Source organism: Nicotiana attenuata, chromosome 2, assembly GCF_001879085.1.
Source record: "Nicotiana attenuata strain UT chromosome 2, NIATTr2, whole genome shotgun sequence".
In the NCBI taxonomy this organism is placed as follows: Eukaryota; Viridiplantae; Streptophyta; class Magnoliopsida; order Solanales; family Solanaceae; genus Nicotiana; species Nicotiana attenuata.
In genome coordinates, this window is record NC_031990.1 from 20,557,942 (window position 1) to 20,609,048 (window position 51,107).

The window sequence follows — 51,107 nt, forward strand, 5'->3', positions numbered from 1 at the left end:
ATATATATATATATATATATATATATATATATATATATATATGTATGTATGTATGTATACTCTACTTGCAACTTAGAGTTGATTTTGAGATTTTCGTATTTTTCATATGATGGCATAATAAGTGCGATGTGTTGTGTAGGATTGAGATTTGCATGTCCAAGGTCACGATCTGATTTTCAAAGGAAGGTCTTGAATTCCTAGGCAACATAGATGGTTTCAGATGACTAGGTGAATGATATTACTAATGGTATTGCTTGAGTAGAGTGTACATTTCAGAAGGCCCGTTGTGTTTTGATATATGGATACTTCATTGGTATTGCGACACTCTCTTAGTCGATCGACTGTTGATATTCAAATTTTTCTATGTGGCATGGAAGAATTATAGAAGTATTCCTCGTGGGATGATCGTGTATGAGAGAATGAGTTAGACATTCGGGCGGTGGAGTTGGGATCAGATATGGTGATTCATGTGATCTATGGATTTGGAAACTGGAGTTCTCAAGAGCATATTGTTTCATGGTTGTGGACTGTAATGTCTTGGCCGAAGCTTGCCAGATGATAGTATGTGTTATGATTCAATCATTGTGGACTTTCGGAGGGTTATTTATCTATTTGTAGGTGACCAGAGTTGATTTTGAGGTCCATTGGTAGGCCCAATTAGGATGTGTATTCTACATCGAGTCGGATTTGTTGGCTCCATACTGCTATTGTTGAGGGATGTGCCATTCGGTTTTTGTTGAGCTTATTTGTGTTCTGAAATGATCTGTGAGTTACTCTTCTGCTAGGAGGAGTTGTGATTTGTTGGTTACATGTACGCATGGTGCGGTTCTATTGGGGTCTTATAGCGGAATTTGAGCAGGACAAGTAATTGGGAATCGCATGATTGATGGCGTACTGGTTATGATCTTTCGGGTTTTGTGTGGCATTGTGTCATTTCCTTCTCCGTGGTTATTGTGTGACTGTTCTATGGTGTATGATGGATTTTCAACATTTCGTTGTAGCGGTACTTGTTAATCTTGCGGGGCAGTTCTCTCATATGAGTCATTTTCCATGATTGAGTTCATTGGAATGTTGCTTTTGGTGCAAGGATTGTACGGGTTTTGGCTTTAGATTGTATTAATGTGACATGTCACCAGAGTGGTCGTGTTGGATGAGATAAGGTCATTGGACCTAGAATGGATACAACCGAAATTGATTACAACATGGTTAGAAGGATAATACCGAAAGTCGATTTAGAAATCAGCTATAGTTCTTGTCGGAGGAGGTGGAGCTCCATGAATTGTTGATCTGATGAATGGATATGAGATCCGCATGTTTCTTTCATCAAGGACAGTGTACGAACATTTTAGAAAGAGGCTTTGTTTGATATGAGGTTTATTACCGGTATTGGGTTGTTTTGAGCAGCTACTGTGATTAGAAATTATCGCTATGAGTATTTGAGTTATGCGGTACATCATGTGATTACATATTGGGCTATGGTGAAGGCTTGATACAGCTTGTTCGAACTTATACAGTGTGTAGATGCGAGATTCTGATATTATAGAAATTCCATATGTTGGAAATTGAATTCTGAGGCTTATGGCCTAAGGTTGGAGTAATGATCTTCAGTATTTATGTTGTCGGTCCTATATGGAATAGGGTGACGTGGGATCACCCCCGAGTAAGAATTACAAATGATACTCGCCAATCACATGTACAATTCATAATTCCAACAAGTATAGAACACTAATATGATAAAATCATGAAATCACAGATAAAACCGCCTTGGTGCATATAATATTCTTAACATACTCAGCTTAGTCAACAGTCTAGCATATAAGGAAAATATGCAAATAAATCTGGTAAACAGCCAAGGAAATTGCATGTAGAGATGAAATGCAATAACCAAATATCAATCCTTTATGGCGCGCAACCCGATAAAAATAAAAATAGCAATACGGCTCTAAGGACCACTTCAGAATCTCCATAACCGAATCAAACCACTGATAAGCCTTCCCAAGGCCCATATCAACAAAAAATCCATCGGTTTCTCACAATCCGCGTGTACACCATCAAGAAGAAACATAAGGGGGTGACCCTAAGTGGATGGATCCATTCCACACGCTGCACGGCGTATTTACGTGCAATAATTATAAACCACCCAGCGTGGTCACAGGCTTAATCTCATAATTTGTCCGGTGTGGTCACATGCTTAATATCACGAATCCGTCATGTTTCACCCTATTTTGCACTAGTCAAATATGATACAACTAATGGTTCATCTGAAGTTGATAAAAGAGAGTCGCCACATTTTATTTAAGATATATTAGGGTACCTATAGGTCTGTGAAAGTTAAGATCCCAATGGTCTTCTAATCGGTGAGGTTTCGATAAGGGTTCTAGTTATTCTAAGGGGAACGTATTAGGCATCCCTTAGATTCTACCTGAGGTAGCTCCTTAGGTTTAGACTAGGTTCGATAATGTAAAGGTCTATTCTCTGCTTAGTCAGGTGTTCAAAATCTAAAAGATATTCTAAGTCCAAGGTTCACTATTAAAATAAAAAAAGGAAAGCGTGTATGCACTTTGAAAAGAGATTACAAGCTTGGCTTTCACAAGTTGAAATGTGTATGCTTATGAAGTTGAAAAGCCGGATACATGTACAAATCTTGTAGAATGGAATTCTTGTTTGAAAGAGAGTTAGGTGTATAAAGAAACATTGCATTTTGAAATTCCTGTTGAGGTGTAACGACCCGGCCAGTCATTTCGAGAGTTGTAGCCTCATTCCACCATTTATTGCTCATTTTGTGATTTACAGTTGTTATATGACTTACCAGGCTTGTTGGTTCGGGCCCGGAGGGATTTCGGAATGACTTGAGACACTTAGTCTCATAATGGAAAGCTTAAGTTGAAATGGTCGACCTAAGGCTGGCATGTGGGCCTGCCCAGGCCCGGGACCGCGGCCCATGTGGGCTTCTAGGCCTAAACGATGCTTAATCGGATAAGTCCGGGACCGTTGAGGTGGGCCGGTCCTTCACTTTGGGACCGCATGACCGGGACCGGACCGGTCCTTGGCGGGCTTAAACGGTCCCAAACGGTCCCAACGGTCAGCTTTCTAAAAAATAAATTTACCCGTTTGGGCATTTTAAAAGTAGCCATTTGGGCTGCCAAACGGTAATTTGCGAAATAGCCATTTAACCCCCCAACATTGTTTTAACCCCCAGCTTTTCATAATTACACTTTTTCCCTAATTTCAACTATAAATACCCTCTCATTCTTTCATTTTCCTCACAAAATCATCAATCTCTCTCTAATTTTCTTCTATAATTGCTACTATTACTTACTTTATTGTTACAATTTGTGAAAAAATTATGAAGTTGGTGAATTGAAGTCTTCAAGTCTTCAGCGATAATCAATTTTCAACAAGTTGTTCGTCAATTCTATAAACTCGTTCCAACTTATAATTTTTAATATTATAGTTTTGTTTATTTTATTTATTTTATATTATTTGATTAATTGCGATGGCTTTCTTAAAAAACATTTTGGTAAAAATAAGGAAAAATCCAAGAGTGGCGAATCTAGTGGCCAATCTGTTCCTCCTCCACTACCCCCGGCTCCCTGACCCAAACCCCATATCCGTCCTACACCTGTAATTCTTGATAGCGATAATAGTTTATTACAATTTACCAAGAGTCAATCTTGCCATAATGTTGGGGCTAGTGAATAACTAAACCATGAATTAATGAATGTTATTTATTCTACTACAACTATTGATGAAGATGATGAGGAGGAAATAGATTTTTATGAAATGCAACCGGATGACGATACACCCACTAGTCCTGCCCCTGAAGTTAACCCAACTAATGATAATCCAAATGATGCCCCGTCTGATCCTCCTGTTACTACCCCTACTTTTTCTAGACAACGTACCAAATGGACGGAAACATCTATTGTTTGGCCTTTTTTTACTCAACTAATTCGACAAAATAAGGCAAAGTGTAAAACTTGTGGCAAGGAGTTAGCTTTTAAATATATTGGAGGTCGGGAGAGACGGAAACTTTGAAAAGACACGTATTGATACATCCTCAAGATAAAGCCAAATATCTTCGTATGAAAGCCTTGGTCGAGGGGACAAGTGTACCTACTCCTAATCAAGCTGACCCTAGTACCGGGGTCAAATCAATTTCAATCGGGAATTACATTGTTACTTGTGGTATTTTATATTATTATCCATAAAAATATCGGGAAGAATTGGCAAAAATGATTACTGTTATGTGCTTACCCTATAGTTTTTCTTCTAACCCTCACTTTATGCATTATATTAAAAAAATTTGGAATCCTACTTATAAAGGTTTCCTCGCACAATCGTAAAGAGTGATATTTATAAATATAAACATGAATATGAACAATATTTGCGCTATTTGTTTACTCATATAAATTGTCGTGTTGCTATTACAACTAATATTGGTAGAAGTGGTAATGACTGTGATTACCTTACTGTTAGCAGTCATTGGATTGATGAGGATTGGATAATGCAAAAGTGCATTATTGCTTATAGAATAATTAATTCACGTCACACAGGGCAGTTTATTGCTAGCACAGTTACAGATATTTGTAGATATTTTTGCATTACTGATAAAATAATTTCAGTTTCAATGGATAATGCTACTAGTAACACAAATGTTGTAGCCTTTCTTACCACTACACTAAGTCCTGCGTTTAGTAACATTTTTTGTGTTAGATGTATTTGTCATATTTACCATTTAATTGTGGGTGTGTCACGACCCAAACCTATGGGCCGCAACGAGCACCCGGTACCTTACACAACCGAGTACCAACATAACATATCTTTCTTATTATACTTTCATTGGAAAATGGGCCAAACGGGCCGTCATTGGCTAAACAGAATAAACATAGGGGAATACTCAATATAGGACTACCTAACATGATATAAAAACTTATACATGTGATATACGGGCCTATAAGGCCAACATGATCATTTGTATACTCGAAAAATAGGCCGATAAGGCCATACAAGCAGTCGTATACATGACATCTGTCTACAAGCCTCTAGGACTACACACTTAACATAAAGGTCAGGACAGGGCCCCGCCATACCATACAATACGGATCTAAATCATACTGACCAAACAAGCAACTCCGGAGCAAAATGAAGCGCACCAACATCTTCCACTGAGCTGATAGCCTGCTTGGAGGACTCTCGACCTGTCTATCGGGACCTACGGGCATGAAACGTAGCATCCCCAGGCAAAGGGGACGTCATTACAAATAATCTACCGAGTATGTAAGAAATGAAAATCAATAAATAATAGACATGAGAGAAACATGGAGTAAAGGACTCGACATGTAAATCTGAATAACTCTGTAAATAATGAAATACTCATAGTGCCATGCATATGCGTATGTATGTCATGTCGTGCATAGGTACATTTGTTCATAACATCATCAAGCCTCTGAGGGCATCCTATCATATCATCCGGCCACTGTGGGCAAATCATCAACATATACCAGCTGATCAGGTGGTCGTGCGTATGTAACACCATAACCTTTCTTATATCCCATATACATATATATACTCGTATATAATGCCATCTGGTCATGGGTCAATGTGCATGTATATATGCATGAAATGCATATGAAATACGTTAATAAAATCTCTTTGTACGTCATAAGACCATTATGCCTCTGATTAATATCATGAAATAAACTTTTTTCAACTTACATATTTTTCAGAGACCCATGCACATATGATACAATAATAGGACACATGGAAATTCAAGAACACAGGCACCTCTAATACTTCTATAAATAGAGTCATTTATGGATGTTGTGCATTTGCTCGTTTCGTTTGTATCGTACGGATCGTGCTAAAATAAAGAAGGGATAGCCTTAACATACTTGAGCCGATTCTCTTCAGAATCCTCTAACACACGTTAATTGCAACAAAACACGGAACAAGTCGTATGAAAAGCTTGTAGCAAGTACAAATTCTCGGAAGAAAGTGACCCGGAAAACTTACGAAACCTAACCCGGCAATGATAGCAGTGGAACGTGGCAAACACCCGAGAAATTACGCAACCAACTTTAGTTAGTACCACACCAATTCCATCAAAGACAACCTTTTTCCGACATTGGCTAATGATTTTGACTTGGTACCACAGGGGAAGCCTCTCAAAACAGTGTAGTACCACTACACTGATGTCCTTACTTTTTTATGCAAATTGGCTGGAAAGGAAGATGAGGTCTGTCACGACCCAAGTTCTCCCTCCGTGAACTGTCGTGATGGCACCTAGTCTCTACGACTAGGTAAGCCAAACAAATTTCGGAAAAAGAAAATAAAGATACGAACTAGCAATTTACGGGTAACACAAATAAAGAAGTTCAAAATGCCGCTGGGCATATACAATAACACTCTCTCAACTGAACAAAACACTCCCAAGACCCGAAATCTCATGAATCACAAGCTAAAGAAAAAACATAGTGTTCTAACACCAGAAGTCTAGACAAAAGGAAATATAGGAAGTCTATAGCTAAATGGAGGATAGAGAGGGACGTCTAGATCTGCGGGCGTGGCAGATATACCTCGAAGTCTCTGGGTCACCTAACCTAATAGATAGCATGGCTGAGCAGAAGAACCTGGATCTGCACACGAAAAACATATGCAGGAAAGGGCATGAGTACACCACAGCGGTAACCAGTAAGTGCCAAGCATAACCTCAGTCGAGTAGTAATGAGGAAGGTCAGGGCCCTACTGGTTATAAATATAATAAGGTAAAACAGTATAAACATGACATTATAATTAAAGATGCTAACAGTCAAATAAAGATGAAATATCAGAAAGGAAATAACTCAGTAAGCAGTGATAGCAATAGAGGATCTCCCAGGATAACATCCCGTAGTCCCAAACATAAATGTGCAGAGGATCTCCAGGGATACCGTCCCGCAGTCCAAAAGTAAATAGCCAGTACAGGGGGATCTCTCGGGATACCATCCCGTAGTCCCAAATATAAAGGTGCAGGGGGATCTCCCGCAATAACGATTCGTAGTCCCAAAGTAAACACGTAGGGGGATCTCCCGGGATAACGTCCCGTAGTCCCAAATTAAACACACAACAGCCTCAAGAAAGAAATCTACAGTTCTATCCAAGTTCGTATCTAGAAAAGCAGGAAAATTCAACCCTAAACATGCTACACAGAACTCAAGTAAGTAGTTAAAGCAGATAAGACAGTTAAGTCACATAAGCATGTTTTCCTAAGCCTAATAGGAAACTTCAATAACAAGTATTGCTCAATTAAAAGAAAACACAGATATTTACTTAATGAAAATGGGGTTTTTCAACAATTAGAACGTGTACGCACTCGTCACCTCACGTACACGACATTCATATAACAACAGCACCAAAATCCTAAGGAGAGTTCCCCCACACAAGGTTACGCAAGCCGCTTACCTCGAATCAAGTTCAATCAATTTGAAATCACGCTCTTGCCACGAGTATCCAACTCCGAGTGTCCCAAATCTAATCAAATTAATTTCATAATGCAAATATAACTACAAACAACGAGTTTAGCTAAAGGAATCGAAGCTAAGTAAAGAAATAGATAAAACGCCCAAAAATCCTCCCCGGGCCCACGTCTCGGAATCGGGTAAAAATTACGAATTATGAACACTCATTCACTCACAAGTTCACTCATACAAAAATCATCCCAATCCAACATCAAATTCTCACTAAAAACTCATATTTTCTATTGGGGGACTTTTTCCCCATTTCCAAACTTTTACCCTCAAATTCCTTAATTAGATGATAAACAAACATTAGATTAATGTATTAGAACCAAGTAGAGTTAGAACTCATTACCCAATAGTTCTCCTTCAAAATCTCTCAAGAAATCGCCTTCCACCGAGCTCCAATTTGATTTTAGAAGTTATGAACTCAAACCCTCGATTTTTCATATTTCTGCCCAGCGATTTCTGCTTCTGCGAGGGGTCCACCGCACCTGCGGTCTCGCTCCTATGGCTCATACTCTGCACCTGCGGAATTTCATTAAATGACCATATTTTGCACCTACGCTCCTTACATCGCAGACGTGGTTCCGCTTCTGCGGTCCTTGAGCCACAACTGCAACCAACTTCCCTTATGCTTTAGACCCCATTTGCGGTTGCCAAACCACTTCTGCGGCGGCGCACCTATGGTCCAAACTCCGCAGGTGCGAAACCAACAGGTTCAGCAAGTTCAGAAAATTGCCTAAGTCCAAATCCAATTCCGTTAAGCATCCGGAACTCAACCAAGGCCCCCGGGACCTCAACCAAACATTCCACCCAATCCTAAAACATCATACAAACTTAGTCCAACCCCCAAATCACATCAAACAATGCTAAAGCCACGAATCACCCTCCAATCCAAGCCTAACGAACTTGAAATCCCAAGAATTCTAAAATAGATGCCAAAACCAACCAAACCAAGTCTGATTGACCCCAAATTTTGCACACAAGTCACATTCAACACTACGGAACTATTCCAACTTTCGGAATCGGATTCCGACCCCGATATCAAAATTTCACTATCCATCCGGAAACTTCAAAAATTCAACTTTCGGCATTTCAAGCCTAAATAAGCTACGGACCTCCAAAACACAATCTGAACACGCCCCTAAGCCCGAAATCACCCAGCAGAGCTAACAGAATCGATGGAATTCCTTTTCGAGGCCTTTTTCGCATTGTTTAGACTACGGTCCAAATTCTAAAGCTCAAGCTCTCATTTAGGGACTAAGTGTCCCAAAACTCAAAACGAATCTTCCCAGCAAATCACAATAGCAGAAATAAACACGGGGAAAGCAGTTAATAGGGGATCAGGTCATAAATTCTCAAAACGACCGGCCGGGTCGTTACAAGGTCTTTTAACGTTGAAGAATTGTCCCTTATTAACTTTGAGGCAGTGCTCACAAAAGCATTTCTTATAAGTAAAAAAAAGATTGCTATCCAAATTTATGTGGTGAACTTATTAGTTCTCTGGAGATCTCAACTAGTATAGTCGATTGTCCTAGTCTTGCCACCTTTCCGTTCAATTCAAGAGTCACACTCTTGGCATGGGAGGGCTGCTACGTAATCCCCTTGTTGGGGGATTGAAACATTATCCAATAATCAATTAAGTAATATTCCACTACCCGGTAATTAACCAATTACCCGCATATTTAAGAATTGTCTCAAATTACTTAAAATTATACTTATTTTTAATACTTTATATACCTCACTAACATGGTCATGTGGTACCATATAAAATCAATACAAACATTATTATTTCCTTAAAATATTGTTTACCTTGAAAATGGTAATTACATTTAGATTTGATTTTGTGGTTCTAAAAATACGTGATCTATTTTTATGCTAGTTGTTTAGGCCATAGATGTTAAGTAAGAAATTAGAAAATGAGATAAGAGCTTGAAAACAAGGTGATAACCAAACCAATAGGCTGATAAGCGGGGCTTCGAGCTTGCTTATTCGCGGCCTCGAGGTCGACTCCTATACCCTGTCGTGGGCAGTCGATAGTGGGGCTAATAGTTATGATAGATTCAATGACGGCTCTTTATGGCCAATAATAAGCAATAAATGAGGAACAATAAATAGAACACAATGTATATAAGCAATAAATGGAAGTAATGAGTTCAAGAGAATATGTTAAGTTAGAGAGCAGAGAGAATGTTCTTTGTATTGAATATTGAGTATTCGTTCTCTACAAAATGACAAGGATCCCCTTTATATATGAGGGTGGGGGGGGGGGGAATCCCAACGTAGTACAAATGCATTAATTACAAAGATATGTGGTTGATACAACCATTTAATGCCATGATACGGGTCAGAGCTAGCCTACTATACTTTGTTAGCTATAGTCGTGCGCCTAGGGAACTTCTCATTGATCCACTGAGACCACTAATTTACACTGCCTCAAGGCCGGTCGTTACTTACACTACCTCAAACTCGATCACCGAGAACCCTCGAGATGTCTTGATGATCGTAAAATCGATCCGTCAATTTCTACTGTATACAGATAGTCCCCGCGTTTCCTAGAACAAAGTGAGAGGGAACGATTTTGAACTCCTACTCCTTAAGCATTATCATCATAGCGTCAGCCTATCAGAGCATTAAATGCCATAACTTATAAGCCGCACAAGGGTCGTTGTCAACACGACTGTCGAGAAGCCCACGAACCGCTATTGGTTCATCCTTTCTGCTGCCCATACGGCTTCTATCAATACATCAATAGTTTGATAATTCATATTTTTTACAACATCTTCAAGCTTTCAGGGCCAAGGACATCCTCTTTCACATTCCTCCTTCTTCCGTTCTTGATTCCTTACTTACTTTCTCAGAAAGGCCTTTCCACCACCATGGCTAGACCTCTAAAACAATGCCTCGAAAAGAGGATGATTCCTCTTCGTCTCAAACATCCAAAGGCAAACCCAAAGTGATACCCACCGTTGAACAGTGTACCCCTACCGAGTTCAACACGATAAATGATTTTTTCGTCGATAGACTCTCGTCTACACTGAGCCGATGCAAACACGTGTCCCGGTATATTAGCATCGTAACCAATATAGAAAAAGTGAAGAAAGACTGTCGATGGGAGGAGGCAGTGCTGGTTGAGATCCCTCGTTCTGAAGAGAGCATAACAAACCACAAGGCTGGCTTCCTTTATGTGTATACATACCCGTTCACTTTGGGTCCCGTCAATTCCTCAAACCCTTCTTCTCCGGCGATAGAACCGGTTATCCTCGACTTCTGTGACAAGTACCGAGTGATGCTTGGCCAAATCTATACATCTTTCTGGATGATAGTCTACATGCTTCGTTACTTCTCCAACAAGGTTGCGGGTACGACCTTTATCCTTGACCATTTGATAGATTGTATAGCCCTCGACTTTATCGAGGTTTGATTAAGCTTCACCCTCGGTCCAAGAAGCCATTTTTCTCGAGCATTGATGAGGACTAGGATCGAGGGTGGATGAGCAGGTTTGTCCGATTGAGAACCTTAAACATTATCCCGACCGAAAGGATGCCATTCTCGGAGGACTAGAATATGCACCATAAGTGCCCCTCTTTCGAACATGCTTTATTGTCTTGTTACCTTCCTTCCAAAAAATGATCTCCCCTTCATTTATGCAACTACCATTTGGTATCCCGAAGCGGTCCAGGATTTACCGGGATGGATTAGGCAATTGGATGCTTCATTCCTATTTCTCGGGCGATCTTGGCTCGGCCTGGCTAAAACGCGGTGGGTGGCCAAGAATCATGGTAAAATCTTTCTTGCCGCCTATATCATATTTTTATATTTCTTCCCTATATCCTCCGTGCTAATAAATTTTGATCACTACGTTTGCGCAGACCTTGGTGATGAAGTGCAAATGAGACCGCCTCTCGACGGCAAAGTAGAGGCTCTGAAGCCTGAGAAGGGAAAGAAGAGGAAGAAAAAGGCGGCTGCTGATTCTCTTTTGGCAAAGAAACCTAAATCACGCAGGCCTCGAGCTGCTGCCCGGACCTCATCTTCGGCTTCCGAAGCAAGTCCCAGTACTGGGGATGAAGAGGACGATGATGATGAATACCATTTGGTACAAGGGACGACGTCGGGCGCGGATGTCCCGCAGGTGTCCCGACCAAAGGCCGTTGAATCGGGAACGGTAGATTCAGGCCGATCCCGTGTGGTGGAGACCCTCGAGGAGGGTGCGAACGTGGTCCCTGAGCCCCTGGTTGAACGTGGTGCAAAGGGTCCGGGCCCGAAGCTTTTCTGGGACAGGATTTGCCCCTTGGCGATATCGAAGCCCTGGGTGGCCTTAATTTGGGTCCTCGGTTCTCGCTCGGGGAATACAGTGATGCTCAGGACCCAAATGCTACCAACGTGGAGGGTCCTCTTGGAGGGGGAGATGAGCTTGACAACTTCCTTGATGGCATTGATGATGTTAGTGAGGACATTGATCTCGACACTCCCAACGCGATTGAGGAAGCGGAGAGGTTCCATTAGAAGGTGATAGCTTTTTATGTATACTTTTCTAGTCTCGAGTACCTTTCCTCATTTTTTCTAACTCTTCCGTTCTGTTGTGGGATAAGAAGGTGTATGATCACGCCTTCTGTAGGCTCTAAGACAAGCTTTCATGCCATGGGAAGGAGCTTGAGAAGCTCACCTCGGGACTGCAGGAGTCGGAGGTCTCCTCTGCCCGGACGGAGGAGGAGTTAAACGAGCTTCGGGCGAATTTGGAGGGAGCGCTCCGAGAAAAGGCTGGCCTTGTTGAGCAGGTAACTTGTCATTCATAAATTCGTTCACCATTCTCATAGTTTGATGCTTACCGATTTATCTCTTCCTTTGTAGACCGGGCAGATGGATGTTCTCGCGGGGCGACTTCGGGAAGAAGTTGCCACTATGAATATAAAGATCCTCAAGCTGTGGAGGCGAAACAAGATTGTGACCTTGGAGTTGGAATCGACCCAGGGTCTTCTCTGAAATGCTCGAGAGGAGGTTGTTGCGCTATTTACGGCCAAGTCCGAGGTCGGGGAGAATGCCGCTACATATCTGAGAGACGCCGCTACTACGAATTAGCTAGCTCGAGAGATATCAGAGAAGGCCGAGCAGAAGCTGACTCGGGCCGTCGCTTACGCTCGCACAAAGGCGAGGAGGCAAGACTTAGAGGAAGCCAATGTTGAAGGTGCCGATCTCTTAGCCAATATCGAGGAGGCCCGAGATTTGGAGAAAGAGTTGGCACTCTTAGTCACTTTGGATGAAGATCCCGGAGATGGTTCAGAGGGCAGTGGTGACGAAGAGTAGGCATGTGTCTCCTTTTCTTCTCTCTTATTTTTTTCTTTTTTTTTTGGTGCATGTATTCCCGGGGAAACAGGTCTTGTATAGGTGCCCCTATAATGTTAAAAAAAAGATTTTTTTTCCAGCCTTGCATTCATTATTTTTCAGCAACCGTGCGGAATTTAGTCTTTGAACTTTGACGTTGACTCTTAGGAGTTCATATTTTGGGGAAATCGCGACTCTCGAGATCAGGCACCATCTCGAGGTTAGGTCGATGGCTTCTTTGGAGTCGATGCTTATAATAGCAGAGACCCTCACGGTCTCGATATTTCTCGAGCAGCGCGTGACAGCATTATTCATGCGACACGGTAGCGGGGCCCCCGGGGTGGTCCCACCTATACATTTCCCAAAAAGGTGGTGCTGTCATGGCCAGACCTAATTGGTCTTCTGGATAGGCGAACAGTCGCCGTTTGCCTCTATATATGTGCTCGCTCATTTCTCAACTGGGGATTCTACTACTCTGGGCAACTATCCCTCTCATAGAACTTTTGTTCTTTGTGCTAGTTCGCTCATCATTTCAACTTAGAGCCTTCGCCTAAATCTTCATCCCCCTCTTCCTATTTTACTATAGCCCTAGCTGCTACATCGAAATATGTTTATCAAGGAGAGGAGAGTTCTGCCTCTATTTCGCGTTTGGTTGGTGGTACGCCCTCGGTATCTGGTGAGCGGACCTCGAGGTGCTTTGTCTCGAGGAGAGACTTTACGTCGGAAAGACCTCCCAACGCTCAAGGGCATCGGGCGCATGCATCAATGTTTATCTCCTCAATAGGGGAAGAACATCTTGAGATTATTAGGAAAGACTGCGGATGGGGAGAAGAAGTGGTACTGCAGGTACCTTCCCCGGAGGAGAGCATTATGACCCATGTCGAGGGGTTTTTGAATGTGTATACGTATCCCTTTATGTTAGGCTCCCCTGACAGGGTCGTGCATGATTTCTGTAGGAAGTATCAGGTTACCCTGGCGCAGGCTCACGCATCCCTTTGGAAGATAGTGCTGACGATAAGGTACTTTGCGAATAAGGTCAGGCTTGAATTCACCCTTAGTCATCTCGTTAGGCTATATCGGCCTCTACATTACCAGGGCTTGATTACTCTGCGACGTTGATCCACCCAGCCCCCTGCCATTAACGACGAAGAGAACGAAGACCGAGGGTGGATGAGCCGGTTTGTTCGAGCACGTACAGTCGATATTATCCCTAGAGAGTTTTTTCCATTTCCTGAGAAATGGAATTTCACACGTAAGTGATATACTTGTAATTTTATCGCTTTGTCCATAGTGGAGGCAGGCTCCTCGGTTGCCGAACGAGGTTCCTGACCTGACTGAATGGTCTCATAAGCTGGCAGCTTGCTCGACCTATGATAAGCGCAAATGGCGAGACCTGTCCAAGGGGAGATGGGAGGCAAAGCATCATGGTAGGTGCTTAGTGGCTTTTTTCCTCAGAAAGGTACTTTCTTTTTAGCGCACTAACTCTGTCGCCGCAGGTGTTGGAGGTTTTTCCGAGATGAGGCCGTGTCCCCTAGCGGAGGAGGAGAGATTGTCGACCTCGGGGTAGAGGGTCGATAATAAACGGAAAGAGTCTTCGAGGTGTGAGGATGCTCACGGTGGGGCAAGTCCTTCTCTGAGGTTCAAAAGAGACAAGTCGGCTGATCTTCCGTCTTCGGAGGCCTCTGCTTTCAAAAGAGCATTTCCTGTTTCCATCTAAGGTACTTCGAGGGACAAGGGTCATCCGGCAACTCCCTCTTCTCCTACCGAAGGCATTTCGAGGGGAACTAAACCATCGGACGTATGCTCGACCTTTGGTGAGGCTCAGCGGCTTAGCTCCATGGTAAGTTTTTGTAGCTGGTATATGCTCCTTTCAGTTTCGCGTCTTTCTTATTAAGCTTTCTTTTACAAGCCTTTAACAAGCTTAAGTCCGAGCTGCTCCGTCGTGAGGCAGGCTGCAGAAAGCTTCTGATGGGGAGAAGTCCCTTAGGCTTCTTTGCACGAAGAAGGAAGATGAGTTGGTATACCTGCGGTATGAGGTAGATCAAAGTCGGAACTACGAAAGCCATCTCGAAAAACAGGTGACCTACACTTCATGTCGATGTATGCCCTCTTCCACTTTTGGAGATTGATATTATGATATTCCAGTTGAAGGACAAAACGGAGGAGCTGGATTGACTTTAGGGCGAAGTTGGCTGAGCCAAGCGCGAATACGATGAGTTAAAAGCTCGGGCGGACGTTCAGGCTTCAGCGGAGAAGGGTGATATGGCTAAGGCTTCTGCCTTTGAGGTTCAACTTCGTTTAGCTCGTGATAATATCTTGGTTCAAACAGATATGATTACATAGCTAGAATCTGAGCTTTTGAAGGTAAAGGGCGAGGTTGTGGATGCCCGGGCTGAAGCCGTAATGAGCCAAACCAAGGCTGACAAGAAAGTTGCGGTCTATTTGAAGGACGCTTCTAATGTTCTAGCTAAGCTAAGAAGGGCTCTGGATCGTGAGAACAAAAGCTTGGAGTATGCACGGTGCAAATCTCGAAGAGAAACTCTTGAGGAGATCCATGCTAGGGGCTTTGATCTCTCGGAAAAGATAAAGCAGGAAAAGGCAGATGAATATGACGCTAAATCCTTTCTGTCTGATACCGAGGATAACAAGAAAGAGACCGATGGGTAGCAGTCCCAGAGAGGGACGTAGAAGGCCTTTCCTTTTTTGAATTTGTATACAGCACTTTCAAAGTATATTGAATGTGTAAAAAGAAATCTTGCAACTTCGTTTTTCATGTACCTTTCGATGTTTGTTTGCCATCAGCAAGAAGAACTGGTCTTCGCGTTAAAAGGAATCCTTAGAATCATAGTATGGCCCTGGGGCTTATTAGGCTGGCCCATAGGCTGTTACGCGCTTTGGTCGGTATAACCTTTTAATGTAAGCAGGCGTCTTAGGCTCTTATGCTTTCGCCGTTAGGCATATTTAGTTAACTATTTCGGGTTCAGTCTCCGAGTCGGGTTTCAACTCGAGCTCATTTGACCCTCAAGTTTTTGAATTTAAAGCTGGCCCTTAGGCTCCTACGCGTTGGGTCGGTACGACCTTTTAATGTAAGCTAGCGTCAGTGGCTCTTACGCTTTAGGTCAGTACGACCTTTTATATGGGCTGGCAACAGTGGCTCTTACGCATTAGGTCGATGTGACCTCTAATATAGGCTTTACTTTTCCCTCATTAAGGTTTTTTGAAGTCGTGTTTTCCCAACTCTTCGACAGTTTGATAAAACCTCGATTGTGAGCCGTTATATGGCGATGATCGAGCACCTCAGGAGGTTTGGCTCGGTGGCTGAGTTTCTCGAAGCCTGTAATTCGGAGCTGACGTGGTCGAAGCTCTTTTGCCTATGTTGAGGGTAGCCTGTTTAACCGGTTCTTTTCGAAGTATATTCGAAGTAATTGAAGGCCTGTGATTTTATAGCTGTCATGCCCCAAAATCCGAGGAGTGCGAACGGCGCTCAACCGAGTAAACCCGACCGAGCAAGCCTATTAGGCCTCATTCTACCCAAACTAATTCATGAATAAATAGGAGATGAACTCCATTAATCAAATTCTATAAACATATCATTAACGATTTCCATTTCATTTTTATTAGCAACTTCATTCACCATTTTAAAGGTATTCCAAGTTTTATACATCATTGCCAAACATCAATATTTCTATTTTAAATCCCAATACCCGACACTACCCACAACCTGTCTACGGAGCCTCTAAATACAACTGAAGAATAATATAGAAATGCTGGCAACAAGGCTCCGGCTATACCTTACACAAATACCAAAATAGACTCCGGAAGAAAGGCGGCATGAGCCACGCAGGGCCCCGAGAGGAAAGGAGCTCACCAATTCAGCTGACGGGAAGGGAAGGAGTGCTACTGACGGTGGACTGGAGTACCTGCTATAGAACCACCTACAATCATAACACGAATGTAGCGCCCCCGGCAAAAGGGACGTAAGTACATTTGAATTGTACTGGTATGTATGAACAAACTTTATCCCAAGTAAAATCAATCAATACAGAGATAACGAACAGTTATAGAATCAACAATCAATGCACATGAAAGGAACAACCAAAGCCAAACAAGTTTCACAATCTCTCCTTTTCCCCTTTCAACATCACTTAATCATATCAATGTTTTCACAAACATTCATTTCGATAGTGATAATAATCACATTCCATCCTTATTACCTCGGCCACCCTTATTACCTCGGCAACCCTTATCACCACAACCCACACCTTATTACTTTATGTTGCGGCACGCAACCCGATCCCACCGAACAATCACATATCACACAACAACAATAGTTCACAGTTCAATCACATGGCTTCAGGCCATCCAGAATATCAAACAATACACAGCTAAGAGACAGTAATAGAACCAACAAGCATTGCACGTAGGAAGAAACAACCAAAATCAAAAGTTTCACAATCTCTCCTTTTTCCCTTTCCAACACTTCCACATTCAAGAGTTTCATATATTTTCATTTCAATAGTGACTATGGTCACTTTTCCACCCTTATTACCTCGGCCACCCTAATTACCTCGACCACCCTTATCACCACAACCCACACCTTATTACTTTGTGTTGCGGCGCGCAACCCAATCCCACCGAACAATCACATTTTACACAACAACAACAAACAATACATCACAAGAACCATCATTTCAAGGAAACACAAGTTCATATCAACAATTCATACATTTCGTCCATGGCACCATAACTGTCACCAAGAAGTAATTCACGTACAAGGTGTTGTCGTAATCATTCAACTTATTTACGTCATTTCACAATACCCTCGTTCATTACTTGCCACACAGGTTTTTATCCATTATACACATTTCCACATTTGGACACATTACCATTCTTTCATTCGTTAACACATACTTCCATGTCGGCATCCTCAAGCATTTACAAACATTGCACATAATAAGGTAGGCACATCAAATCACTTCTCACAATCACATATAACTTGGTGGTGTGGAAATCAACTAAGACAATCAATACACATATTTTCATACAAGGTACACATACCGTATGCTCGTCACAACAAGGGGATTCTACAAGAGTTAAAGTTAGCCATACATACCTCGTTTAAGCTTTCTATAAGTTACTACAATGTTCCGGATATTCTAGCAATTCCAATATACTTTGAGACATAACAAAATTGAACACAAATTAGAAAGGTATTCATGGTTTCAGCTCATTTGAGCATTTTATCAAATACTAATTGAGCATCTTAAGTTCAAATATCTTTTTCAAGGTTTTCCTTCATTCCCCAACCAAATCTTTATTTGTTTATGTTCAACAATCTTTCCACAACCCTAATTTATACATGCATGTATATATAATAGTATTACACCCAAGAATCATACCTCAATACCCCATCTTGCACCCCAAACTCGAAATTAAAGCCTAATGTATAGAATCTTACCTCTTAAATGAAGAACTTGTGATTGGGTTCTTTGATTCGTGAAGATTGATCCAAGATTGGATGATTGAATGTTGGGTTCTTCCTTCTCTCTCTAAAATGCTCTCAACTCTCTCTAAAATCAGTGGGAAAATGACCCCAAATGAAGCCCCAAAGACTATATATGAAAATGGGGTCAGGTTATAAAAATAGGAAGATTTACCCTCCGAATGCGGGTCTGCGATCGCATAGTGGACCGCATAATGGGTATGCTGGCCGCAAACGCGTCGCAAAGCTCGGTGCCCAAAACTAGGCTACACTGGTCCAGTTTGCGACCTGATTTGCGATAGCAAATCAAGTATGCGGACCGCATAATGGTTTTTGCGATCGCATATCTGACACAGGATCTTATTTTTTCAGCCTTTGGTAATTTGATCATAACTTTGCGTAGGAATGTCCAAATGACGAACGGTTTGAAGCGTTGGAAAATAGACTCGAAGACCTTTTATTTTATAGGTTATTCATCATATAAAACCTCATACATATTTAGATATGCTCGTTCAAAGTATGGATTAGTGCAAGCTCATTTGGAATTTTAGCCTATTATGAACTTTTCCAATTTTTCTTAGACTTAGGCCTTTCCTTGGACCCCAAATTACTTACCATAAGAATTATACACATATTTACCAAATCCAATTGATGTACACCATGTTAATAGCACATAAAAATATAATAATAAGCCTATGTGGCACCACGAGATCCTAGGTTACTTAGCGAAATTTTCCGGGGCCTTACATTCTTCCCCCCATAGGATCATTCGTCCTCGAATGAGGAGTAGTGTCCGACTTAAACTCTCAATATAATAAATCTCTTTTCTCACCTACCTCAAGACCCTAAATTTTGACTAACTCCTAAATTTTTCAGAAATTTCAGCAGAGTCTCCTTTGTAACTAGGCCTATCCACCTGCCAGAGAACCACCAAAATCATCCTAAAAACACATCCACAACTCGACAAAGCACCATAATGTATATATCAATGACAAGAACCTCAGCATTACAAACACTACTTTATCACGATGATACCTGGGCATGGGCTGCACATTTTTAAATTATATCACCTAGAAGGTACCTTTCAAACCAAAACCAACTGCTATGCAATCAAGAGAAAATATTTTATTTTCACAACACTCTCGGCCTTCAATGGCCTCTTATATCTATAGACTTCGCCATAACACATTCACGGGAGCAATTTCGACCCCAAAACTTACTTAACAAGGATAACAAGTAGATATCTCGCATAAGCTAACTATCCACTAACTTCACCTTCAATAATTTCCACCGGAATGATGCACAATTGATCTCCACCTACTTTCTTAGACATAGACATATGAAAACACAGATTCACGAGGAACAACTATGGGGAAACATCATACTCCTAGTGTGACCTGATGGGAAGAGCGCTTACTTACCCTTCATTATCAATTCTCATAACATCTACAGGGGAAAATTTTGAGAATTACCTGCTCACACTCCAAACTCTAAATCTCTAGGCGAACACTCACACTAAACCCTTGATTACCTTCAACAATTACTCTAAGATGTGCTACCATAAACTGACCATAAAATTACCTATCAAACATATATGTGATCACACTGTGAAGCTTCATCTTTGACTTGTCTGAACTTACAATACCCAATGGATCTGATATAATGAGGAACAACAGAGTTCAAGATCAGGCTGGAGTTATTCAGGAATCCATTAATGCGCTGAGTAGAGTACTTTCTGAGGTTATATGCTAAGGGACACGAAAGTTACAACTAACAATGCTGACCTGGTTAATCACTGTGACGACGTCAATTATTACACAAATGAGGCATAGGGGTAAGTAGTACATTGGCAATAGGAATCATTAAGGAGGAATATTCAAGTACATGACCCAGTCGTTTCCTAGAGTGAAGGGAAAATCAACTCATGCTCTGGTACCTTGAATGCGATATAGGATTCAAAATACATGATGTGGAATTACACTCCTGACGTTAGCTGACACAAGGAATCTATACCATAAGCCCATGAGGATGAAAATGAAGTTAAAACATTTATGAGATTATCATAACTCAGACAGCTCTACCCTTCCTGACAATTAACCATATATGAGAGAACTAAAGGTATAACAACTTGTCTTCCAAATCAATATGCTCATGGTATGTGCAAAAATCTGAAGGCATCTCATCTTACCCCTTTCACGAGTAAAACCACATAGCTCGGACATCTAAATGTTGGGATGAAATCATGTATTGGTTAGAGGCGTTCTAATGGTTAACATGATGCTCCGGAGAGAAAGACAAATGACACTCCTATCCACCCAAGGAGGTGTAATACCAAGGGTAGCAAAACTCCCTTCACATGAAAATGATATAGTCAATTATTCTAGAAGTCGAGTGAGAAGAAGGCCACGTAACCCATCCAATCCGACCCATTTAAGACTTTGGAAAAAGGGGACGCACTTTGGTTTGAAACAATGGCAATATAAGCTTGAACTTAGGGGAAATAATTACTTTTGGAACCCACGAGACAAGCCCACGTAGCCCTAGAAGATCGATAACAATGGCGAGAAAGTACTTAAAACCATTACGAGTTGGTATAAAACAAGACCTCAAAGTGCCCACATGGATAAGTTCGAAAGAATGAGACGTCTTAATGCATTTATCGAGGAGAAGTAACCTGGGTTATCTAGTCACATGGATAAGCAGAGCAGGTAAATGGTTGTTAGAAGAACATCTACAAAGAATACCAGCAATATTTATTTATTCTAACAAAAGGAATATGTCCCCTTCCTTAATGCTACAAGACTTGACTGAGAGAAAGGCTTTGACATGTGAATGTATTACTAGGTGTATTTCTCCTTGGTCAACCCAAAACTTAAAGGCGAGAGTTAGACTGATAAGCAGATCGTTGGACTAGCGCATGTGCAGATAATCTATCATCGAAAGGAGATCATTCAATCTCAGCAATTGCGACATGCTATCAACCCTTGATGAACTTGAAGTGATATGGGAACCCAGTGAGATAGTATAGAATAATCATGGAGCGTTTGCAGATGTTCATAACGAGTTCTTCATGGATTTTGACTTGAGAACTACCCAGATGCTAATGAAATACAGAAAAACAAGAGATACAGACGTTGTGCTATGATAACCCCCAAATGTGTGCTTGGTCTTGACAGAGAGCCTAGTAGGGGTCCTTACGAGAAAGGAAGTGTTACAATGACTCATAGAAGGATATGTTCTCTCATTGTTATCGAACAAGTGTGGGGAAACTAGCACAATGAATTCACTAACTAAAGAACACAATTAACACATGTTATGGAGGTGTAAAGAGAAAATAAACATTTGTCATAAGCTGGACATGCTTCTGCTATATTAGCTCCAAACTGCAATATACGACCATGCCACGAGCAACCACAATACTAGGACAAGGTGAGCTACTTACTGCGGGATGTCCCAAGTGGACACGAAAGTTATGGCGACACAAGGTCTTCCTATGACGTGGATGTGAGGATCCCAATTTTCAGAGAGACTTTATGCACATAGTGACCATTTCGATTTGACATGCACTCACGTGATAGGTGTTAAGGTATGCTCTTATGTTACTAGGTAGTGAGAAGCTTTCATGATGATATTCGCAAGAGAGTAGATTGACTGTTCAAACCATATAAGTCATATACACAACTGAGTAATAGAGTGACTCGAGAAGGATCGCAACACTGGGATGCTTTGCATGGAACTTGACACCACATAGGTAAACTTTATGACGGTGCATGTATAGGCACAAGCGAGTAGATTTTGTCCATTTAAATAGAAAGATTCTGTAAGAAATTCATCGGATATAGTCCCTTGGTGAGAATTTAGGAAAAGCAAGTGGGAAGTATCAATCCTAGAGTTATAATTCAATTCAAGGGCATAATTATAGAACTTAATTCCACAAGAATGTAAATAAGAGAATTCATAATAGAGTAGATTCACGAATAGTGCGTCTCGTTCAAAGAGTCGATACACGCAATGTTTTGTTATTCAACATCTTGTTAAGACCATGTTTATTAGAACTCTTCAATATCGATGTACATATACAATGAGTAGAAATTTTCATTTGATTCACTTAATGATGTTAGGTTGATAGGGCAATAGCTTAATCGTTACCCCTTGACTCCACATCCCTAACGTACGTAGGTAACATACTGATATACTACATGATTTGATGGTGCAGAGACATCAATAGGGACAAGGGCACTCCCCTCTTAGCGATATGTTTTACCAATCCATCCACAGCTCAATACATTCTCCTAACAAGTCCTTGGGCAATCCACTCAGACTCAATGGTGGGATCAATCCCTCCTTACATGCTTCAAATTCGCGGATTATGGTATCAAGGTTACCAATCTTGAGAATAAGACTTAGAGAGGAAATCAGCTCCCTAACGTGAGCTCTATCACAAGGTTGGAGTATCAAAGAAGGGTGAAATTCCTAAATATCCGAATAGCCTCCAACTTATAGATGTGGTCGACTACACACCGATAAGAAGGACTCTACTAGACACGGCTCCGAGACATCCTAGGACACTTTAAACCTTAGGCTCTGATACCAAGTTTGTCACGCCCCAAAATTCGAGGAGCGCGATCGGCGCTCAACCGAGTAAACCCGACCGAGAAAGCCTGTTAGGTCTCATTCTACCCAAACTAATTCATGAATAAATAGGAGATGGACTCCATTAATCAAATTCTATAAACATATCATTAACGATTTCCATTTCATTTTCATTAGCAACTTCATTCACCATTTTAAAGGTATTACAAATTTTATACATCATTGCCAAACATCAATATTTCTATTTTAAATTCCAATACCTGACACTACCCACAACCTGTCAACGGAGCCTCTAAATACAACTGAAGAATAATATAGAAATACCGGCAATAAGGCTCCGGCTATACCTTAAACAAATACCAAAATAGACTCCGGAAGAAAGGCAGCATGAGCCACGCAGGGCCCCGAGAGGAAAGGGGCTCACCAATTCAGCTGACGGGAAGGGAAGGAGTGCTACTGACGGTGGACTGGAGTACCTGCTATAGAACCACCTACAATCATAACATGAATGTAGCGCCCCCGGCAAAAGGGACGTCAGTACATTTGAATTGTACTGGTATGTATGAACAAACTTTATCCCAAGTAAAATCAATCAATACAGAGATAACGAACAGTTATAGAATCAACAATCAATGCACATGAAAGGAACAACCAAAGCCAAACAAGTTTCACAATCTCTCCTTTTCCCCTTTCAACATCATTTAATCATATCAATGACATCACATACTTTCATTTCGATGGTGATGATGATCACGTTCCATCCTTATTACCTCGGCCACCCTTATTACCTCGGCCACCCTTATCACCCCTAACCCACAATTTATCATTTTGTGTTGCGGCACGCAACCCGATCCCACCGGACAAACAATCACATATCACACAACAACAATAGTTCACAGTTCAATCACATGGCTTCAGGCCATCCAGAATATCAAACAATACACAGCTAAGAGACAGTAATAGACCAACAAGCATTGCACGTAGGAAGAAACAACCAAAATCAAAAGTTTCACAATCTCTCCTTTTTCCCTTTCCAACACTTCCACATTCAAGAGTTTCATATATTTTCATTTCAATAGTGACTATGGTCACTTTTCCACCCTTATTACCTCGGCCACCCTTATTACCTCGGCCACCCTTATCACCACAACCCACACCTTATTACTTCATGTTGCGGTGCGTAACCCGATCCCACCGAACAATCGCATTTCACACAACAACAACAACAAACAATACATCACAAGAACCATCATTTCAAGGAAACACAAGTTCATATCAACAATTCATACATTTGGGCCCATGGCACCATAACTGTCACCAAGAAGTAATTCACGTACAAGGTGTTGTCGTAATCATTCAACTTATTTACATCATTTCACAATACCCTCTTTCATTACTTACCACACAGGGTTTTTATCCATTATACACATTCCCACATTTGGACACATTACCATTCTTTCATTCGTTAACACATACTTCCATGTCGGCATCCTCAAGCATTTACAAACTTTACACATAATAAGGTAGGCACATCAAATCACTTCTCACAATCACATATAACTTGGTGGTGTAGAAATCATCTAAGACAATCAATACACATATTTTCATACAAGGTATACATACCGTATGCTCGTCACAACAAGGGGATTCTACAAGAGTTAAAGTTAGCCATACATACCACGTTTAAGCCTTCCTTAAGTTACTACAACGTTCCGAAAATTCTAGAAATTCCAATCTACTTTGAGACATAACAAAATTGAACACAAATTAGAAAGGTATTCATGGTTTCAGCTAATTTGAGCATTTTATCAAATACTAATTGAGCATCTTAAGTTCAAATATCTTTTTCAAGGTTTTCCTTCATTCCCCAACCAAATCTTTACTTGTTTATGTTCAACAATCTTTCCACAACCCTAATTTATACATGCATGTATATATAATAGTATTACACCCAAGAATCATACCTCAATACCCCATCTTGCACCCCAAACTCGAAATTAAAGCCTAATGTATAGAATCTTACCTCTTAAATGAAGAACTTGTGATTGGGTTCTTTGATTCTTGAAGATTGATGCAAGATTGGATGATTGAATGTTGGGTTCTTCCTTCTCTCTCTAAAATGCTCTCAACTCTCTCTAAAATCAGTGGGAAAATGACCCCAAATGAAGCCCCAAAGACTATATATGAAAATGGGGTCGGGTTATAAAAATAGGAAGATTTACCCTCCGAATGCGGGTCTGCGATCGCATAATGGACCGCAAAATGGGTATGCTGGCCGCAAACGCGTTGCAAAGTTCGGTGCCCAAAACAAGGCTACACTGGTCCAGTTTGCGACCTGATTTGCGATAGCAAATCAAGTATGCGGACCGCATAATGGTTTTTGCGATCGCATATCTGACACAGGATCGCATTTTTTCAGCCTTTGGTAATTTGATCATAACTTTGCGTAGGAATGTCCAAATGACGAACGGTTTGAAGAGTTGGAAACTAGACTCGAGGACCTTTAATTTGATAGGTTATTAATCACATAAAACGTTATACATATTTAGACATGCTCGTTCAAAGTATGGACTAGTGCAAGCTCATTTGGAATTTTAGCCTATTATGAAATTTTCCAATTTTTCTTAGACTTAGGCCTTTCCTTGGACCCCAAATTACTTACCATAAGACTTATACACATATTTACCAAATCCAATATGTACACCATGTTTATAGCACATAAAAATATAAAAATAAGCCTACGTGGCACCACGAGATCCTAGGTTACTTAGCAAAATTTTTTGGGGCCTTACAATAGCGATGGCTGGGCGTCCCTAACTCGCGTTAGTTTGGCTGGTACAGCCTTGTGACCGTATTCATTGCGTTTGACCGGAGCCTTTCAGTCCCCGAGTGAAGTAGTTTCGGCGTCTATATCGAGGGTATGCCTTTTTAGGGGTCTTACATGTTCAATATATAGCCTTAACTTTAAGATCGGGTTTATGCCTTTAGTAAGGTCTTACACGTTTTACATGCCTTTGATGTCTTACTGTTATTGTCACTTGGTATAAGTGTGGTTCATGCCTTGCTTGAGGTCTTATAGATTTAACATGCCTTTGAAGTCTTACAGTTATTGTTGTTGCCTTATATAGGTCTTACGGGACCGAGGCTATCCGCATGTGGTCATGTGGCCTCGGGTTTTGATAAGTCGAAGGGGGTGGTGATTAGCGGCAGTCCCCGAGTCATCGAGGGTTTCTATCCTTGGGAGCTATTACTTGTAATCTTAGTACTGCCTCATTGAGGGCTTATGATTTCGGGGTTTCCGACCCGGAGGTCACGTGGCCTTAAGTTTTCGATGCCATTCCCCGAGTGTTCGGGAAGTTTTTGGCTCTGGAGTATTTTTGTGATCTTTGTGTTGCCTCATCGAGGGCTTACGAGTTTGGAGCTCCAACCTGGCGGTTGCATTGTTTCGAGTTTTGACGCCAGTCCCCGAGTGTTCGGGACATTTTTGATAGAGGAGCCATTTTTGCAAAAATACCGAGCTTTTTTGAAACGCAAAACGCTTTTTTTGAAAGTATTCTTTAATTACTTGGTACAAGTATACATGTCTTTGCTGTTGAGGGCTCAGTTATTCTATGCGGGCATAGTTCGTTCGACCGTTTGGCCCGGTACATTGTTTTGCTATTGAGACCCCATTCAGCGGATCCTAGCTTCTCCGAGTAGGTGACCTTCCAGGGGGATGCCCCCCAATATTTGAGGTTGATTGCAAAAGAAACCTTGAATACTTGTTGAGTTTTCCTTAGGTAGCATGCAGATGTTGCCTCGTTACAAACCTTGCCGGAAAAACCCTTTTCGGGATAAAAACTCGATCGAAGGAAAAGAGTGCAACGTATGCTTTAAAACCTTAAGGTCTTCGAGCTGGATTATCGCTTCGACTGTCTCAATAGGACACCTACACAAAGGTTAGTGAGAAGTGTAAATTAAAAAGAGAGATGGTTATACCTTAGTGGCGATGGCGCTTTGGGCCTCTGTAGGCCTTCAGTATTTGCTCTGAGGGCATGATACGGTCCTTTACAGCCGAGAACACGCCTCGTGGTTACTATTTCACTATTTGTTTATCCTTCAGTTCCTTTGATGGTGGAGATATTGGTGTTTTGCGTTGTGCCTGCCACATTGACCGGTGGGGTGGTTTCGCCTTTTGTTGTTTCGCTTGCCGTGTTGAATATCATTGAGGACTCGAAAGGCGGGCATAGTTTTGTAAAGCAGCCCGAGTTGCTCTATCACCCTCGACCTGATAATATTGGCCGAGCTACCTGGATCCACAAGTACACATTTAATTTGAAATGTACTCACAAGCAAATGAGTTACCAGTGCGTCGTTACGGGGCCGAGATAGAGCCTCGAGTTCAATTTTCCCTGGTGAGGGATGTTTTTGTTTCTCCCGACCGTGAGTTCCTGCAGGGAATCGACACCTTGAAAGATCGTATGGGTGAGATGGTGCAGCTCATGTGCTTCGTTCTTTTTGGTCGCCTCTCTTTTATGGAACTAATTGTTGGCTCGGTCGCTGAGGAATTCCCGGAGGTGACCTTTTCTGAGTAATCGGGCCACTTCTTCCCAGAGTTATCGGCAATTTTCGGTCCTATGACCGTGCGTGTTGTGAAATTCATACACTAAGTTATGGTTCCTTTGCGAAGGGTCTGATTGTATAGGCCTTGGCCATCTGGTATCTCTGATTTTACTGACAGCAAATACGATGTCTGAAACATCGACGTTGAAGTTGTACTCCGACAAGCGGGACGCATCTATCGGTCGTGCGTGCCTGTCGAATCCAGCCCTGCTAACAAGTCCCCGAGGATTCTGGCCTCGGTCCGCCCTCCGATCATTGCGGGGTATGTTGCGTCTTGGGGCGTTTCTTCTATCTTCGGTGTATGGTTGGTATCTTTCTTTATTCGGCTTTGACTCCTTTGCTGGAAGCCTGTTAGGATATACCGAGCCCGAGGGGGCTCCCAGTTGGTCGTCTTCGACCCTGATCTTTGATTGGTATCGGTTTTGGACGCCAACCAAGTCACGGTCGGGTATTCAACTAGGTTCTGCTTCAGCTACTTTGAAGCTACCGAGCTTTGCTCATTCAAACCTTGAGTGAAGGCCTGTACCGCCAAGTCATCGGAGACCGGTGGTAGTTCCATTCGTTCCATTTGAAAGCGAGATACAAACTCTCGCAGCATCTAGTTGTCCCTTTGCTTAATTTTGAAGACGTCGGATTTCCTGGTAGCTACTTTGATGGCACCAGCATGTGCCTTTATGAAAGAATCTGCTAGCATGGCAAACGAATCTATCGAGTTTGGGGCTAGGTTGTTATACCACATCATCACCCCTTTTGAAAGCGTCTCTCCGAACTTTTTCAATAGGACGGACTCGATCTCATCGTCCCTTAGGTCGTTGCCTTTCACTGCAAAAAGTGTAAGCATGACGTGCTCGTTGGGGTCCAAGGTTCCGTTGTACTTCAGATGGTCGGGCATCCTGAACTTCTTTGGAATGGGTTTAGGAGCAGCTTCCTGTAGGAATGGCCTTTGTACAAACTTTTTCGAGTCTACACCCTTCAGGATCGGGGGTGCGCCCGAGATTTGATTGACCCAAGAGTTGTAGGTCTATACCTTCTTGTCGTTGGCTTCTATCTTCTTCCCACCCGACTTGACCCTACTTATGAGGTCCTCGAGCATTTTAACGATGGCGGGGTCGGCTGCCAACCCGTTGTTGCTTGATCTCTCTGGTACCTGCTCGGCTGGGGGAGCCGTCCCCAGTGCTATCGTGCTGGGATTTTTCTGGTGACTATGCAGCTGAGGGATCGCCAGCTGTTGTGCCTGTAATATTTCAAAAATAACGTGAAGACTAACCTCTCGTTCTTCTCGAGCTGGGGTTTTCTGAGCTTATTGTTGGTATCCTTGGCGCACGCTCCTGTTAGTGTGGGAGCTTATATCGATGTGTTGGGCATCACGTGAGACCGCGTCCACGGGAATTGGTTCTGGTGCATTCTCAGGGTTTCGTGGTGGTATACCAACACCTGGGACATCAAAACCATTTTCTCCATGGTCTTCAAGATTGTTGCTTTCACGTGTGTTTACTGAGTTAGACATTTTGACCTGAAATCAAAGATCTTGGACAAGAAAAAGTGTGAAAGATAACTTGTGTTATGTAGCGAACCAACAAGAAAATAATCACTATTATTTTAAGCCCCACGGTGGGCGCCAAACTGTTTACCTTGAAAATGGTAATTACCATTAGATTTGATTTTGTGGTTCTAAAATATGTGATCTATTTTTATGCTGGTTGTTTAGGCCATAGATGTTAAGTAAGAAATTAGAAAATGAGATAAGAGCTTGAAAACAAGGTGATAACCAAACCAATAGGCTGATAAGCGGGGCCTCGAGCTTGCTTATTTGGGGCCTCGAGGTCGAGTCCTATACCCTGCAGTGGGCAGTAGATGGAGGGGCTAACAGTTATGATAGATTCAATGACGGCTCTTTATGGCCAATAATAAGCAATAAATGAGGAACAATAAATAGAACACAATGAATATAAGCAATAAATGGAAGTAATGAGTTCAAGAGAATATGTTAAGTTAGAGAGCAGAGAGAATGTTCTTTGTATTGAATATTGAGTATCCAGTCTCTACAAAATGACAAGGATCCCCTTTATATATGGGGGGATCCCAACGTAGTACAAATGCATTAATTACAAAGATAAGGGCTGATACAGCCATTTAATGCCATGATACGGGTCAGAGCTAGCCTACTAGACTTTGTCAGCTATAGTCGTGCGCCTAGGGAACTTCACATTGATCCACCGAGACCACTAATTTACACTGCCTTGAGGCCGGTCGTTACTTACACTACCTCGAAGTCGAACACCGAGAACCCTCAAGATGTCTTGTTGATCGTAAAATCGAGCCGTCAATTTCTACCGTATGCAAATGTCCATGTAAATATATATATATATTCTCAACTTATAATTTTCTTATCTCATATAAAAAGTAAAATTTTCGTACTCTTAATTCTTAAAATGGTAAAAAGGTAACCTTCTTTTCTTATGGAAAAATAATTTGTGTCTTTACAATAAAGAAAATCTCATAAACTTTCTCATATTATGAGTATAATTTAAAACATATTCGAAAGTAGTAACATTAAATAAAATATAAAATCATATTTTTCAAACCACTTTTTTTTCTTTACAAAAATGTTCCACTCAAAATACCATATCAATCATATATATAACGGTATCAAGGTGGTTAAACTTATGGGGTGTAACAGGGTGATGGTATGAGAATTTAAAATATTTAAATTGAAAAGCTTAAAATGGCTCTTAACTGGTTTTTTTATTCGAACCGTAGAAGTCGCATTAGAGAATATTTTAAAAGATGCGATGAATTTTGCCTAAGAGAAAGAAAGGTTCCTAAAGCTTGTCCAACTAGATGGAATTACATGTATGAAAGTTTAGTTGTTGCATATGAATATAGAAACCCCATAAACTCAACGTTTAATGCTCATGTAAGACATTATGATAAGCACCTTACAAATGCGGATTGGGCTAATGTTAAAATGCTTGCAGATTTTTTAGAAAAAATTCATATTGCTACAAATGCATTTTCAGGGCAATATTATCCTACTATTTCTAACTGTTTAGTTTATATTGCAAAACTTGCAAACTTGTTTGCTCCTTTATCAAAGGGTGAGGAAATTTATGAACTTGCTATTGATTCTATGAGAAAAACAGTTTTAAACATTTTTTCCCTATTCCCCCTATTTATGGTGTTGCTGCCTTCTTAAATCCTACTATGAAATTAGGAGGTCCTCAATTTTGGTATGAAACTATTTATAATGGTTTAGCACTTGAAGAAGAGGAGTTTTCTAAACTTCCGGAAGCAATAGCCTCAATTAAAATAAATGCTCAAACTATTTATAATGCTTATCAAGTTGCACTAGATTAGGCTAGACCAAATAATCCAACTCCTTCTTCTTCTGATTCTCAATCATCTAAAAGAACTGCGGGAGTAAGAGCACTTAGTGCTTGGGTGGCGTTCAGGAGTTCTCAAGGTTCTACAACTAGTGACTTTTCACAACTAAATAAGCTTGAAGTTTATTTGTCATAGGGAATTGAGGAAGTGAATCTGATGGCTCCTTTAATATTTTAGAATGGTGGAAAGACAAAGAAAAATACTTTCCGGCTCTTTCAAGGATGGCCCGAGACATTTTAACTATTCAAGCTTCAACAGTGGCATAGTAGAGCTCTTTCAGTCAAGCAAGAATTCAACTCGGTGATTATCGAGCGTCTATGAGGAGAGCCTGGAAAAATCAATACTTTTTAGAGATTGGATCCGTTCGGAAAGAAGAAATTTTGGACTTGCTAAATCACAACCAGAGGTAAACGAAGCTTACGAAGAAATGCTAGCTGAACTTGCGGAGGATTCTGCTTTGCCCGGAAGCAGTGATGACCAAACTTCTTTCCCGCCACCACCAACGAAAATTCCTCTCGACCATAATGGATTTATGAAGTTTGTCAAAAATACTATGTAACTTGATGAACAAAAATTATTATGTATTATGTACCTTGTATTTTGGCACGTCTTGATTAGTTTCTTTTTCTTCTAAATGGTGGTATTAGCACCTTGTTGTGCTCATTCCATAGGGGGGAGGAAGACTAAGAAAGATACTGCCATATTTTTTTAAGGCTATATTAAATTTTTAATGCATTGCTTTGAATATCTCTTTACAATTTTTTTGTCTTAAATTTGAATTAAAAAATTTAGTCACAATTCTATAATATAATTTACAAAGAATTGCCTTAGATATTTTATTACCATCTTTTTTTCTCTAACTTCTATAAAAAAAATTAAAAAAACTCTATTGGGACCACTTAGCCCCAGGACCGGCCTACTTAGCCCGGGACCATTAGTTCGTGGGCCCGATTGCAGGATGGTTCCTACAAAAGGACTACCAAGATCGGGACCGCGAAGCCCGTTTAAATTGGGACCGGCCCGGGACCGGGATCGGCCCACTTAGGACCGGCCCACTTAGCCCACTTAGGCCTGGGACCGGCCCACATGCCAGTCTTAGGTCGACCGGATGTTGACTTATGTATAAATAGCTCTGAAATGGAGTTTTGATGGTTTTGTTAGCTCCGTTGGGTGATTCTGGACTTAGGATTGTGTTCAGATTGTGATTTGGAGGTTCTTAGTTGAATTAAGCTTGAAATGGCGAAAGTTGAATTTTTGAGAAGTTTGACCAAGAGTGGACTTTTTGATATCAGGGTCGGATTCTAATTCCAAAAGTTGGAGTAGGTCCGTGGGGTCATTTGTGACTTGTGTGCAAAATTTGGGGTCAATCGAGCATGATTTGATAGTTTTCTGCATCCTTTATAGAAATTGAAAGTTCAAAGTTCATTAAGCTTGTATCTATGTGCGATTTTGAGGTGATTTAAGGGTTCGACTAAGTTCGTATGATGTTTTGGGACTTGTTGATACATTTGGTTGAGGTACCGGGGGCCTCGGGTGAGTTTCGGATGGTTAGCAGATCAATTTTGGACTTGGCATTATGGTTGAAGACTGCTGGTTTTGCTGTCACTAGTTTACTCTTATCCATTCGCGAGAAAGGTCTCGCGTTCGCGGAGTGTATCTGGAGGCTGATAAAGACTTGTTCTTTGTGTCCGCGAAGAGGTGCCCACGTTCACGAAGGTTTCAGCAGTGGGTGCATCGCGAACGCGAGAAGGGCGGCCCGTTCGCGAAGAAGAGAGGAGGCAGCCGGGATCCCACGCAGTTGGTCTACACCATACCCCGGTATCTTATTAGGCAATGGATACTCTGTTACCTTAGGTAGATCCCTAACTCCTCTCCAAATCTCTTAAGGCAACAAGACATGCGGTGACTCCTCATAATTAGTTTTGTTCTTCATAAATGCACTAGTATTTCTCCTAAACTCAAGATCCATTAGCCAGAGGCGGCGACAATAGTCAAACCATGTGTTCTTGCCTCCATGTTTCAAAGTGAGTACCTTTGTGTCACGACCCAAAACTCTAACCTGTGATGATGGCGCCTATCGTGGTACTAGGCAAGCAGACACCTTTCGAAAACACTTTGATATTTCCTTTTAAAAGATAGGTCAAAGCTTTTTCATAAAAGAAATTTTCATAAAAGAGTTTAACTCAAAATAAAAATGTGGAAAAGATAGCCCGACATCGGGGTCTCACTAAGTCATGAGCATCTAAAACCAGTCTAGAATTAGAGTTTACAATAGTCCACCGATACTAAACAGAAAGAAAAGATAACAATGGAGAGAGAGAGACAAGGTCTACAGACGCCGGCAGCTACCTCGTAGATCTCCGACAGTCAACTGCGCGCAAACTCAACAACCTCCGTGACCGGTCTCGACTGAATCTGCACACAAGGTGCAGGGAGTAACGTTAGTACTTCGAACTCAGTAAGTAATAGAAATAAATAAGGAACTGAGAAGCAGTGACGAGCTATGCAAATACAGTTTATTTCAGCAAATTTTAGTAAAGAATAGGCATGCTTTCAAATTTAGCAGTTTAGGTTAAATCAGCTCGTGCTCAAGTAAACCAGATATCAAGTCTTTCAAAGAGTTGCACAACAAGGACAGGTAACAGCTAAGTGCAGCAACTACTGAAAGCAAGTACAGTCTCTCAAGACAACATCCACTCAGCTTATCTCAACAGCTCAATCACTCGGCTCTCAGCCCCTCAATAATCATACTCAATATGTACATGCGCTCACTGGGGGTGTGCAGACTCCGAAGGGGCTACTTCAACCCAAGCGCTATAATCTGCACAGACAACTTACGTGCTTTAATATCAAAACAAGAACCGCACGGACAACTCACATGCTATAATATCAAATTAAGATCTGCACAAACATCTCACGTGCTGTATGGACAACTTACGTGCTACAATATCAATGTCTCACCACTTGGCCCTAGGCCTCATGCAGTCACCAACCTCCCTAGTCTCTCGGGCTCTCAGAAAACATATACAACATCCCAAATAGAGATAATATCATGTATCAACAATGAACAGTAAGAGACGGAGGCGTAATAAGCAAGAAAAGCTATAACTGAGTACAAAACAGCAATTAGCAGCTAATTCAGCAAGTACACGACCTCACAGGTCTCGACAGTGATAACATAAGGCCTAAACATGATGTCTAGCATGAAATGCAGGCAATTTCCATGAAACAGAGGAAAAATGTAGTAAACAGTACGTTATTCGACTCCACAGTCTCACGAGACTGACCAAGTCACAATCCCTTCGGTGCACGCCCACACGCCCGTCACCTAGCTTGTTTGTCACCTCCAAAATAGTCACACGACACAAAATCCAGGGTTTCATACCCTCAGGACCACATTTACAACTGTTACTTACCTCAATCCGAGCATATCTCTATTCCGCAATGCCTTTGCCTCTCAAATCTGCCTTCAAATGTCCCGAATCTAGTCACAAACAATACAATACAATCAATATAGGCTAAAGGAATCAATTCCACAAGAAGAATACCAAATGCCAAAATCCGAGATCGGCTCAAACCCAGCCCCCGGGCCCACATCTCGAAATCCGACAAAAGTCACAAAACTCGAAAGCACATTCACTCACGAGTCTAACCATAATAAATTCATCAAAATCTGACATGATTTGCCCCTCCAAATCCCCAAAATTCACTCTCCAATTCTCAAGCCCTAATCTCCCAAATTTCAACTCAAAAACTCACCAACTAGGTGAAAAATTAGTGGGGAAACACCATTATTGAAAATAAATAAGCACAAGGACCTTACCTCAGTAATCACTTCAAAATCCTCCAAAATTTGAGTTCCAAAATGTGAAAAAAGGTGAAAAATCTCAAAGTCCAGCTCGACCCTGGCCACTTCTACGGCTCCTTTGCTTCTGCAAGCTCGCACCTGCGATGAGACATCAGCAGGTGCGATTATGACAACTGAGTTCAACTTCAACAGCCTTCAAATTCAAAACTTGTTCCGTAAATCACTCGAAATCAACTTGAGGCCCTTGGTACCTCAACCAATCATACTAACACGTCATATAACCCCATACGAACTTAGACAAACCTTCAAACCACTCAAAACAACATCAAAACACCAAATTACCCCCCGATTCAAGCCTAAGGACTTCTAAACTTCCAAATTTCGCAAATGATGCCAAAACCTATCAAACCACATCCGAATGACCTCAAGTTTTACACACAAGTGAGAAATGACACCAAGAACGTACTCCCACTCCCAAAAATCCAATCCGACCCCAATATAAAAATTTCCACTACCGGCCAAAATTGCCAAAAATTCAACTTTGGCCAATTCAAGCCTAATTCTACCACGGACCTCCAAATCACATTTCGGACGCGCTCCTATGTCCAAAATCACCTAACAAAGCTAACGGAACCATCAAAATTCAAATCCGAGATCGTTTACATATATGTCAACATCCGGTCAACTTTTCCAACTTAAGTTTCAACTAAGAGACTAAGTGTCTCAATTCACTCCAAAACCACTACGGACCCAAATCGGCTAACCCGATAAGTCACAACACAGCTGTAGAACACAGAAGAAGAAGAAACTAGGGGAATGGGGCTATAACTCTCGAAACAACCGGTCGGTTCGTTACATCCTCCCCTTCTTAAACAAATGTTCATCCTCGAACGGGTCTAGAATTATACCTGGAGCCATAAATAGGTGTGGATATATGCTCCGTATCTCCCGCTCGGTATCCCAACTAGCCCCCTCCATGAGCTGACCTCACCACTGCATTTTCACTGAAGTTATGTCCTTTAACCTCAACTTTCGAACCTGACGCTCCAAAATAGCCACCGGCTCCACATCATAAGTCAAATCACCATCTAACTGAACCGTGCTAAAATCCAAAATATGCGACGTACTGCCGATATACTTCTGGAGCATAGAAACATTGAAACTAGATACACCATCGATAAGCTAGGTGGAAAAGCAAGCTCACAGGCCATCTCTCCAATTATCCGATGCACCTCAAACGGCCCAATAAACCAAGGGCTCAACTTGCCCTTCTTTCCAAATCTCATAACACCCATCATGAGTGAAACCTTCAGCAAAACCTTCTCCACAACCATGTAAGACACATCACGAACCTTTCTGTCAGCATAACACTTCAATCTCGACTGCGCCGTGCGAAGCCGCTCCTGAATCAATTCACCTTGCCCAATGCATCCTAAACCAAGTCTGTACCCAAAAGCCTAGCCTCAACCGGCTCAAACCAACCCACTATAGATCTACACTGCCTCCCATATAAAGCCTCGTACGGAGCCATCTGAATGCTCAACTGATAACTGTTGTTGTAAGCAAACTCCGTGAGCAGCAGAAATTGGTCCCATGAACCACCAAAATCAATGACACACGCACGTAACATGTCCTCCAATATCTAAATAGTGCGCTCGGACTGTCCATCTATCTGGGATAAAATGTTGTGCTCAACTCAAACCTGAGTGCCCAACTCTCGCTTCACGGCCCTCCAAAACTGCGATGTGAACTGCGTGCCTCTGTCTGAAATGATGGAAACGGGCATACCATGTGTTTACTGTGAAAATGGTAATAAAAATTAAATTTGTTGATGGGACTCTAAAAATACACGATCTATTTTTATGCTAGTTATTTAAGAAGATGATGCTATGTGTATGTAGTTTAGAGACGAAATACAAGCTAAAATAGAGTTACAATCAAACCGATGAGCTGACCAATCGGGGCCTCAGACTGACCAATATAGGGTCTCGAGGTCGATTCCTGGGCTCGAGCTCGAGCTTTTAAGGATAATCGGGGAAGGGCTAACAGTTGTAAAATAATCAGCGAAGGCTCTTTATGACCAATGATAAGCAATAAATGAAGAACAAGTATGAAAGTAATAAATAAGAGCAACAATATCGAGAGAGTATGTTAGAAAGAAAGGGGAGAGAGTTCTTGTATATTTCGTGTGAACAATTGGAACAACAGACCTTAGAAGGTGCCAAAGACCCCCTTTTTATAGGAGGGGAATCCCAACATAGCATTAATTACAAAGATGGGGGGATGAGACAACTAGATGACACTAGACTTTGCCAACACTAGCTGCATACCTAGGGAACTCCCCATTCCCATCATGACCGCGGCCAACATTGTCATTAGGTCGGGCGCCAACGATCCTCGAGGGAGGGAATTTGACCATGGCCTCGCAGCCTCGAGGCCTCGAGATGATCTTCAAAAATGCTTTAATGACGAGAAATTGGACCCTCCAATTTTGCAGTATACACCATGCAGGCGAACAATCTCTCTGATGTAAATCTCAGCCAACCAGTCTAAAGAATAGGTAGTCCTCACATGAATGTAGTGCGCGGACTTTGTTAGCCAATCCACAATCACCCAAATAAGATCAAACTTCCTCGAAGTCTGTGGGAGCCCAACTACGAAGTCCATGGTGAGCCGCCCCCACTTCCACTCTGGAATATCTATCTTCTGAAGCAAACCACCCTGTCTCTGATGCTCATATTTCACCTGCTGCCAGTTGAGACAACGAGCTACAATCCCAACCATATCTTTCTTCATCCTCTTCCACCAATAGTGCTTCTTCAAATCCTGATACATCTTTGTGGCACCCGGATGGATAGAATATTGCGAGCTGTGGGCCTCCTCAAGAATCAACTCCCGAAGCCCATCTACATTGGGCACACCTATCCGGCCCTGCATCCTCAATACCCCATCATCTCCGATGGTCACATCTCTAGCATCATCATGTTGAACTTTGTCCTTAAGGACAAGAAAATGAGGATCATCATATTGGCGCTCTCTGATGAGATCAAACAAGGAAGACCGAGAAACCACACAAGCTAGAACCCGGATGGGCTCCGATATATCCAATCTCACTAGCTGGTTGTCCAAAGCCTGAACATAAACTGCAAGAGGTCTCTCCCCGACAAGAATGAATGCAAGACTACCCATACTCACTGTCTTCCTACTCAAGGCATCGGCCACCACATTGGCCTTTCTTTGATGATACAAAATAGTAATATCATAGTCCTCTAGCAGCTCCAACAACTTCCGCTGTCTCAAATTGAGATCCTTCTGTTTGAAAAAGTGCTGGAGGCTACGATGATCAGTAAACACCTCAGAGGAAACACCATAGAGATAGGGCCTCCAAATCTTCAATGCACGAACAATGGCAGCCAACTCCAAATAATGAACAGGGTAGTTCTTTAAGCAATCACTCTACCCTCATGCATCAAAACACACCCAATGCCAATCTGAGAAGAATCACAATATACGGTATAAGAACCAGAAGCTGATGGTAGAACTAGAACTGGAGTTGTGGTCAAGGCAGCCTTGAGCTTTTGAAAGCTCGCCTCACGCTCGTCTGACCACCTAAAAGGAGCATCGTTTTGGGTTAATTTTGTCAAGGGCGATGCAATGGAAGAGAAACACTGCAGAACCGACGGTAATAACCAGCAAACCCAAGAAAGCTTCGAATATCTATAGTTGAGGAAGGACTGGGCCAACTCTGAAGTGTCTCTATCTTCTGTGGATCAACCTGAATACCCTCGCTACACACTATGTTCCCCAAGAACGCCACTAAACTGAGCCAAAAATCACGCTTGGAGAACTTAGCATAGAGATGCTCCTCCCTCAACCGCTGCAACACAATCCGCAAATATAGAGCATGCTCTTCCTGGCTACGAGAGTACACTAGGATATCATCAATGAATACAATAACAAACGAGTCAAGGTATGGCTGAAATACGTTGTTCATCAGATGCATGAATGCTGATGGGGCATTAGTCAGCCCAAAAGACATTAACAGGAACTCATAATGACCATATCGGGTCTTGAAAGTTGTCTTAAGAATATCCGAGTCCCGAATCTTCAACTGGTGGTACCTTGACCTCAAATCAATCTTGGAGATCACCCTTGCTCCCAGAAGCTGGTCAAATAGATCATCAATAGGGGTGGCAAAATGGTTCAAAGAAAATAGTTAACCACCCATATTATCCACTAAAAATGGGTTCGATAATGAACTTTTTAAAAACGGGTCAAATATAGGTAAGAACCATATTATCTATTTAGAAAATGGATAACCAATGGATAACCAATGGGTCTAACTTTTACATTTGTAAAGCCTCAAATTGGGGGTTCCTCAAGTTTGGGAGACTAAGAATTCTCCCAAAAGTGATCATATACAAGAAGTCATGGATAATATGGGTAACCCATATTATCCGCCGGTTAACCCATTTTTTATTCGTATTAAATATGGGTCAGGTCGGATAATTGACCCATTTTTTTATTACCTGTTTTTAACCCGAACCATATCCGACCCGACCCGCCCGTTTGCCACTCCTAATCATCAATATGCGGTAAAGGATACTTGTTCTTGATTGTGACTTCGTTCAACTGCCTATAATCAATACACATTCTCATGGTGCCATCCTTCTTCTTCACGAACAGAACTGGTGCACCCCATGGTGACACACTAGCCCTAATAAACCCCTCCTCAAGGAGTTCCTGAAGATGCTCCTTCAACTCAACCGGTGCCATATGGTACGGTGGAATAGAAATGGGATGAGTGCCCGGCACCAAATCAATACCGACGTCAATATCCCTGTCCGGCGGCATGCTCGGAAGGTCTGCAAGAAACATATCCAAAAAATCTCACACCATCGGAACAGAATCAATAGTAGGGGTCTCTATACTGACATCCCTCACAAAGGCCAATTAAGAAAAAAAAACCTTCCCAACCATCCGCTGGGCCTTTAAGTATTAAATCACCTTATTGGGAACATAGTCTAAAGAACCTCGCCGCTCGATCCGAGGCAACCCCGACATCGCCAATGTTACAGTCTTAGCGTGGAAGTTTAGGATAGCATGATAGGGAGACATCCGATCCACACCCAATATCGCATCAAAATCAACCATACTAAGCAGTAGAAGATCCATTCTAGTCTCCAATCCCCCAATAGTCACTACGCACGACCTAAACACATAGTCCACAATATTAGTATCACCCACCGGCATAGATATATGAACAAATAAAGCTAAAAACTCATGGGGCATATCCATGTAATGAGCAAAGTACGATGACACATATAAATAAGTAGAACCAGGGTCAAATAATACCTAAGCATCTCAGTGACATACTATGATAATACTTGTGATCACAGCATCTGAAGCAATCGCATCTGGTCTGGTAGGACGTGCATAAAAACAAGCCTAGCCGCCACCTGATCGGCCTCCCCCTCTTGGGCGACCCCTGGCTGACTGAGCTGCACCCCGAGCTGGCTGGACGGGTGGTGTGGCTGCTGGTGCTGATGCCATCGGCCGAGAACTCTGCTGCGGGTTCCCACTCAACAACCTAGGGCAATCTCTCTTGATATGGCCAAGATCCCTGCACTCGAAAAAACCCCTCCTCTGAAGGAACTTCTTCTCGTGATACCCCATGGAACTATGCATAGAAACTTGAGCAGACGAGGCATGGTGATAACTCTCTGTTGGTAATGCACTGAATAAAGACTGGCCTGAGTGAGCAATGTGAGAGTTGTGGCTGACTGATGCACCATGATGAACTGGTCGGGTCATCTAAGCATATCTATAGGGACGACCTCTACCGTGGTGGAACTGACCTCCAGAAGGAATGCCACCAAAACTCCCTAATGCACGAGGCCTCTTGGCCTCCCTCTCAGCTCGCTCCTAGCGACGAACCGACTCTATCTCCCGAGAAATGTCAACAACCTTCTAAAAAGAAGCAGCAGACACCCTCTCACTAGTCATGAGGATCCACAGCTGATATGTGTGGCCATCAATGAACCTCCTGATTCTCTCCCTATCTGTGGGAACCAACCAAATAGCATGACGGGCCAACTCAGAAATCTGATCTCGTACTGCGTCACAATCATATCATCCTAACGCAATTGCTCAAACTATCTACGCAGCTCCTCTCTGTGGGACTGTGGGACTGCGGCACATACTTCTCCAAGAAGAGAACGGAGAATTGCTGCCATATGAGGGGCGCAGCACCAACCAGCCTACGCCTCTCATAAGTCTCCCACCAAGTGAAGGAAGATCCAGAGAACTGAAATGTAGTGAACGAGACCCCACTGGTCTCCAGAATATTTGATGTATGGAGAATCCTCTAACACTTATCCAAAAAATCCTAGGCATCCACGCCCTCTGCACCGCTGAAAGTCGAAGGTTGTAGTCTACCAAACCTCTCCAATCTACGTTGCTCATCATTAGGTTTGCAATAACCATATAGTCCTGAGCAGGTGCAACCAGCTGGGCTGGTGGTGCCTCCAGTTTCTGGAGTCCCTGTACCACCTGCTCGGGTGTGTGGGCGGCAGGAGTCTAAGCACCTCCCCGGCCTGAAAAGTGGCTATTGCGGCCAGAACAGAGATCGCCTGGGCAAGACTAGTGCACACGGTCAAGATCTGAGCCAAGGCCTCCTGAAGGCCTTGAATAATAATAGGCATCGCTGGTGCCTGAGCTGGTCCCGCAGGGGCGTCTATGACCGGAACCTGATCCTAAACTAGGGCAACTGGTGGATCTGGAGGTACTACCCTGGCTACTGTGCGGGCTATACCCCTGCCCCTCCACGGCCTCTACCGTGACCTCGGCCTCTCGCGGCCCCAACTGGCGGTATTGGTGGTTGTCTGTCGTCACCAGTAGCGCGTGTCCTCACCATCTGTGAGAGAATAGAATAACACAAGTTTAGTTACTAGAATCAATAGGCTCACACAATAAGAATTCAAGAATGTGAAGTTTCCTAAGGGTTCTGCAGTCTCTCAAAGATAAGTATAGACGTCTTCGTACCGATCCGCAAGACTCTACTAAACTCGCTCATGACTCGTGAGACCTATGTAACCCAAGCTCTGATACCAACTTGTCATGACTCATAACACCAACCTGTCGTGATGGCGCCTATCGTGGTACTAGGCAAGGTGATACCTTTCGAAAGCACTTCGATATTTCATTTAAAAGATAGATCAAAGCTTTTTCATAACAGAAATTTTCATAAAATAGTTTAATTCAAAATAAAAATACGGAAAAGATAGCCCGACATCTGGGTGTCACTAAGTCATGAGCATCTAAAACCAGTCCAGAATCAGAGTTTACAATAGTCCACCAATTCTAAACAGAAAGAATAGATAACAATGGAGGGAGAGAAAAGAGTTGCCGACACCGGCAGCTACCTCATAGATTTCCGACAATCAACTACGCACGAACTCAACAACCTCTGCGACCGGTCTTACCGGAATCTGCACACAAGGTGCAGGAAGTAACGTGAGTACTTCCATCTCAGTAAGTAACAGAAATAAATAAGGAACTGAGAAGCAGTTACGAGCTATGCAAATACAGTTTATTTCAACAAATTTCAGTAAAGAATAGGCATGCTTTCAAATTTAGCAGTTTAGGCCAAATCAGTTCGTGCTCAAGTAAACAAGATATCAAGTCTTTCAGAGAGTTGCACAACAAGGACGGATAACGGCTAAGTGGAGCAATAATTGAAAGCAAGTACAGCCTCTCAAGGCAACAGTCACTCAGCTTGTCTCAACAGCTCAATCACTCGGCTCTCAGTCCTCAATAATCATACTGAATAGGTACCTGCGCTCACTAGGGTGTGCAGACACCGGAGGAGCTCCTTCAACCCAAGCACTATAATCCACACGGACAACTCACGTGCTATAATATCGAAACAAGACCCGCACGGACAACTCGTGTGCTATAATATCAAATCAAGATCCACACAGACATCTCTTGTGCTGCACGGACAACTCACGTGCTACAATATCAATGTCTCACCACTTGACCTTAGGCCTCACTCAGTAACCAACCTCCCTGGTCTTTTGGGCTCTTAAAAATCATATACAATAGCTCAAATAGAGATAATATCATGTATCAACAATGAACAGTAAGAGACGGAGGCATAATAAGAAAGAAAAGCTATGACTAAGTACAAAATAGTAATTAGTAATTAATTCAGCAAGTACACGACCTCACAGGTCTCAACAGTGATAACATAAGGCATAAACATGATGTATGACATGAAATGCAGTTAATTTCCATGAAACGGAGGGAACATGTAGTAAACAGTAAGCTATTCGACTCCACCATCTCACGGGACGGACCAAGTCACAATCCCTTTGGTGCACGCCCACACGCCCGTCACCTAGCATGAGTGTCACCTCCAAAGTAGTAACACGATATAAAATCTGGAGTTTCATACCCTCAGGACCAGATTTACAACTGTTACTTACCTCAATCCGAGCAAATCTCTATTCCGCAATGCCTTTGCCTTCTAAATCGGCTTCCAAACGTCCCGCATCTAGCCACAAACAATACAATACGATCAATATAGGTTAAAGGAATCAATTCCATAAGAAAAATACCAAATTATAGCTAAAATCCGAGATCGCCTCAAACCCGGACCCTGGGACCACATCTCAAAATCCAACAAAAGTCACAAAACCCGAAAGCCTATTCACTCATGAGTCTAACCATACTAAATTCATCAAAATCCGACATCATTTGCCCCTCCAAATCCCCAAAACTCACTCTCCAATTCTCAAGCCTTAATCTCCCAAATTTCACATCAAAAACTCACCAACTAGGTGTAAAATCAGTGGGGAAATACCATTATTGAAAATAAATAAGCACAATGACCATTATGCGTCATATATCCACTTTGCGGGCCGCACCGTGGTCGCATAATCGTCCTTAGACTTTTGCAAAGGGAGGTTCAGCGGTGCATTATACGAGCGCAGAATAGGTATGTGGACAGCATAATGGTCGCAGACCGAAGCAAAAAAATCAGGCCCCTAAGAGACACTTTTCGCGGTCATTTTGCAGACTGCATAACCATTATGTGGTCGCATATGCGATCGCAGATCCGTATCAGGGCCCCATATTTCTAATTTTTAAAAGTGGTTCCATGTCGTTATAACTTATACTATGGCCCATTTTAAGCCTATTTCCTGGTACTTTTAGAGTGAGAAAGAGGGTCTAAGAGAGTGAAAGTGTCCTTCATCAAAATTGCTCCATAAATTCTTGTTTAAACCTTGAAGATTGTCAAGAGAGACACCTAGATCTTCTTCCTAAGAGGTAAGACTCTATCACCCAAACCTTTAAATTCAAAATGTAACTAGAATGGACCATTAGAGAGGTAATTCATGGGGATGGAAGTGATTATCTTGCATGCATGTATTGTAAGGGAGTGTAGGGAGCTTGTGAGCTAAAATGGTAAAAGATAGGTTGTGGGATGATAGAATCTTTCACAAAAAGGGCTTGAAAACATAATGCACCTAGTGCTTGATAATATGCTCAACTGAGCTACAATCTTGATCATCCTTCTAATTTTTGATTCAACTTGTAATGTTCACAAAATAGATTAAAGTTGCTTAGAGTTCCGGAATTCATTGTAAGAATGGCTCAATTGAGGTATGTATGGCTAAAACCCCCTCTTCTTAGAATTGAACCTCTTGGTGACCGTACAATTGGTGTAAGTCCCCAAATTGAACGATATAGAAATTGTTATTCCAAATGTGCTTGTGTTGCAAATAATATGTGAAATATGTGTTCCAATGCTCTCATTATGCTATCTTGTCACTTGAGGACGTGTTAAAGGTATAGAATATGTGCTTAAATTCCTAGACTTCAAATCGAGTTTGAACAAAGATTGTTATACCAAAGTATGTAAAGTCCTCTATATGCCTATGATTTATAATTGCTCTCGTGTGTGCTCAATATCTTGAATTGAAAGGCTTGTTTGTTGAAAATGATAATAATGTGAAATGTTGAAAAGAACTTGGATTATGAAATTCGGCCAAGTACCAAGTATGATGTAATAATTATGGCCACAAGTGCCGATGAATTGATATATATGAAAGAAATATGAAATGGGATGATTGATGGAAAATGGTAATGTCTTGGGTGAGATGGCCTAGCCGATCGGGCCGTGATCGGACGCCATGCCGCACACATGGTGGTACTGTGCTGTAAATTGAATATTGAAAATTTGAAACTGGTAATTGAAATTGGAATTGTAATTGTGGGGAATGTCTCCAATGAGACGACCTAGCCGATCATGTCGTGATCGGACTCCGTATAAAAGTACGGTGGTATTGTGAATGATGAGGTATCAACACTAATGATGTCCCAATTTAAAGCTATGAAAATTACTTGAAAGCTTATGTGATCCTTAATTTGATGTTGTAGTGTTGTTTAAGATTTCCATTGATTCCATGATTATTTCTTCTTCTATTATTGTTCTTTCTAATGAGATGGTGTTTAGTTATACATACTAGTACTATTCGATAGTACTAACGTCCTTTTTGCCGGGGGCGCTACATCTTTAAATGGATGTAGGTGGTTCCATAGTAGGCAGTGATCGCAGCTAGCGGTGCATCGTCATCATCTATCCAGCAGCCTTGGTGAGCCCCATTTCTTCTCGGGGTTATGTAGTATATCTTCTATTTATATGTCACCATGTTTTAAGGTATAGCTGGGGCCTTATTGCTGGCGTTGTTGTGACTCTCTTTTGTATCTTTAGAGGCTCTGTAGACACTATGTGGGTTGTATATGGGTATTGAAAAGGCCAATGGTTTATGTTGTGTTAAAACTCTTGTTCCACTTAGTCGCAAGGATGTGTGTATTTTGAAACATAAAAATGATGTAATCTATGAAGTGATTTAGTAATGTTTACATGATCTTCCTAGTGTTTAATAATAAAAGCATGCCCTTTTTTTATCATAACTGAGTCGGGTAGAAAGTGTCTAACAGGCTTGCTCAGTCGAGTTCGTCGGTCGCGCTCCTTGGTTTTTGGGGCGTGACAACAAGTTAGAAACAAATATTGACTTGTCATACACAATTCAGGCAGCAGATTTTACGGCGTAACAAATACTGGTCAACCTGAATATGGTGCAGTAGACACTGCAAATGGAGTGAATCCATCAGCACATAATCCCAGCCTAATATTACTCGGTTCACCGGCAAAGTCTAGGAATACCCTATCAAAATGCTTGCTTCTCCATTTGACGGATGTCATAGCACAACATCTGGCCTTCTATGTTCGTAATGCCATCCCATATGAGGATCAGAACTCGTTGATGCATACAACTCTTTTAACCTTGGTATTAGGGGTAAGTAGTGCATCGCCTTCACTAGAACTTTCTTCTATTTAGCATTTGTGACTTCTTTGTAACGCGGCTTGTTACAAAATTTACAATTTTCTAAAGATGCATCATCCTTATAGAATAACATGCAACCATTCTCACAACAATCGATCCTCTCTAATGAAAGACCCAACATGGAAACCAATTTCTTTGCCGTATAAAAATCTTTGGGCAAGTCAATCTTGGTCGGATTAAGTTCATTCATAAGGCCAATGATAGAATCCACGTCCACTTGTAAAAGAGAATTATCTAATTTAATACTTAGTAATCTAACTGCAACAAACAACTTGGAATGTGTTGCGCCTTCATAAAGCGGACAACTAGCTTTCTCTAATTGTTTGAAGAAACTCTTAGCCTCATCATTTGATTCGGATTGAGCCACAGGGAACATCTCAAACGCGTCCCTCATCATTTCATTAAATCTAGAATTTTCAACATTAATATTGTCCGCTATGGGACTACCTTCTTCACCACCATATGAGTTTTGAAAATGAACATCATCTACACTAGCGTGACTCTCCCCACGCACAGTCCACACATAATAATGTTTCATAAATCCCTTCTTATACAATTGAACAGTACAATATCGCCCCAATAACTTAAAACGCTTGCATTTCACACAGGAGCACCTAATCATCCCTTCAATAAGGAAATCATCAAGTGTCTTTACCTTAGCAATAAAGAAAGCTAGCAACCCCTTCTATAAATCATCCTGCAACCCCATACGATTCGGATGATTCTCATTATACATCCATCTACGATGTCCAAATTCCACCTACACAAACAAAACAAAAACTTGAAATTTTTTTATAAGATATTTAAAATTATTTAGTATATTTAAAGTAATTAATAAGTTATGCCAATTCGAAGGCTCCTTTTTCAAATTTACTTATTATTTGCCAACATGCTTTAATTAATATATTATATCTAAATTACAATTCTCTAACACAAAGAGAAAATTAGAACTGAGATATTTAAAATAATTTAGTTTATTTAAACTAATTAATAAGTTATATTCTTTCAAAGGTTCCTTTTTAAAATATACTTATCACTTATCAGTATCCCAAAGCACTTTAATTAATACGTTATATTCTTCTAAATTAAAATAATCTAAAACTCGAACACTCACATTAAACCCTATTCTAAAATATAAGTCTTTGACTATATCAATTAAATTTGAATAGCTTGTTATATATTCATAAAGTCCATATACACATCGCTAATTTTTTCAAGAAATGAAAACAGAAAGACTAACATGTGGCGCTTCTAGCCTTAGTATAAGATGCATTTGAATTTCTATTGACTTAAGCTACCAATCTATTATTTTTATTGCTTTAGAAGCTAGCTCTTTGCATTTACAAGTACTAATGGATTTTAAGAAAGATTGTCACTTTATTCTTATACAATTGAGGTAATCAAGATTATTTTCAAATATGTCAAGAAGTAATTAAGTTTGACAACAAAGATTGAGTCATTCAATTAACATATGTGAATACCTTCTAATAAAAAATTAAAATGGTCATCTTATCAAAAAGTAGACATGAGAAATTACTTATATACATTTGGTGTACCCAAAACAATAAGTGCACTCATCATCTACAGTTGTAGTATGCGTCAAATCAAATTAAAACAGAAAAAAAACAACTAATGTAAAATCATAAAATCAAGATTAAAATATTGACTCTAAATTCAATTTCAAGTTTAGAGAACTAACCTTGAATTTGCGATTTTTTTGCTTGTTCAATCCAAACCAAGCCGAAACTTGTCAAATGAAACTCAAATATTTACCACAATCTTCACAGCAACAATTAAAACAAACCCTACAAATCAAATTTTTATATTTGCTTCAAAAAATCAAGTCAAACGATGAAATTCTAAACTTGCTAAAACTTCAAAGTCAAAAGAAGAAATCTAACAAATAAATTGCTTACCTAGCTGGAAAAACGCCGGAGAAGAGAAATTGATTGCGTCGGACAAGGTGGAATTGCGGCTGATTCGCTGAAAATTAAAAGAAAAAATCACTAAGTTAAAAAAAATGACGGACGGAGGGAGGAGGAGAGAGAGAGAGAGAGAGGGGGGGGGGGGGATCGGAGGGACCGGCGGAGGGATGAGGGTTGGCTGGGGTGGCTGAAGAAGAAAGAAAAGAGAAAGAAAGAAAGGGGTCGGGCATATGAGTTTTGAAATAGATTTCCAACAGTTTTGGTCGAAACATTAATATTTATTTTTAATACGTTTAAATTTTCCGACCGAATCGGTTGCAAGTTCAAAATTTTAATTTTTTGCAGCCGATTCATCGCAAATACAGTCAACAGTAAAATTTTAACTTTTAAATAGAGCGGATTTGGTCGAAAATTTGGTTCGCGGATATTAGCACCAACCTATGCGACCACTATTGTTGGAAATGTGGTAGAAGTTATTTAATATAAATGTAAGTATTTTTTTTTTCCGACTGTTTCGTTCGTAAATTTCCGACAACTTTTTTTCGTCGGAAGATTTCGGTCGGAATTTAGCGATTTGCTAGTAGTGCCTCAATCCTGCATCTGCGACCAAACATCCACTAAAGCGGCCTCGCACCTACGATTCCTGACCGACAGAAGCGGAAAACCTGACCATTCCACAACCTCACATAAGCAAATCCGCATCTCCGCTACAACATGCGCAGTGCGAAACACCAGAACAAGGTCCGCCTAAAAACATGAAAATGATCTGAAACTCATCCGAAACTCACCCGAGGCCCCAAAGACCCCCGTCCAATCATAAAAGTCGATCCTAAAACACAACACGAACCTACTCGAGGCCTTAAATCACACAGAGCAATATCAAAATCACGAATTGTACCTCAAATCGAGCTTAATGAACTATTTTATTTTCAAATTCCAAACTTATGCCGAACACAACTGAACAACTCAGAATCACCTCAAATTTTGCACATAATTTTCAAATGATATAACGAACCTATTCCAACTCCTGGAACGATAATCCGAACCAGATAACATTAAAGTCAACTCCAGGTCAAACCTACGAACTTTTCAAATCTTCAAATTGACAACTTTTGTCAATTAGAGCCAAAACCTTCTAGAAATATCCATATGCAAATTCGGGCATACACCCCAAGTCCAAAATCACCATTCGTACCTAACGGAGCGATCAAAATCCTGATCCGAGGTCAAATACACAAAAGTCAAACATGATCAACTCTTTCAACTTAAAGCTTCCTAGTTGAAAATCATTCTTCCAATAAATCTCGAACCACTCAAAAACCTAAAAGTGACCATACACGCAAGTCATATTACACCATATAAAGCTACCCATGATCTCAAACTACTAAAATAACTGCAAATATTTAAAACGATCAATCGGGTCGTTATAGTTTTTGAGAGAAAGGTAGGGGATTGCCGTTGTTCATGGTAAGCAGTAAACAAATAGTATTGGCATTCCATTTTTCTTAATCAAATGTGAATTATTTTTGAAATGGTCTAAGTTGTGAAACGTTAGAATCTATTTAGAGAATATGGACCAAGATTGAGACAGAGTTTGAAAGAGTCATGGAGGGGAGATGGACAAAGACGAAATTAATTAATAAGATGATTCAGCAGTTTGTCTGCCCATCACATTTGATAACATGCCTTTGGAAGTATGAACAACATCAATGTTTCACTTAGTCAAATTATTCTAGAAAGAGTGGATCGATTAAGCTGGTCATGATGAAATATGAACGGCAGCCAAGAACAATACTTATACAAGTCGTGAGATAAAGTCAATCACCCTTCCTATCACCTGGCCCACACTCAACCCCTTCCTTTGAAACCAATTTATTTACTCCATTACTTATATAAAATTTTCAAAACTTTTAAGATATAAATTAATAAGACTACATAAATATTTTCACGGGATAATTTGTTCGTCAAGCTAACTTCTCAACCATTACATTTAATATTTTCTCGTACTAGCTTTCCTGTGTGGAATATAGGAAATATTTGTTACTCTATCTACTCTAAAATTTAATACTTCTAGTCACCGGCGGAACCACGAATTAATGGAAGAAGATTTTTCTTATTTAAAAAAACTAGAATATCACACTTGAAATTCGAACATGTGACGAGCAATTTTTGAACCGTTTTGCCAAATATCTTCCCTTCTATTTAGGCAATTAAACAATTTTTATGTAACTAAAAAAATTATTTTTCTCTGATTTGCATAATATAATTTTCGATAAAGGTTATTTAATTATACCCCTTGACTTTACATAACCCTGCCCCCTACTTTTCACTTTTCAAGAATTAAACTAATGTTGCTCACATTTTAAATCATATTTGTTCGCCAAACTGACATGAAAATGTGATTTATCAGTGCAAAATAATGTCAAATTATCAATTTTATTCCAGCAAAAGAGGCAATTAATACTATACAAAGGAGTAAACATTTACAAGTACATAATGAAATCATGCCTCCAAGAGAATTGTATTTTTAAATTCAATTAACAAATGCTAAGAAGAGCCCAACGACCAATAGAAAGAGAAAATCTCACTTTATACCCATTAAATCTAAACTATGTATCCTTTAATGCTCATGCCCAAACTATTTACTATTCCTACCCATGGGGCCTAAATTAATTACCCGCTAACCATCTTTTTAGAAACTTGAACTATTATAGATGCTCAAAAAAGATACAATAAATTTGAGCCCAATATATGAATTAGGTTAAAAAAAACCATTTCGTAATCAACAGTGGAAGCTAACCATTTTTGGTGTTAGTAATTACCTTATCGAACATAAAAACCCTATCTATGTGCTTCCCAGCAATGTTCTGTGAAACAACTACTTCTCTTTGGTACTCATTACAAGTCACCACCTGCGAAGCATTGTTCCGTACTTCATCTTCGCTAAACGGCCTGTAACAATATTTTAAAAAAATAAATCAAATGCAACTAACAAAAGGAATGTAGAACTCTAACAATTTAGTAATTGAGTATTAAATGATTAATATTAAAAGTAATTAGCAAATTTTTCAAAAC

General features: G+C 41.1%; 1 long non-coding RNA gene across 2 annotated transcripts; it reads right to left on the reverse strand.

Moving 5' to 3' along the window:
• Window positions 43,179-48,164, reverse strand: LOC109222863. Of its 2 annotated transcripts, XR_002067470.1 has the most exons (4): window positions 48,024-48,164; window positions 47,807-47,912; window positions 46,763-46,867; window positions 43,179-43,247 (listed from the first exon to the last, which is right to left on the reverse strand). It is a non-coding gene; the product is annotated as an uncharacterized LOC109222863 (long non-coding RNA). The 2 variants fall into 2 exon arrangements; XR_002067469.1 differs by lacking the exon at window positions 43,179-43,247 and having other exon boundaries at window positions 46,483-46,867.